Here is a 69,069-nt window from a genome sequence, read left to right as displayed (position 1 = left end):
TGAATGCCAAACTTCACAGCTCAAACACCTGAGTCAGAACCGTAGTTACTATTGGTGCTCGATATTAAACATTTCTTAACAAGATATGTATTGAGTCATACCTGTTGTTGCAGGTGAAAAGAAAAGAAACAAAAGCTGACTTTTGAGTAATAATTGTGTACAAAATATAGATACAAGAATATGTAAGAGTCCCTATGGCCAGGTTACGCGTCCAATTCACATCCAACAACATAATATGGCAAGCTGATGGAACCTTATCAGTTTTAAAACTCAAGTGGTGCCTGATATTCAACATTTTTTTCACAAGATGTCTCCAGTGCAGGATTTCCTGGTTGCTGCAGCTCCAAAAGAAAACAATACAAAACTTTAGCATGAAATAACTTCAAAATAAATCACACAGTCACACATTATGAAGTTTAAATTCCACAGTAAGTGCAGAGGATGTTAAAACTGATTTTGAATATCATACTCAATAATATTATATATGATTCCCTGTGGCCACTTTACCAAGTCCATTTCTCATTCAACAGCATTAGAACCCAATTGCAATAGTTCCACAGTTTGGGAAACGCATAATTTCTGTAGATGACGACATAGCATCACTCTCTATTCCAAAAACTCAAAACCTACTCTTTCACATCATTGTTAAAAGCTAATCTAGAAAGAGTTGTCTTGCCGGTTTCTCCCATCCCTACTATAGAGATTGGTGGGAGGACTTGTTGACGACTAGGACTCAAACAAAAATTCTACTATTGATTCTTCTCTTCATCTCTTCCATAAACCTCAGTTACATCAATGGCAAAGGTGGTCATTTTCCATGCTACTTCTTTGCTACCCTTAGTAATTGATTTAATGTTGAACCTCTCTCTCTACAGCAATAAGTCTGGTTCTACATCTAGATCATTTATCTTGACAGCAATGTCATAATGCAAAAACCAATGGTCTACAACTGAGATAGTAAAAAGATGAGAGATCTTACCTTTTTCAGAGGCTTAGAAGCATTTCGAGCTTTCTTAATTTATCTGAAGCTTTGAGTTCCACACAACCAACACATCGTCTATGAGCTTGTCTAACCAAACTCTCACAGTGTTCTCCTTCACTTGGCGGTCCTCAGCATCATCAAGCACAGCTTGAATGGCCAGGAAATTGCTCTGAAGCTTCTCAACTTCTGGTCCAGCTCCTGAAATCAGCCTGATCCCTTCCTCCTCTGTTGACGAGTGACTGAAGCCAGTTGTTTAAGAGAATAGAAAATGAAAGAGACGGTTCATAGTTCAAGTCCACAGAACCATGTTTCACATCACCTGAATAGAAAATGTTAGTGATATATACAATATACTTTGGTCCTTTATTAAAAATATATGTTTTGAAACTTCGAACCTGAGAAAGACAAAAGTTACTGAAACAGAACAGTTCCTTCATGAAAATGAGGTCTAGCTTACCATCTGGCTGGCTAGCGTTGCATGCAAGAAGTATCTGCAAATTCTTCTGGTGGACCAAAGCATTATTTATTGGTTGAGTAGAAAATGCTATTAGATAATGTACATAAACTTCACTTCTTTATTAATAATTATATGTTTGAAACTTCTAACTTGAGAAACATGATGAAACAGAGCAGTTTCTTCATGCCTAAAGATACCTGCAATTTTTTTTCTATGACCAAAGCCATATTTTACTGTTGAAGCCACACAACTATTGCAAAACAAAACTCTGTGGCCTTAAACTGCAATACATTATTATTTTTGTGAGATGGGATACATAGACTATGACATTTCACAAAGTTATCAAGTCAGCATACATTTTAAGATCGAAATATGAGACAATCTTGCAATGTCAAGTATGTTATCCTAGGAAGACAAGTAAGCTAAAGCAGCCAGCTAGGGATGTGTACCATGAAACAACAATTTCTGATTCTATTTTCTCATATTATAGTACTGGTCGATGCATTATATTACTAAATCCTGTTATTTTAAGGTATAACCAGCAGAATGACATAACTCTAACAAAATTGATCTTTCAATTGTTTTGTCTCAGCATCATCCAGAACAATAGTAATTCACAGGAACAACAAAAAGCACTCTCTAGTGTATCAATTCTCCGAAAGAGAGAAGCTAAAGAGCATACATTTCTAAAGTTTCACCAGATTGGCACATCTTGAAATTCTCTTTTGTATGCCAGAGAACACTAATTCAGCTGAGAAATCAAATATCATCCCCAGTAAATCAAAGCATTGATACTGATAATTAGCGACAAGATGAAACTTACAAAGTTAAGATATAAGCCACATCACCGAGTCGACTCACATACATCAACAAAAGACAAATTGCTCGAAAAAAGCGTGGAGACTTGCTGCTTGACAATTCGAAGGGCATCTCTTTGCACATATGCGGAATCAACGTGATGACGAGAGTATGAGATTCTGGTTAGAATCTCGTGGAGATGATGGATGGTATGGGATCTCGAAAGTTGTTGAAGAAGAGGACATCCACAATTCTCTTATCCAGTGTTTGATGTTTGAGAATCGAAAGGTTTGAACTCCAAGGGCCCTCCGCTTTAGAAAGTTCGCTTCTAAGTATTTAAAGTGCCCCGGCCATTATCTTTTTTCTTTTCTTTTCTTTTCTTTTTTTTTCAATATTCTCGGGAAAAAAATCCCAGACTTTAATGTTTTAAATAACCAAATATTACTCGAATTTCGAAATATAAGACCGTAAAATATGCAAAAGATTATGTCCTTAAAGGTAATTTTATAGGTTGGAATTCTTTGATTAATTTGTATTAATCATGAAGAAGGGATTTTTTTTTTTTTTTTTTTTTTCAATTGCTTTGATAGAATAGATAAAGTTGAAGATGTAGTTTTTAATTTTGTTTTGTGAAAATATTAAAAGATTCTAAAGTTAGGGTGAAATTAGTTATCTTAAGATATCATAAAATAGTATGAGTTCTTGTATATAAACCTTGTATGTAAATATATATACGTGCTATCGAAATTTCAAACGACAAGGTCTTAAAAGACATATAAAATATTATGGTTCAAATACTTCTTATTTAAATGGTTTTTAGTTCTTGACAGTCATAGATATTCAATTTGTTTTATAACTTATGTCTATTTAATATTTATTTAAATGATTTTTAGTTTTTTAACAATCATAGATATTCAATTTGTTTATAACTTTGTCTGTTTAACAAATATAAGTCAAAAAAAACTAAATAAATTTGGCTTTTATCTAAATACAAAAACATTTTAATATCAATAATATTATTCTTTTGATTTCAACAAATCTGTTCTAACTTATTTTCAAAATAAATAAATAAATAAAATCTCTACTAGAAGTTGGCCACTATTGTGATTTAGGAGTTGCTTAAGACTAAATTTAATAATTCATGACAGTAACGAGTAATGAGTTTGTGATGTAAAACATGCTGAACAAATAAATTAATCTGTTCTAACTTTTTGTGCAAACGAAGATTTATTTAATGAAAGAAGAATGCTATTTGTAATTAAATTTCAATGTAGTGCTGATAGTTCATAGCATATTTTTAAATTATTCCAAATCTCTAGCAGCAATTTCTGAACTCAAATGCTTGGGAGAAAAGGATTTTTGGTTGAATCATGAATGGCACCATTCTTGCGTAGCTTAGGTTCCGCATCAAAAACCATGAGCTGCCATAATCAAGCTAAAAAGGCCCACGTGATGATGCTAGTTTTAATATTATAAAAATGCTTATAATAAAATGAAAAAAAACTGTTGAGTTTGCATACACAACAAGAAGCTAAAGAGAAAATCGCTGCACTGACAGATGAAAAGATACTAGGATGGGCTATGGAGAAATAGTTTGGTTTTCTAGTACAAACTGATGCTAATATAGACAGCAACCAAAAAAAAAAAAAAAAAAAGAGAGTTGATAAAATGGTCCAGATTCAAGATTATATAAAAATTCCTATGGCTAAATTACCTAGTCCAATTCAGACCAACAACAAAACATAACAAATGCCTCAAACTGCAATAGTGTCAGATATTCAACACTTCTTTCACAAGATGTCTCCAGTGCAAGATTTCCTGGTTGCCGCAGCATGAAAAAAAAAAAAAACAAAAAAAAAAAAAAAAAAAAGAACTTTAGTATGATGTCACTTTAAAAAAACAATAGAAAGTAACATTAATGAAAATAAAGTAATAATGATCAAAATTCTCTTGAAAATAGGATATAAGACAAGATTATGAAGTTAAAAATTTCATACTAAGTGCAGGGGATGTTAATGAAAAGAAGAACTCAAAAGATAAGATGATAGTGCACCAAAAGAAGAAGTGCTGTCTTTGCCCCCTTGGGATCCTTGAAGACAACATATGCAATTTTAGACCCCTCATTGCCACTGAAAGAAAAAATAATAATCAAAATAATATAAGATTATATGGGAACCTTAGTATTCTTTCTTCCATATAATTATGTCCAAAATACCCTCAGAAAGAGTTAATCATTTCAAATTTCACATTTCCCTTTTTCCAAGCAACCACAAAAAATAATAAAAGATAAAGGACGGTAATAAAACTTAGATTTCATATATAACAAACCTGTGCATCTCAACATGTTCAGTTTCCCCAGAAAAGGAAAAGAACTCCTTTATATCTTGCTCAGATGCACCTAATGAAACATTGCTCACTTTCACTGTTCTTATCTATCATGACAAAGAACATCACAAAGGCAAAACTGTCAACGAATGCACATATAATTATAAATGTTAGCACTGAAACTAGAGATACAGAATATGGGTCAATATGTTGTGAATGCATTACCACTTGCACAACATGAACGCAACTAGCACAAAATAACTACATTAACATAAAATGACAGCATTCCAAATACCAGCTACATTAACATAGTATCCTCAATGTCAATAAAATAAAATGAAAAGAATCTAGGATGTGCGATGGAGAAATGGTTTGGTTTTCTGGTAGAAAGTGATGCTAATATAGACAAAAAAGAGATGATAAAATGGTCCAGATTCAAGATTATATTAGAATTCCTATGGCCAGATTACCTAGTCCAATTCAGATCCAATGACAAAACATAACAATTGCTTGAAACTGCAATGGTGCTGGATATTCAGCACTTCTTTCACAAAAAAAATTAAAGGTAGGATTTTAGGATCCCACATTGAAAGAGAAAAGGGTGGGCATGTGGGTTATAAAGGCTTGGACACCCTCCCTTGGCAAGCCGGTTTTGCAAGGAGAGTTCTATCTAAACCTATGAAAGACTCATTGCTCAGCCCAAAATTGTTGAGTTATTAGAGTGAGTTACTATCAATTGGTATCAGAGCATGATTCTGCGCCTATATGACAGTGCACGTGTGGCATGCTGACCTTGGGCCCAGACTGCTACCCCGAGAAAGGGCAAGAAGGCCCTAGGGAAAGGGGATCCGCGTAGTCACCTAAGGGGAAAAGAGGCCAACATGGACGTCGGTTGCGAAAGCATGGTGGAATGTTAGGATCCCACATTGAAAGAGAAAATGGTGGGCATATGGGTTATAAAGGCTTGGGCACTCTCCTTTGGCAAACTGGTTTTTCAAGAAGAGTTCTACCCAAGCCCATGAAAGACCTATGGCTCAGCCCAAAATTGTTGAGTAATTGGAGTGGGTTCCTATCATAGGACTTGAGAGATGTTGGTGAAAACTAGAGGTTTTACCTGTAAGGAGAGAAATTACGAGCAGATTGATCACAATTGTAGCATTTTGAGAATTCAAAGGATGTCCCTTTGTAGAATCAAAGTTGAAGTTAAGACTTAGAGATGTTGGTCAAAACTGGAGGAGATGATGATGAGCTATCAATTCACTCAACTTCCTTCGGGAACATAACAACCACTAATTTACGATTCAAAACACATAATTAAAAGGAAAAAGAGAGGAAATTACCCGTGTTTTGAATAACTATCAAATGGTATTATTTTGATGATATCCAAAATTATACAATACCAAAATTACAAGGGCATCCAATGCCCTAAAACTAAACATGCATGAAGTTCGAGTGAACAGCACTTAAAATCCCAGCTTCCCTTCCATCTCTGCTGCACAATACCACCACAACTTCTCTGAAAAATTCCATGCATGACTTAACTATGGCATGTTACATGTTGCCTATCTATTTATTTTGACGCGACGCGATCATGCAAATCGTCTCGACTTTTGCATATTCGAGTGAGACACCACAAACAGCATGACTCAGCAATTAACTTGCTACTTGTTCCTCTAAAATCGGCTGTGTAGAAGAACCAGTTAAGAATCCCAGTTTTCCCATGACTTCTTCCAAGCGATTTGCATTTGTCAGGTACAGATTACCAACCTGTGTACAAGAACCAGTTAAGGCAAACAATTAACGGGAACCCAGAGTGACAACTAATGCATTCTTAAATGTAACAAATACTATGCAAGAAAAAAACAAGGTACAAGGGTACTAACTAGCGTTTCTAGCGAAGATGCTCTATTGTAAACTGTTGTACCAGCTCTTTTTTTGTCGGTGCTTTAGCAGAGATGATATTCTTTCCCGAGTGAAGAACATCCCTGCGGTAAAGAATATCAACTATTATGAGTCAAATGCCAACTCTGAACAAATGAATATCAGTGTAATTTCAGCAGCACTTTAATAAGAGTTCTGAAAGATAATTTTCTCGCATTAAAAGAGATGCAATAGCAGCAGAAAGTAACAATACATTTAGGGTAAAAAAAAGTGGACTCAAATTGAGAGTTTTAGCAGATTTCTCTCATTTGACAAGGTTGACACGAATGATAAGATCCTCGTTTTCCTGAATGTCACTCTCCTTTTTATGCTGAAATGGACTGTTAATTCTATCATTAAAATGAAATATGTGTCACTAACGACCATAACAAAAAAGAGTAATTTATCATTAAAGTCATTTCAAGCACTCAGAATAGAAGGATTAAAAGTGGAATGTTAAGTATTGCCATCATCATGAGCAAAAACCTTCTGGATCACAAGAAATAAAACGTGCACAGAAAATTTTCTTCAAGATGGCCCTACGAGATGAATGAATGTTGAAGATCATCTCCATGTTTGCTCTTAAAAATCTAGAATCGGAACATCATATTGTACATGAAAAATCTATGCATGTAAGTGATTTTTATAACCTCCAGATTGAGGAGGAAGGCATCAAAGATTGTCAATTTGTACATATCTTACTTCTCGAAAGGATGAAAGTCCAACTATAAAAAATTAGTAGAAAAAAAGCCTATGAAGAGCATCAAATCTACCTTTCTTCCGCTGATAAGTACTTATCATCAAGAAGTTTCTGGAGCAAAGGATCCTGAATGTGCAAATACAAATGTTACAATTTTCACCAAGCACAAGTAACAAATTTTCTTTAGTCATGTTTTATTTTCACAATTTTGTGTAATCCAGACAAGAAATAACAGTGCAGAAACTATTATACGAATTGCTATGAAGCTACAAACTAACTCAATTTGATAATAAACATTGCAACTCTTGGGACGGAGAGATCGGTACAGAAGAATATTCAACTAGACCAATGGAAAGCATAATCACAAAATTATAACTATAATAAGCATAACTTATAAAGCCACAATATCATTCATGCAACTCAAAAGTAAACATAAAATTGAAATCATACTTGTGCTTCACAGCGTACTACTGCCCTTATGCGATCATTATATTCTTCAATACTCAGGGGAGGAAACAAAAAGCGCCTGCAAGCATATATGTCCACAGTTTGAGAAACACTTGAAGTAAGTTATTGATCAAAGGTCCAAATTTACCCAAAAAAGGGACCTATGTTAGTAGCAAGTAACATAAAACATGCTATCTACCTCGTAGGTTTCAGTTCAAATACAAATGCTCTCCCAAACCGTGAAAAAACAGCCTTGCTTTTGAAAGAAGGCATCAACCCATGCATATATAAGACCAACATTGATGGATTCAATATAGGTTCCTAACAGCCTTAAATTTTAGCCATAATTATGTATTATTGTTAAATTTACCAAACGACAAACCATTAGAATGCAACCCTTTAAAAGGGGCACAGATGAGATCTCTTGATCCTTAATGGCACTCATTTTGAAAGAGAAAGAGTCATTCCTTCAAAATTTCTATATTATTCAACATGAGATGTTCATTCAAAGAAAAAGAACCAAAATAACACACCTTGTAAATAGAATCACTAATATATGCTGGTGAAGCCACATTGTATACGCAACAAGGTTTGGTGGCTTTGGCAGCCACACCACATATCCCAAATAAGATTCATCCAAGTTTATCTCCACACCTACACCAAACCCAAATCAATTTGGAATCTTTATCCTTTACATAAGCCAGAAATTTCATCCAACTACTAAGCTAGCTAATAAATTAAGTAAACAAACAAATCTTTTCCCAATCTTTTTAATGTTCTTTTAAAGTATAAACCAAATTGTGTCAAACTTATTTGTCACCCATTTGGGCTACATCCACGATAATAGTATGACAAAGAGTTTTCACTTTAAATCAAAATTGTAGAATGATATAATCTCTCTAACAAAATTATAAGAAAATCAGTCTCTAACAAAGTTAAGCATATAATAATGTGAAAAAACTGTTGACTGAGTTAAGTAGCAGAAGTTGGAGAGATTATTACTTCAACTGAGAGATGAAATGAAACAAAGAAAGCGGTGGTAACATATACCTCATTCCATTTTCAGCATTGTCCACAAAGGATGATTAATTTGCTTAAGTGACACCAGATTCCTGGAATGTCTTCCATGAGCAGCCAGTTTTTTGAAGAAAGAGAGTTGGATGAACTTTGAAAATGAACGACACACTTCATACCTCAAATCACCTGAGCGGGAACCGTTAGTAGATAAAACTGTGGTTTCTTATTTTGACCAAAGTGTAGAGTTAAACGTTGAAGCACACGACTATTGAAAAACAAAACTGAGGTTTTAAACTGCAAAATACATTATTATTTCAATGAAAAAGCATTTGCATTTGCTGATTGAGAATACTTTAAACTTGAGAATGAAGGGAAAAAAAGCATCAACAGATGAAGATGCTGATTGAGACTGAGTAGCATTTGCATAATCCGGAAAGTAATTAAGAAATTGTGCTGAAAAACATTAAAATATTTCCACAAAGAACCATAAACAAAATAATTTACAAGTACCATAATCTCTTGAAATTCTCTCTTCTGTATGCCAGAGAACGGTAGCTCTGCTGAGAAACTAATATCTTCCCCTGTAACAATATAACATAATAAAATTAATAATTAGAAAGGATAAAATTATTATTTATTTAAAAAGTTATAAAAATATTAACAGTAAAGAATCTCACCCAAAGTTTATTCATCATAAAAATGAAGCTAGCCTGTAAGGAGAGAAGAAATTACTTGTGGATTGATCACCATTGTAGCATTTTGAGAATTCAAAGGTTGTCCCTTTGCAGATTCAAAGTTGAAGTTAAGACTTAGAGAGATGTTGGTCAAAACTAGAGGAGATGATGATGAGCTATCAATCCACTCAAGTTCTTCTTCACTCTAAGAGAAACCCTGATTGATTCAAATCCTATTATTTTGAGTAGACAAAATGAAAAACATAAAATATCAATGCCGACCCATCCTTAAATTACAAGATTTATATTAAGAGTATAATTAGATTCATTAAGACGATTAAAGATTACAAAAATGTTGATTGATAATTAGAGTATTAAATATTAAAAGATGCAAATTATTCCCACATAAAGACAAAATGATAAAGAGAGGAAATTACCTGTGGTTTGGAGGAAACATAGTGTCGAAGTTGATAATTCGAGAGAACTTAATCAGTAGTATCAGACAAAGATGACAATCAGTTATTGGTCTCTATTCTTAAGAGAAGAGGACAATATCTAATTTCCTTCTTCAACATTGTCATTTGATGAAGGTGGTTTGGTAGAGACTTCAATTTGGGGCATGAATGAACTATCAAGTTCTGAAGAGATGGCATGATTGTAATATTTTCATCTCCTCTCTTTGTAATCTCGTAATTCCACTCTTCCCATTCTTGCATCTCTCATAAGCGTAGAAATTTCAGTTTGGGAAACACAATAATTGATGAAGATGATGATGTGGCATCACTCTCTATTCCCAAAAACTCATTACCCACTCTTTTCACACTTTCCATTCCATCTATCCCAAGAATTTCAAGGGATGACAACTTACCCAAAGGAGGCAGATGCTCACAATTTATACAATCATAAAGATTTAACTTTCTCAAATTGGTCAATGACATCATCCAATTAGGAAAAATAGTGTTGCCTCTATAATTTCGTAGCTTTAGTATCTCCAAATTTGGATGTGGTTGCAACTCCTCGAGAAGTTCTTGATTTTGCTCCACATTCATCCTCCCCTTAAAGCCCACCCTCAAATAACGCAAATTTTTCTTATTGTTTAATTCTATTCCCTTAACCTCATCCACATCTCTCAAATTTCCCAACCCTTCTATACGAAATTCTCGAAGGGAATTGAATTTTTTTAGACATTCAATAGAACATGCTTCACTACCATAACTGCCCTCACTTATAACAAATCTTCTTATTGTTCGCAGACTAGTTATGAGACTATACTCATTGGCTCTATCAATATTTCTTGGTCGAATGTGTTAATCAACCCAAAAGAGCAGAATTTCAATCAACGTCCAGTTCACGTTTGCGTACTAAAGAGGAACCTAGCTTTCAACAATTTCTTTTCTTTCATGATATGAATAATCAAAAGCTACAAATATATGCCGAAAATTAAAGATCAATGACACCCAAATTTTACGTGGAAAACCTCGCCGAGGTGAGGAGTAAAAACCACGGGACCGTAATCCATTAAAGTCTTTCACTATTTCAAAAATGGAAATACAAGTCTTCTCTAGTGCAAACTAGAGGCATCAAACATCATAAACTTCACAAATCCAACACCAACAATCTCAGCAAAACAGGAAGAAATATCACAATTTATGGAAGAATAATCTCAAGAAGCACACAAAACTGCAGTTTCGAGTTTCACCCACAATTAAGCCTTACGTGCCTGGGTTTCAATCTCCACCATTCAGAATGCAGAGTTGTGGTCTCATGAACAACATATCCAAAAACCGAACGAATGGACAGCAAACGAGCTCCAGATCATGATTCGATGATGCACTGTTTACAGACTCAAAAACTCAGATTTCCTCTCTGTTTCTCTTCGTTTTTGCCTCTCTCCAAACATATATAATGGTGGAAAGATCTGAATGGTGCTGGAGTAGAAGGGACAGCAGCTGAGCAGAACACCACCCTCCCTCTCCTCGTTTCTGGCTGCTACATGATGAAAAGAAGATGAAATAAGTTTGGGTTTTAATTTGCAAAAACATTTTGGGTTTCTGCTGGGCTTCACACCTACATATGGGAGGAACGAAGTAAAGCCAACCCAATATGTTATAAAGTTTTCAATTCATGTAAATTAGGGAAACTAATTGCTTTAAACAGCTTAAAGGATGTATAAATATGTATACGCACATTTCAATCACTGAATGCCAATAGAGACGACAAAGGAAAGATACGGAAAGCTTATGTCAAGCAGCTAGCTGGTTTGAGATAGATACATTCTGCCCAATCCAGCTATAAATCGTAACTTCATCCCGTTTGACTCTCCATCTACAAGCTTTACCACCACTCTGGATTTATATCATTGCAAGACAGGTACCTATCTATGCAGTAGATCCTGTTTGAGAAGTTCCCAGAAAACAGAGTGATGAAGATTTGATAAAAAAAGGGGTTCGCATTGCTAAAATAACTTACCGAAAAATAAGCATTCAATTTGACTGAGCGCATGTTCGTGTTTATGTACTAAATGTTGCTTCAAACTGAAGAAATGGAGACTTGTCACATCTTGTTGCCATATGGTATATGTCTCCTTCAGAAGATACCTTGTGTTCATGACATAACTTTAGAAGGAGATTAACAAATATCCATGACAGAAGAATCAATATCTTGATTTTAAAACACAGTTTTTGCTACTTTGAAACATGATCTAAATATGTCTACAGAAATGCAGACATGAAATGGATTTCTACTTTCAAACAAAACTTAAAAGCTTCATTTTTTACAAGAACAGAAGAATATGACTTAACTAATAAAACTTATGACAAGTTTATTGTCACATATAACAGTAATTTCTCATAAAAGAAGATTCAAGATCATTATTCATCAATACGTATACAACATTGAAAACGAAGTACCTTGCAAAGGATTCTGCCAAATAATCATTCATAGGTTTCTTCATCAACATTGAAATTCTAGGCTGAGATGCTTAATTGAATAATACCTTGGTTCCATCCACAAAAGGCCCAATATGTATAATCAGTCAAAAACTAGAAAGAAGATGATATAATCCAAAAATTTTAAATATGTTTCTATTTCCAATGACAATATGATATTTCATTCAAAATTTTCTACTAGAGAATTACAAATATACTAACTGCTTTAACTCTATACCGCTTGCAATCCTACCATCTCATTCATGCTTTGGACTCATGGTCTGCTAACTGTTAACACATGACCGCAATTCACATAAATAACAGAAAACCCGAGTAGAATATCTCAGCACAGATATTTCTCATAGGTATTGTCAAAGCAGATTGACTGTCTTTGACTATGAGCACAATTGAAAGGTGAAATACCTAAACACAGTCGGAAGTCATTGACAGGTCCTTTAATGCAGCCAAAACTCTATTCAACCACTCTCAGTTTTCGACCAATTTAAGCATATCTGTGAGTTAATGATCCCTCTTCAGCAAATATTATCACCACAAACTAATGCTAAGTGCCTTGTTTTCTCTTTAAAATGTAATTGTTATCTTATCTACTATACATCAAACTTCTTGATGACATACAACACATGTGTCAAACTGAATAGTTAATTTCAAGAGCATCCTGTCACCAGAAACAAAAACGAGAAGAAAGTACCTGTTGGGCAGACGCTGTTGTGTAGACGAAAGGAAACGAGCTAATTCTACCAATTTGTGTGGTACACCATGCTTGACATTGACTTTTGAAGAAAATCATTACATGTTGAACTTGCTTTACTGCATCAAGGGTGAGATGTCAAAAAGATTTCAATTATAGGAAAAAAGTCATCCAATAACTAATAACCAAAAGATATTTGGAACAACCATCATTAGCATAAAAGAATTCTACTTACTGGGAAAGGAGATATATCTATCATATCTGCAGAAGCGTCACAATAGTGAAGTACAATTAATGCTGGTTATATAAATACCATAGCCCAATTTCTTACACTCACTAATAAGAGTCACTAAAGAAACCATATCGAGAGTTAATGGAGCTTTGTCACATCTGCTTGCATGAGTCTGAAACATAACGTATCATGAGATAATTCCCAAAGGATAATAATGAAAACACCATGAAAAAAGAACGTCATATGCTGTTATAATACTGACTTTCTTTCAAGGTAGTTGTATGGAAAAAGATTTGGAAAAGTTTTTGAGCAACGAATATTTATTTAATGAAGAAAATGCTGCTTGGAATTAAATTTCAATCTAGTGCTGCTAGTTCATAGCATGTTTTTAAAAGTTCCAAATCTCTAACAGCAATTTCTGAACTCATGTATAGTTTTGTCATGTTAACTGCTTGAGAAAGCTATTTTTGGTTGAATCATGAATGGCACCATTCCTGCTGTAGCTAGGTTCCACATCAAAAACCATGAGCTGACATCCATAATCAAGCTAAAAGGCCCATGTACTGATGGTAATTAGAATACTATAAAATGCTATAATAAAATGCAAAAACTGTTTAGTGTTGCATCCACACAAGAAGTTGAAGAGAAAATTGCCGCACTGACAGATGAAAAGAAACTAGGATGTGCTATAGAGAAATGGTTTGTTTTCTGGTAGAAATGATGGCTGATATAGACAAAAAAGAGATGATAAAATGTCCAGATTGAAGATTATATAGAATTCCTATCGCCTTGTTACCTAGTCCAATTCAGATCCACAACAAAACATAAACAATTACTTAAAACTCAATGGTGCCGATATTCAGCACTTCTTCACAAGATGTCTCCTGCAGATTTCCTGGTTGCTGAGCTTGAAAAAAAAAAAAAAAAACTTTAGCATGTGTGCCTTAAAAGAACAACACAAATTCACATTATGAAAATGAAGTAATAATATCAAAATTCTCTTGAAAATAGGATGTTAGACCGATTATAAGTTAAAATTTCCATACTAAGTGCAGGGGATGTTAAAACTGGTCAATTTTTATAGTCAGAGAAAGACCAAAGGAATCTTTCACTTGGTGAGAGCAATAACTTGGTTTATAATCATCATAAATTGAGAGCATAATGGACCGAATACTTCAGAAAATTGAAGCTAAGATTGAGAGATGTTAGTCAAACTGAAGGTTTTACCTGTAAGGAGAGGAATTGCCTGTGGATTGATCACGATTGTAGCATATTATAATTCAAAGGATGTCCCTTTGCAGAATCAAAGTTGAAGTTAAAACTTGAGAGATGTTGGTTAAAACTGGAGGAGATGATGATGAGTTATCAATTCACTCAAGTTGTTTCGGGAACATAAGAACCACTAATTTCTAATTCAAAACAAATTAGTAAAAGGGAAAAGAGAGGAAATTACCGTGTTTTGAAGAAAATCGTGTTGAAGCTGATAATTTCAAAGAACTTAATCAAAGGAAGATGACGATTAGCTATTGGTTCTCTGTTCTTTGGAGAAGAGGACAATAACCTATTTCCTTCTTCAACTTGTCTCTATAAGGTGGTTTGGTAGAGACTTCAATTTGTGGCAGAATTAAAGTTGCAAGGTCTTAAGAGATGGCTGACTGGAATATCTCATGTCCGCCTTTGTACTCCCGTAATTCCACTCATCCCATTCTTCCATGTACCAGAAACTTAGAATGTCAGTTTTGGAAACGCAATAATTGATGAAGATGATGACATGGCATCACTATCTATTCCCAAAAACTCATTACCCACTCTTTTCACGCTCTTCTTCTAGTTATCAAAAGAATTCAAGAGATGATAACTTACCCAAAGGAGGCAAATGCTCACAGTTTACACAATCCCTAAGATATAACCTTCTCAATTTGGTCAATGACATCATCCAATTAGGGAAAATAGTTTTGCCACTATAATTTCTAGCGCTAATGTCTCTAAATTTGGATGTGGTTGCAACTCATCAAGAAGTTGTTGATTTTGCTCGTCATCATCCTTCCTGTAAAGTTTACCCTCAAAACGCAGTTTTTCTTATTGTTTAATTCTATTCCCTTAACCCATCCACGTCTCTCAAATTTCCCAACCCTTTTATCCAAATTTCGAAGATGTTTGAAGTTTTTTAGACATTCAACATAACATTCTTCACCACCATAACTGCCCTCACTTATAACAAATATTTCTATGTTCGAAGACTAGTTAATCTCTCAAACTTTTTGGCTGTTAACTTATACTATCAGTCCCCCTATTTAACAAATGTCTCAAGTTGATTAGTTTCCAATCCTGTGAGCAGTTTTCTGATATTTCACTCCATTATGTCTAAGGTTTGTAAATTATAACCCACATATGTCTCAGGTAATTCTTTTATGTTTCTATTCCAAGATAAATCAAGGTATCAAGTGTATTAATTTTTTTATTTCTACAGGAACTTCTTCAATTGAGCACTTATTCAAAGATAATGACCTTAGACATGTAAATTGATCAACTATTTGGACAAACCTATCTTGGGGTCAGTACCATAATTACAATCAACCACAAGACTACGTAGAAAAGTATTTCTAGTATAAATAGAGCTAGGAAATGAAGCCCCTCCTTGAATCTTATCATTAATGTCTAACTTTATCATAAGAAGATTCTAATTCAATTTCTTCTCTACTACCAACCTCATTTGATAACATTCATTTTGGTAAAATTGAGCAATCATGCACTATATCATGCACTTTACAAGAAAGTATATCAAATTCATGTTCCCTTTTTTCAAAATCTTGAAAGAAAAAACGCATTGCCAAGATTTGAAATACTCTTCACCAACTAACTCCATATCCTTTTTGAGTTTTTTGACTTTAAATAACCTGTGTCACCATAACTTAATCAATTGTTCTTTCTCTATCTCTAATCCTTGGAAACATAGCACAATATGCGAAACATTTTTCAAAGTAGGGTAGTCATAGTAACTTAATAGAGAGGTTGAAAACCTCTTGTTCTACCTCTTCTAATTCCCAATTTCACTCTCTAAGACATTTTCCCATTCTTCAAATTCTCTTTTAAAACGCAAAAGACTACTAAGCCTTTACAGCAAGAGGCAAGCCTTTACCCTTTAATAATTTTTTTACCAATTTCTTCAAACTCTTCATTAGGTTTTCCCAAAAATGCAAGTTGACAAAACAAGGACCAACATTCCTCCTCTGGTAGCATCCTATAAGATTGTGTTGGTTGTTCCTATGGCATTTGCAACACTCTCCTTACGTGTGGTCACTAAAATTCTACTTTCTAAGATCCACACTGAGAGTACGTTTTAAATTTTCCCATTTTTCAAATTTTCAGTCCATACATCTCTAAGACAAAGAAACTTCTTTCCTTCAATTTGTTGACTAATTTTGCATACAGTTTCTAATCCAACTAATTGAGATGGACTACTTGTGAGAATTCAATGATGCTTTTGCAATCTTAGCTCATCGAAAGGCTCAGAAACCACCACCCATATTTTTTTATCAAAATGGTGTTCACCTTATCATCATTAAAGCTAATCGAGCAAGAGTTGTCTTGCCAATTCCTCCTATCCCTACTATCGAGATTATGGGGAGGACTTGTTGTTGACTACTTTGACTCAAGAGCAAATCGACTAGTGAATTCTTACTTTCTCTCTCCACGAACCTCTGTTAAATCAATAGCGAGGTAGCGTTTGTCGTTCTACTTCTTTACTACCTCGATGATTGGTCTAAAGGAATCTCTCTCTCTCCACAGCTAATATCAAGTTTTTTGTCAAGATCTTTTATCCTGATGCCAATTTCATAACGCATAACCAATGCCTAACACCAGATAGTGAGAATGAAGGAACGTACCTTTCAGGGATTAAAGCATCTTCAGCTTTCTTATCTTACCAATTTCTGAAGCTTGGTGTTCCACTCATCCAACACATCGTCAATGTCATAAGACACGTCTTTCAGCTTGGTTAACCAAACTCTCACAGCGTTCTCCTTCACCTGTCGGTTCTCAGCATCAGCAAGCAAGCAACAATTGGGTTTGATATAATCAACAAAGAGGGACCCTCCACTTCAGAAAAATTTATAAAGTTTTGGCTCAGCCCTGTGACTTTGACTCATGCATTTAAGACGATGAATTATTATACACGCAGGTGACCGTTGAGTAGAAATTCTTTATGTGGTGGCGTTTTTAAAAATAATTGAACGGTGAAGACGTATTAATGGTGGTGACTGAGATCACAGCCATTTGTTCTTTACATTTTTGAATTCAATGGGAGTGATATCATGGTGATGGGCTGATCCGTGTTTACGTAAGCTGATTGAAATGTTATAATGATCACACCCTTAACTTTGTTGATTTATCCCCATAGCATGGATTATCATTACTTATTATTATCAAAATAGTGATATAATAATAATAATAAAATAAAAAGGTTTACGGACTCAATATGTTCACTAAACTATGGTCTAAAAAGAATGAGATAATCACTTAATTAGATCCAGTCAGCGGCGTTCATAACAATCAAACTATTAAATTTGATATCACAGCTCAAAGTTACTCAAACTTTTTTTCTTTTTCTTTTTTTTCTGGGAAATTTCATATCAACTTGAAGTTTTTAATTTGATATCACAGCTGAAGAGTTACTACAAATTTATACCTGAAAAATCCTTCAATATATCACCAAGAAAAGAGTTGAATGAACTTTCAAAATGAATGCCAAACTTCACACTCAATCACCTGAGTCAGAACCGTTAGTTTACTATTGGTGCTCGAATTAAACATTTCTTAACAAGATATGTATTGAGTCATACCTGTTTGTTGCAGCTTGAAAAGAAAAGAAACAAAACTGACTTTTGAGTAATAATTTGTTACAAAATTATAGATACAAAATATGTAAGAGTCCCTATGCCAGGTTACCTGGTCCAATTCACATCCAACAACATAATATGGCAAGCTGATGGAACCTTATCAGTTTTAAACTCAAGTGGTGCCTGATATTCAACATTTTTTTCACAAATGTCTCCAGTGCAGATTTCCTGTTGCTGCAGCTCCAAAAAAACAAACAAACTTTAGCATGATAACTTCAAAATAAATACACAGTCACACATTATGAAGTTTTAAATTCCACATAAGTGCAGAGGATGTTAAAACTGATTTTTGAATATCATACCATCATATATATTGATTCCTGTGGCCACTTTACCAAGTCCATTTCTCATTCACAGCATTAAAACCCAATTGCAATAGTTCCACAGTTTGGGAAACGCAATAATTTCTGTAGATGACGACATAGCATCACTCTCTATTCAAAAACTCAAAACCTCTCTTTTCACACATTGTTAAAAGCTAACTAGAAAGAGTTGTCTTGCCGGTTTCTCCCCATCCCTACTATAGAGATTGTTGGGGAGGACTTGTTGACGCTAGGACTCAAACAAAATTCTACTATTCGATTCTTCTCATCTCTTCCATAAACCTCAGTTACATCAATGGCAAAGTGGTCATTTTCCATGCTACTTCTTGTACCCTTAGTAATTGATTTTATGTGACCCTCTCTCTCTACACATAAATGTCTGGTTCTTACATCTAGACATTTATCTTGCCAGCAATGTCATAATGCAAAACCAATGGTCTACAACTGAGATAGTAAGAATGAGAGATCTTACCTTTTTCAGAGGCTTAGAAGCATTTCGAGCTTTCTTAATTTCTAATTTCTGAAGCTTTGAGTTCCACACCACAACACATCGTCTATTTGTCTAACCAAACTCTCACAGTGTTCTCCTTCACTTGGCGGTCCTCAGCATCATCAAGCACAGCTGAATGGCCAGGAAATTGCTCTGAAGCTTCTCAACTTCTGGTCCAGCTCCTGAAATCAGCCTGATCCCTTCCTCCTCCTGTTGACGAGTGACTGAAGCCATTGTTTTAAGAGAATAGAAAATGAAAGAGACGGTTCATAGTTCAAGTCCACAGAACCATGTTTCACATCACCTGAATAGAAAATGTTAGATATTATATACATATACTTTGGTCCTTATTAATAAATATATGTTTTGAAACTTCGAACCTGAGAAGACAAAAGTTACTGAAACAGAACAGTTCCTTCATGAAAATGAGGTCTAGCTTACCATCTGGCTGGCTAGCGTTGCATGCAAGAAGTATCTGCACTTTCTTCTGGTGACCAAAAGCATTATTTTATTGGTTGAGTAGAAAATGCTATAGAATGTACATAAACTTCACTTCTTATTAATAATTATATGTTTTGAAACTTCTAACTTGAAAACATTGATTGAAACAGAGCAGTTTCTTCATGCCTAAGAATACCTGCAATTTTTTTCTCTGACCAAAGCCATATTTCTTGTTGAAGCACACAACTATTGCAAAACAAAACTCTTGGCCTTAAACTGCAATACATTATTATTTTTGTGAGATGGGATAACTAGACTATGACACATTTTCACAAAGTTATCAAGTCAGCATACATTTTAAGATCGAATATGAGACAATCTTGCAGTCAAGTAGTTATCCTAGGAAGACAAGTAAGCTAAAGCAGCCAGCTAGGATGTTACCATGACAACAATTTCTGATTCTATTTTCTCATATTATAGTACTGGTCGATGCATTATATTACTAAATCCTGTTATTTATAGGTATAACCAGCAGAATGACATAACTCTAACAAATTGATCTTTCAATTGTTTTGTCTCGCACATCCAGTAACATAGTAATTCACAGGACACAACACAGCACTCTCTAGTGTATCAATTCTCCGAAAGAAGAGCTAAAGAGCATACATTTCTTAAAGTTTCACCAATTGGCCACATCTTGAAATCTCTTTGGTATGCCAGAGAACACTATTCGCTGAGAAATCAAATATCATCCCCAGTAACACAAAGCATTGATACGGATAATTACGACAAAGATGAACTTACAAAGTTAGATATAAGCCACATCACCGAGTCGACCTCACATACCAACAAAAGACAAATTGCTCGAAAAAAGCGTGGAGACTGCTGCTTGACATTTCGAAGGTCATCTCTTGCACATATGCGGAATCAACGTTGATGACGAGAGTATGAGATTCTTGGTTAGAATCTCGTGGAGATGATGATGAGGGTATGGGATCTCGAAAGTTGTTGAAGAAGAGGACATCCACTAATTCTCTTATCCAGTGTTGATGTTTGAGAATTCGAAAGTGTTGAACTCCAAAGGGCCCTCCGCTTTAGAAAGTTCGCTTCTAAGTATTTAAGTGCCCCGGCCCATTATCTTTTTTCTTTTCTTTTCTTTTCTTTTTTTTTCAATATTCTCGGAAAAAAATCCCAGACTTTAATGTTTAAATAACCAAATATTACTCGAATTTCGAAATATAACCGTAAATATGCAAAGATTAGGTCCTTAAGTAATTTTTATAGTTGGACTTCTTTGATTAATTTGTATTAATTCATGAAGAAGGAATTTTTTTTTTTTTTTTTTTTTTCAATTGCTTTGATAATATAGATAAAGTTGAAGATGTAGTTTTTAATTTTGTTTTGTGAAAATATTAAAAGATTCTAAAGTTAGGGTGAAATTAGTTATCTAAAATATCATAAAATATTATGAGTTCTTGTCATATAAACCTTGTATGTAAATATATATACGCTATCGAAATTTCAAACGCAAGGTCTTAAAAGACATATAAAATTATTATGGTTCAAATACTTCTTATTTAAATGGTTTTTAGTTCTTTGACAGTCATAGATATTCAATTTGTTTTATAACTTATGTCTATTTAATACTTCTTATTTATGATTTTTAGTTTTTTAACAATCATAGATATTCAATTTGTTTTATAACTATCTGTTTACAATATAAGTCAAAAAAACTAAATATTGGCTTTTATCTAATACAAAAACATTTTAATATCAATATATTATTTTTTGATTTCAACAAATCTGTTCTAACTTATTTTCAAAATAAATAAATAAATAAACTCTCTACTAGAAGTTGGTCCACTATTGTGATTTAGGAGTTGCTTAAGACAATTTAATAATTCATGACAGTAACGAGTAATGATTTTGTGATGTAAAACTGCTGAACAATAATATCTGTTCTAACTTTTTGTGCAACGAAGATTTATTTAATGAAGAAGAATGCTATTTGTAATTAAATTTCAATGTAGTGCTGATGTTCATAGCATATTTTTAAATTATTCCAAATCTCTAGCACATTTCTGAACTCAATTGCTTGGAGAAAAGCTATTTTTGGTTGAATCATGAATGGCACCATTCTTCTGAGCTTAGGTTCCGGCATCAAAAACCATGAGCTGACATCCATAATCAAGCTAAAAAGGCCCACGTGATGATCTAGTTTTATATTATAAAAATGCTAATAAAGAAAAAAAACTGTGAGTTTGCATTACACAACAAGAAGCTAAGAGAAAATCGCTGCACTGACAGATGAAAAGATACTAGGATGTGCTATGGAGAAATAGTTTGGTTTTCTAGTACAAACTGAGCTAATATAGACAGCAACCAAAAAAAAAAAAAAAAAGAGAGTTGATAAAATGGTCCAGATTCAAGATTAATAAAAATTCCTATGGCTAAATTACCTAGTCAATTCAGATCCAACAACAAAACATAACAAAGCCTCAAACTGCAATAGTGTCAGATATTCAACACTTCTTTCACAAGATGTCTCCAGTGCAAGATTTCCTGGTTGCCGCAGCATGAAAAAAAAAAAAAAAAAAAAAAAAAAAAGAACTTTAGTATGATGTCACTTAAAAAAACAATGAAAGTAACTTAATGAAATAAAGTAATAATGATCAAAATTCTCTTGAAAATAGGATATAAGACAAGATTATGAAGTTAAAAATTTCATACTAAGTGCAGGGGATGTTAATGAAAAGAAGAACTCAAAAGATAAGATGATAGTGCACCAAAAGAAGAAGTGCTGTCTTTGCCCCCTTGGGATCCTTGAAGACAACATATGCAATTTTAGACCCCTCATTGCCACTGAAAGAAAAAATATATCAATAATATAAGATTATATGGGAACCTTAGTATTCTTTCTTCCATATAATTTGTCCAAAATACCCTCGAAAGAGTTAATCATTTCAAATTTCACATTTCCCTTTTTCAAGCAACCCACAAAAATAATAAAGATAAAGGACGGTAATAAAACTTAGATTTCATATATAACAAACCTGGCATCTCAACATGTTCAGTTTCCCCAGAAAAGGAAAAGAACTCCTTTATATCTTGCTCAGATGCACCTAATGAAACATTGCTCACTTTCACTGTTCTTATCTATCATGACAAAGAACATCACAAAGGCAAAACTGTCAACAATGCACATATAATTATAAATGTTAGCACTGAAACATAGTACAGAATATGGGTCAATATGTTGTGAATGCATTACCACTTGCACAACATAACGCAACTAGCACAAAAATAACTACATTAACATAAATGACAGCATTCCAAATACCAGCTACATTAACATAGTATCCTCATGTCATAAAATAAATGAAAAGAATCTAGGATGTGGCGATGGAGAAAGGTTTGGTTTTCTGGTAGAAAGTGATGCTAATATACAAAAAAGAGATAGAAAATGGTCCAGATCAAGATTATATTAGAATTCCTATGCCAGATTACCTAGTCCAATTCAGATCCAATGACAAAACATAACAATTGCTTGAAACTGCAATGGTGCTGGATATTCAGCACTTCTTTCCAAAAAAAATTAAGGTAGGATTTTAGGATCCCACATTGAAAGAGAAAAGGGTGGGCATGTGGGTTATAAAGGCTGGACCCCCTCCCTTGGCAAGCCTTTTTGCAAGGAGAGTTCTATCTAAACCTGAAAGACTCATTGCTCAGCCCAAAATTGTTGAGTTATTAGAGTGTTCTATCTTGGTATCAGAGCATGATTCTGCGCCTATATGACAGTGCACGTTGGCATGCTGACCTTGGGCCCAGACTGCTACCCCGAAAAGGGCAAGAAGGCCCTAGGGAAAGGGGATCCGCGTAGTCACCTAAGGGGAAAAGAGGCCAACATGGACGTCGGTTGCGAAAGCATGTGGAATGTTAGGATCCCACATTGAAAGAAAATGGTGGGCATATGGGTTAAAGGCTTGGGCACTCTCCTTTGGCAAACTGGTTTTTCAAGAAGAGTTCTACCCAAGCCCATGAAGACCTATGGCTCAGCCCAAAATGGTTGAGTAATTGGAGTGGGTTCCTATCATAGGACTTGAGAGATGTTGGTGAAAACTAGAGGTTTTACCTGTAAGAGAGAAATTCGAGCAGATTGACACAATGTAGCATTTTGAGAATTCAAAGGATGTCCCTTTGTAGAATCAAAGTTGAAGTTAAGACTTAGAGATGTTGGTCAAAACTGGAGGAATGATGATGAGCTATCAATTCACTCAACTTCCTTCGGGAACATAACAACCACTAATTTACGATTCAAAACACATAATTAAAGGAAAAAGAGAGGAAATTACCCGTGTTTTGAAATACTATCAAATGGTATTTTTGATGATATCCAAAATTAACAATACCAAATTACAAGGGCATCCAATGCCCTAAAACTAAACATGCAATAGTTCGAGTGACAGCACTTAAAATCCCAGCTTCCCTTCCATCTCTGCTGCACATACCACCCACAACTTCTCTGAAATTCCATGCATACTTAACTATGGCATGTTACATTTGCCTATCTATTATTTTGAGCGACCGATCATGCAAATCGTCTCGACTTTGCATATTCGAGTGAGACACCACAAACAGCATGACTCAGCAATTAACTTGCTACTTGTTCCTCTAAAATCGGCTGTGTAGAAGAACCAGTTAAGAATCCCAGTTTTCCCATGACTTCTTCCAAGCGATTTCATTTGTCAGGTACAGATTACCAACCTGTGTACAAGAACCAGTTAAGGCAACAATTAACGGGAACCCAGTGACAACTAATGCATTCTTAAATGTAACAAATACTATGCAAGAAAAAAACAAGGTACAAGGGTACTAACTAGCGTTTCTAGCGAAGATGCTCTATTGTAAACTGTTGTACCAGCTCTTTTTTGTCGGTGCTTTAGCAGAGATGATATTCTTTCCCGATGAAGAACATCCCTGCGGCAAAGAATATCACTATTATGAGTCAAATGCCAACTCTGAACAAATGAATATCATGTATTTCAGCAGCACTTTAATAAGAGTTCTGAAAGATAATTTTCTCGCATTAAAAGAGATGCATAGCAGCAGAAAGTAACAAGACATTGGGTAAAAAAAAGTGGACTCAAATTGAGAGTTTTAGCAGATTTCTCTCATTTGACAAGGTTGACACGAATGATAAGATCCTCGTTTTCCTAATGTCACTCTCCTTTTTATGCTGAAATGGACTGTTAATTCTTCATTAAATGAAATATGTGTCACTAACGACCATAACAAAAAGTAATTTACATTAAAGTCATTTCAGCACTCAGAATAGAAGGATTAAAAGTGGAATTGTATAGTGCCATCATCATGACAAAAACCTTCTGGATCACAAGAAATAAAACGTGCACAGAAAATTTTCTTCAAGATGGCCCTACGAGATGAATGAATGTTGAAGATCCTCCATGTTTGCTCTTAAATCTAGAATCGGAACATCATGTACATGAAAAATCTGCAGTAAGTGATTTTTAAACCTCCAGATTGGGAGGAAGGCATAAGATTGTCAATTTGTACATATCTACTTCTCGAAAGGAGAAAGTAAACTATAAATTGTAGAAAAAAAGCCTATGAAGAGCATCAAATCTACCTTTCTTCCGCTGATAAGTACTTATCATCAAGAGTTTCTGGAGCAAAGGATCCTAATGTGCAAATACAAATGTTACAATTTTCACCAACACAAGTAACAAATTTTCTTTAGTCATGTTTTATTTTCACAATTTTGTGTAATCCAGACAAGAAATAACAGTGCAGAAACTATTATACGAATTGCTATGAAGCTACAACTAACTCAATTTGATAATAAACATTGCAACTCTTGGGCGGAAGATCGGTACAGAAGAATATTCACTAGACCAAGGAAGCATAATCACAAATTATAACTATAATAAGCAAAACTTATAACCACAATATCATTCATGCAACCAAGTAAACATAAAATTGAAATCATACTTGTGCTTCACAGCGTACTCTGCCCTTATCGATCATTAATTCTTCAATACTAAGGGGAGGAACAAAAAGCGCCTGCAAGCATATATCTCCACAGTTTGAAAAACACTTGAAGTAAGTTATATCAAGGTCCAAATTTACCCAAAAAGGGACCCATGTTAGTACAAGTAACATAAAACATGCTATCTACCTCGTAGGTTTCAGTTCAATACAAATGCTCTCCCAAACCGTGAAAAAACAGCCTTGCTTTTGAAAGAGGCATCAACCCGCATCTATAAGACCAACATTATGGATTCAATATAGGTTCCTAACAGCCTTAAATTTTAGCCATAATTATGTATTATTTTTAAATTTACCAAACGACAAACCATTAGAAGCAACCCTTTAAAAGGGGCACAGATGAACTCTGATCCTTAATGGCACTCATTTTGAAAGAGAAAGAGTCATTCCTTCAAAATTTCTATATTATTCATGTGTGTGTGAATTATGAAGGCAAAGAAAGAATCCATGCAAAGTGTAGAAGGCCAATTAGAGGCAATACTTTGATTGATTTATGTTGGGAGAAGATCTTTACTCAAACAATAAGTTTTTACTTCTTTCTTTCCTTTACACTTTTTCGCTTTACCATAACTTGATATGGAAGTAATTCTAGAAAAAGTACGTAGATTAAGCTAAAGAAAATAGAGTTGATAATGAATCCAATTCAATAGAATTATCTTAAATACTGATAAATGAGTCGAAGGTAGTAGGGTGAACCTGCATCATTACTTTGCAGGTTTTTACAGCACACTGTACGATGAACCTACACTATACCAACAACTTGTTTATCGATAGAAAAGTTGCTGGTATGGTGCAGGTTTGTTTGAGCAATCAGAGAAGCAACTTTGATAAACAGATTTGATTTTTATTGAACTAAAAAAAAAGTCTTCACAATAATATTAGTGAAGAGAACGAAGGTTTTGTTTTGCCATTGAGTCAAGCCCGTTAATATTTAGTAGTAATCAAATCAGCCTCACCCCTTCTTTTGGCTTGTTGACGAATGATTAAAGCCAGTTGATCCAAGACTATGGAAACAAGTGTTTTTGCCATATTTGAATAATGACTATTGATCAAACAGAGATTGAGAAATTGAGATGCGTGGTGTGCTCCTAACATAAATGGAATATAAAAATGAATTTTATGGCCATGCCAAGCAGCTGCCAAAATCAATATCAAAAATAAAAAATCTTAACTCACTAACATAAAATATTGCATTTTCCAGGAGAGTCAAAAACAAAGTGAGACTGCTATAAAAATGGTCTTGCTGAAGTTAAAAACAGGGTGAGAATGTTATGAGAAAGGTCTTGCTGGGAGAGTCATAAACAGGGGAGAATGTTCTGAAGATGGTTGCGGAATTGTTCATTCAATCAAATTAAAATATTTGATCAATACTCATCATTCAAATATGGCATTATTAATATTTGGTTGTTTTTAGAGCATTAATTTTCTTTGATATCTTCTTGAAGATCTAATGATTTTTTTTTTAGCTCCCCTGTTTCTTCTTTGCTTCGTAAGGAGGAGTAAATGGAATCATAATGAATGAAGGAATTTCTAAAAATTGAGGAGAAAAATCCATGAAAAACCCATTTGTAAGAGCTTTATAGCTAGTATCAAAACAATGGAAAGTTTCAACTTTCAATCTCAACTTAAAATTCCCATTGAGATTACTTCATTGGTCTCTATCACATATTCTTGTCGAATGTGTTAACAACCCAAAAGAAGCTAGAAAATTTCAATTCAACGTCCAGTTCACTGTTGCGTAACTAAGAGGAAACTAGCTTTCAAAAATTTCTTTTCTTTCTTGAGTGAATATAATCAAAGCTACAAATATATACGGAAAATTAAGGATCAATGCACCCAAATTTTTACGTGGAAAACCTCCCCGATGTGAGGAGTAAAAACCACGGGACCGTAGTCCATTAATCTTTCACTATTATCAAAAAGGAAATACAAAGTCTTCTCTAGTGCCAACTAGAGGCATACAAACATCATAAACTCACAAATCCACAATAACAATCTCGAATCTGAATGGTTGCTGGAGTAGAAGGGACAGCAGCTGGAGCAGAACACACCCTCCCTCTCTCTGTTCTGGCTGCTACATGATGAAAAAGAAGATGAAGAAGTTGGGTTTTAATTTGCAAAAACATTTTGGGTTTAACATGCTGGGCTCACACCTACATAGGGAGGGAACGAAGTAAAGCCCAACCCATATGTTATAAAGTTTTCAATTCAGTAATTAGGGGAAACTAATTGCTTTAAACAGCTTAAAGGATATATAAATATGTATACGACATTTCAATCACTGAATGCCAATAGAGACGACAAAGGAAGATACGGAAAGCTTATGTAAGCAGCTAGCTGAGTTTGAGATAGGATACATTCTGCCCAATCCAGCTATAAATCGTAACTTTCATCCCGTTTGACTCTCCATCTACCAGCTTTACCAACACTCTGGATTTATATCATTGCAAGACAGGTACCTATCTATGCAGTAGTGCTGTTTGAGAAGTTCCCAGAAAACAGAGTGATGAGAGATTTGATAAAATAAAGGGGTTCGCATTGCTAAAATAACTTACTGAAAAATAAGCATTCAATTTGACTGAGCGCAGTTCGTGTCTATGTACTAAATGTTGCTTCAGACTGAAGAAAGGAGACTTGTCACATCTTGTTGCCATATGGTATATGTCCCTTCAGAAGATACCTTGTGTTCATAATAACATGACATAACTTTAGAAGGAGATTAACAATTACCATGACAGAAGAATCATAATATCATTTTAAGCAACACAGTTTTTGCTACTTTGGAAACATGATCTGAAATATGTCTACAGAAGCAGACATGAAATGGATTTCTACTTTCAAACAAAGGACTAAAAGCTTCATTTTTTACAAGAAAAGAAGAAAATGACTTAACTAATAAAACTATGGAGCAAGTTTATTGTCATATATAACAGTAATTTCATAAAAAGAAGATCAAGATCATTATTCATCAATACGTAGTACAACATTGAAAACGAAGTACCTAGCAAAAGGGTTCTGCCAAATAATCATTCATAGGTTTCTTCATACAACATTGAAATTCTAGGCTGAGATGCTTAATTGAATAATACCTTGGTTCCATCCACAAAAGGCCCAATATGTTAATCAGTCAAAAACTAGAAAGAAGATGATTAATCCAAAAATTTTAAATATGTTTCTATTCCAATGAGCAATAGATATTTCATTCAAAAATTTCTCTACTAGGAATTACAAATAATAACTAACTGCTTTAACTCTATTACCGCTTGCAATCCTACATCTCATTCATGCTTTTGGACTCCATGGTCTGCTAGACTGTAACATCAGACCGCAATTCACATAAATAACAAAACCCGAGTATGAATATCTCAAGCACAGATATTTCTCAGAGTATGTCAAAGCAGAATTGACTGTCTTTGACTATGAGCACAATTGAAAGATGAAATACCTAAACATACAGGAAGTCATTGACGGTCCTTTAATGCACGCCAAAACTCTATTCAACCACTTCTCAGTTTCATGACACAATTTAAGCAATATCTGTGAGTTAATGATCCCCTTCAGCAAAATTAATCACCACAAACTAATGCTAATGCCTTGTTTTCTCTTTGAAATGTAATTGTTATCTATCTTTACTATACATCAAACTCTTGATGACATACAACTCAATTGTGGTCAAACTGAATAGTTAATTTTCAAGAGCATCCTGTCACCGAAACAAACTGAAGAAGAAAGTACCTGTTGGGCAGACGCGTTGTGTAGACGAAAGGAAACGGAGCTAATTCTACAAGTTTGTGTGGTACACCATTGCTTGACATTGACTTTTGAAGAAAATCATACATGTTGAACTTGCTTTACTGCATCAAGTGTGAGATGTCAAAAAGATTTCAATTATAGGAAAAAAGTCATCCAATAACTTAATAACCAAAAGAATTTGGAACAAACCATCATTAGCATAAAAGAATTCTATTACTGGGAAAGGAGGAGTTAAATACCATTAGCCAATTTCTTACACATCACATAATAAAGAGTCACTAAAGAAACCATGCATAGAGAGTTAATGGAGCTTTGTCACATCTGCTTGCATGAGTCTGAAAACATAACGTATCATGAGATAATTCCCAAAGGAATAATGAAAACACCATGAAGAAAAAAACTGTCATATGCTGTTAATAATACTTAACTTTTCTTTCAAGGTAGTTGTATGGAAAAGATTTGGAAAAGTTTTTGAGCAAACGATATTTATTAATGAAAGAAGAATGCTGCTTGGAATTAAATTTCAATCTAGTGCTGCTAGTTCATAGCATGTTTTTAAAGATTCCAAATCTCTAACAGCAATTTCTGAAATCATGTATAGTTTTGTGCATGTAACTGCTTGGAGAAAGCTATTTTGGTGAATCATGAATGGCACCTTCTGCTGTAGCTTAGGTTCCAGCATCAAAAACATGAGCTGACATCCATAATCAAGCTAAAAAAGCCATGTACGATGGTAATTAGAATACTATAAAAATGCTTATAAAAAATGCAAAAACTGTTAGTTTGCATTCCACAACAAGAAGTTGAAGAGAAAAAATGCCGCACTGACAGATGAAAAGAAACTAGGATGTGTATAGAGAAATGGTTTGATTTCTGGTAGAAAGTGATGCTGATATAGACAAAAAAGAGATGATAAATGGTCCAGATTCAAGATTATATAAGAATCCTATCGCCTTATTACCTAGTCCAATTCAGATCCAACAACAAAACATAACAATTACTTAAAACTGCAATGGTGCCGAATATTCAGCATTCTTTCACAAGATGTCTCCAGTGCAGGATTTCGGTCTGTAGCTTGAAAAAAAAAAAAAACTTTAGCATGTGTCACCTTAAAAGAACAACACAAATTCACATTAATGAAAATGAAGTAATAATGATCAAAATTCTCTTGAAAATAGGATGTTAGACCAGATTATGAAGTTAAAATTTCCATACTAAGTGCAGGGGATGTTAAAAACTGGTCAATTTTAGTCAGAGAAAGCACAAAAGAATCTTTCACTTGGAGAGCAATAACTTGGTTTGATAATAATCAATAAATTGAGGAGCATAATGGACCGAATACTTCAGAAAAATTGAAGCTAAGACTTGGAGATGTAGTCAAAATGAAGGTTTTACCTGTAAGGAGAGGAATTGCCTGTGGATTGATCACGATTGTAGCATATTGAGAATTCAAAGGATGTCCCTTTGCAGAATCAAAGTTGAAGTTAAAACTGAGAGGTGTTGGTTAAAACTGGAGGAGATGATGATGAGTTATCAATCACTCAAGTTGTTTCGGGAACATAAGAACCACTAATTTCTAATTCAAAACAAATTATTAAAAGGGAAAAGAGAGGAAATTACCGTGTTTTGAAGGAAAATCAGTGTTGAAGCTGATAATTTCAAGAAACTTAATCAAAGGAAGATGACGATTAGCATGGTTCTCTGTCTTTGGAGAAGAGGACAATAACCTATTTCCTTCTTCAACATTGTCATCTGAAGGGGTTGGTAGAGAATCAATTTGTAGCAGAATTGAAGTTGCAAGGTCTTAAGAGATGGCATGACTGGAATATCTTCATGTCGCTCTTTGTACTCCCGTAATTCCACTCATCCCATTCTTCATGAACCAGAAACTTAGAAATGTCAGTTTTGGAAACGAATAATTGATGAAGATGATGACATGGATCACTATCTATTCCCAAAAACTCATTACCCCCTCTTTCACGCTCTTCATTCTATATTAAAAGAATTTCAAGAGATGATAACTTACCCAAAGGAGGCAGATGCTCACAGTGTTACACAATCCCTAGGTAACCTTCTCAATTTGGTCAATGACATCATCCATAGAGGAAAATAGTTTTGCCACTATAATTACTAGCGCTAATGTCTCTAAATTTGGATGTGGTTGCAACTCATCAAGAAGTTGTTGATTTTGTCATTCATCCTTCCTGTAAAGTTACCCTCGAAAACGCAAGTTTTTCTTATTGTTTAATTCTATTCCCTTAACCCATCCACGTCTCCAATTTCCCAACCCTTTATTCAAATTTTCGAAGATGTTTGAAGTTTTTTAGACATCAACATAACATTCTTCACCACCATAACTGCCCACTTATAACAAATATTTAATGTTCGAAGACTAGTTAATCTCTCCAAACTTTGGCATGTAACTTATACATCAGTCCCCCTATTTAACAAATGGCTAAGTTGATTAAGTTTCCAATCCCTTGAGGCAGTTTTCTGATATTTCACATCCAATTATGTCTAAGGTTTGTAAATTATATAAACCACATAATGTCTCAGGTATTCTTTTATGTTTCTATTCCAAGATAAATCAAGGTATCTCAAGTGTATTAATTTTTTATTCTACAGGAACTTCTTCAATTGAGCACTATTCAAAGATAATGACCTTAGACATGTAAATTGATCAACTATTTGGACAAACTATCTTGGGGTCAGTACATAATTACAATCAACCACAAGACTACGTAGAAAAGTATTTCTAGTATAAATAGAGCTAGGAAATGAGCCCCTCCTTGAATCTTTATCATTGAATGTCTAACTTTATCAAGAAGATTCAATTCAATTTCTTCTCTACTACCAACCTCTATTGTATAACATATTGGGTAAGAATTGAGCAAAATCATGCACTATATCATGCACTTTACAAGAAGTATATCAAATTCATGTTCCCTTTTTTCAAAATCTTGAAAGAAAGAAAGCATTGCCAAAGATTTGAAATACTCTTCACCAACTAACTCCATACCTTTTTGAGTTTTTTGACTTTAAATAACCTTGTGCCATCCATAACTTAATCAATTGTTCTTTCTCTATCTCATAATCCTTTGGAAACATAGCACAATATGCGAAACATTTTTTCAAAGTAGGGGTAAGTCATAGTAACTTAATAGTAGAGGTGAAAAACCTCTTGTCTACCTCTTCAATTCCCAATTTCACTCTCTAAGACATTTTCCCATTCTTCAAATTCTCTTAAAACGCAAAGACTACTAAAGCCTTTACAGCAAGAGGCAAGCCTTACACTTTTTAATAATTTTTTACCAATTTCTTCAAACTCTTCATTAGGTTTTCCCAAAAATGCAAGTTGACAAAACAAGGACCAACATTCCTCCTCGGTATATTCCTAGTAAGATTGTGTTGGTTGGTCCTATGGCATTTGCAAACTCCCTTACGTGTGGTCACTAAAAATCTACTTTCTAGAGATCACACTTGAGAGTACGTTTAATTTTCCCATTTTCAAAATTTTCAGTCCTACATCATCTAAAAAGAAGAAACTTCTTTCCTTCAATTTGTTGACTTATATTTTGCATACAGTTTCAATCCAACTAATGAGATGGACTACTTGTGAGAGATTCAATGATTGCTTTTGCAATCTTAAGCTCATCGAAAGGCTCAGAAACACACACCCATATTTTTTATCAAAATGGGTGTTCACCTTATATTAAAGCTAATCGAGAAGAGTTGTCTTGCCAATCTTCCCATCCTACTATCGAGATTATGGGGAGGACTTGTTGTTGACTACTTGATCAAGAGCAAATCGACTAGTGAATTCTTATCTTTCTCTCTTCCACGAACCTCTGTTAATCATAGCAGAGTAGCGATTTGTCGTTCTACTTCTTTTCTACTCTCGATGATTGTCTAAAGTGGAATCTCTCTCTCTCCACAGCAATAATATCAAGTTTTTTGTCAAGATCTTTTATCTGATGCCAATGTCATAACGCATAACCAATGGCCTACAACCAAGATAGTGAAGAATGAAGGAAACGTACCTTTTTCAGGGATTAGAAGCATCTTCAGCTTTTATCTTCAATTTCTGAAGCTTGGTGTTCCACTCATCCAACACATCGTCAATGTCATAAGACACGTCTTTCAGCTTGGTTAACCAAACCTCACAGCGTTCTCCTTCACCTGTCGGTTCTCAGCATCAGCAGCAGAGCTTGAATGGATAAGAAGTTGCTTTGAAGCTTCTCAACTTCTCGCTCAGCGTACAATAAGACTTATCCCTTCTTCCGCTGTTGTGAATGATTGAAACAAATTGTTCCAACACAATCTCCACAAGCGCTTCAGCATATTGAAAGATGTAACGTAATCGATGAAAAACAGAGATTGAGAAATTGAAATGGTTGTGTGTTTATTTTTGGTAATTGATCAATGTTTATAGTCAGAGAAAGACCAAAGGAATCTTTGACTTCAACAAATTTTGTGTGAGAGCAACAATTGGGTTTGATAAATAACAACAAAGAGAGGACACTCCACTTCAGAAAAATTTATAAAGTTTTGGCTCAGCCTGTGACTTTGACTCATGCATTTAAGACTGATGAATTATTATACACGCAGTGGGGACCGTTGAGTAGAAATATCTTTAGTGGTGGGGTTTTTAAAAATAATTGAACGGTGAAGACGTATTAATGGTGGTGACTGAGATCACAGCCATTTGTTCTTTACATTTTGGAATTCAAGTGGTAGTGATATCAGGCGATGGGCTGAATCCGTGTTTACGTAAGCTGATTGATATGTGATAAATGTCACAGCCTTAACTTTGTTGATTTATCCCCATAGCATGGATTATCATTACTTATTATTATCAAAATAGTGATATAATAATAATAATAAAATAAAAAAAGGTTTACGGACTCAATATGTCACTAAACTATGGTCTAAAAAGAAATGAAATAATCACTTAATTAGATCCTAGATCAAGCGGCTTCATAAACAATCAAACTATAAATTTGATATCACAGCTCAAAAGTTACTCAACTTTTTTTCTTTTTTTTTTTTCTGGGAAATTTCATATCAACTTAAGTTTTTAAATTTGATATCACCGCTGAAAGTTACTACAAATTTAATCCTGAAGAATCTCTTCAATATATCACCAAGAAAAGAGTTGAATGAACTTTCAAAATGAATGCCAAACTTCACAGCTCAATCACGAGTCAGAACCGTTAGTTACTATTGGTGCTCGATATTAAACATTTCTTAACAAGATATGTATGAGTCATACCTGTTGTGTGCAGCTTGAAAGAAAGAAAAAAAAGCTGACTTTTGAGTAATAATTGTTACAAAATATAGTAACAAGAATATGTAAGAGTCCCTATGGCAGGTTACCTGGTAATTCAACAACAACATATATGGCAAGTGATGGAACCTTCAGTTTTAAAACTCAAGTGGTGCCTGATATCAACATTTTTTCACAAGATGTCTCCAGTGCAGGATTTCCGGTTGCTGCAGCTTGAAAACAAAACAATACAAAACTTTAGCATGAAATAACTTCAAAATAAATACACAGAGTCACACATTAGAAGTGATAATTCCACAGTAAGTGCAGAGGATGTTAAAACTGATTTTGAGTAAATGTGTATCATACTCACTTAATGATATTTTTATAGATTCCCTGTACAAGTCCATTTCTCATTCAACAGCATTAGAACCCAATTGCAATAGTTCCAGAGTTTGGGAAACGCAATAATTTCTGTAGATAGACATGCATCACTCTCTATTCCCAAAAACTCATAACCTACTCTTTTCACATCATTGTTAAAGACTAATCTAGAAAGAGTTGTCTTGCCGGTTTCTCCCACCTACTATAGAGATTGTTGGGAGGACTTGTTGACGACTAGGACTCAAACAAAATTCTACTATTCGATTCTTCTCTTCATCTCTTCATAAACCTCAGTTACATCAATGGCAAAGGTAGTCATTTCTGACTTCTTTGCTACCCTTAGTAATTGATTAATGTTGAACCTCTCTCTCTACAGCATAAATGTCTGGTTCTTACATTAGATCATTTATCTTGACAGCAATGTCATAATGCAAAAACCAATGGTCTACAACTGAGATAGTAAGAATGAGAGATCTTACTTTTTCAGAGGCTTAGAAGCATTTCGAGCTTTCTTAATTTCTAATTTCTGAAGCTTTGAGTTCCACACATCCAACACATCATCTATGAGCTTGTCTAACCAAACTCTCACAGCGTTCTCCTTCACTTGGCGGTCCTCAGCATCACAAGCACAGCTTGAATGGCCAGGAAATTGCTCTGAGCTTCTCAACTTCTGGTCCAGCTCCTGAAATCAGCCTGATCCCTTCCTCTCCTGTTGACGAGTGACTGAAGCCAGTTGTTTTAAGAGAATAGAAAATGAAAGAGACGGTTCATAGTTCAAGTCCACAGAACCATGTTTCACATCACCTGAATAGAAATGTTAGTAGATATATAAATATACTTTGGTCTTATTAAAAATATATGTTTGAAAGTTCGAACCTGAGAAAGACAAAAGTTACTGAAACAGAACAGTTCCTTCATGAAAATGAGGTCTAGCTTACCATCTGGCTGGCTGCGTTGCATGCAAGAAGTATCTGCAACTTTCTTCTGGTGACCAAAAGCATTATTTATTGGTTGAGTAGAAAATATTAGATAATGTACATAAACTTCACTTCTTTATTAATAATTATATGTTTTGAAACTTTAACTTGAGAAACACTGATGAAACAGAGCAGTTTCTTCATGCCTAAAGAAACTGCAATTTTTCTCATGACCAAAGCCATATTTGACTTGTTGAAGCACACACATATTGTAAAACAAAACTCTGTGACCTTAAACTGCAATACATTATATTTTGTGAGATGGGATACATAGACTATGATACATTTTCACAAAGTTATCAAGTCAGCATACATTTTAAGATCGAAATATGAGACAATCTTGCAATGTCAAGTATGTTATCCTAGGAAGACAGTAAGCTAAAGCAGCACGCTGGGATGTTACCATGAAACAACAATTTCTGATTCTATTTTCTCATATTTAGTACTGGTCGATGCATTATATTACTAAATCCTGTTATTTATAAGTATAACCAGCAGAATCACATAACTCTAACAAATTGATCTTTCAATTGTTGTCTCAGCATCACCAGTAACATAGTAATTCACAGGAACAACAACAAGCACTCTCTAGGTGATCAATTCTCCGAAGAGAGAAGCTAGAGCTACATTTCTTAAAGTTTCACCAGATTGGCCACATCTTGATTCTCTTTGTATGCCAGAGAACACTAATTCAGCTGAGAAATCAAATATCATCCCCAGAACACAAAAAATTGAACTGATAATTAGCGACAAAGATTGAAACTTACAAAGTTAAGAATAAGCCACATCACCGAGTCCGACTCACATACATCAACAGAAGACAAATTGCTCGAAAAAGCATGGAGACTTGCGCTTGACAATTCGAAGGTCATCTCTTTGCACATAGCGGAATCAACGTTGATGAAGAGAGATGAGATTCTTGGTTAGAATCTCGTGAGATGATGATGATGGTATGGGATCTCGAAAGTTGTTGAAGAAGAGGACATCCACTAATTCTCTTATCTAGTGTTTGATGTTTGAGAATTCGAAGGTTGACTCCAAAGGGCCCTCCGCTTTAGAAAGTTCGCTTCTAAGATTTTAAGTGCCCCGGCCCATTATCTTTTTTCTTTTCTTTTTCTATTTTTTTTTCAATTTTCTCGGGAAAAAAATCCCAGACTTTAATGTTTAAATAACCAAATATACTCGAATTTCGAAATAAAGACCGTAAATATATGCAAAAGATTATGTCCTAAAGGTAATTTTCATAGGTTGGATCTTTGATTAATTTGTTTAATTCATGAAGAAGGAATTTTTTTTTTTTTTTTAATTGCTTTGATAGATATAGATAAAGTTGAAGATGTAGTTTTAATTTGTTTTGTGAAATATAAAAGATTCTAAAGTTAGGGTGAAATTAGTTATCTTAAGAATATCATAAAATAGTATGAGTTTTGTCACTAAACCTTGTATGTAAATATATAACATGCTATCGAAATTTCAAACGACAAGGTCTTAAAAGACATGAAATTATTATGGTTCAAATACTTTATTTAAATGATTTTTAATTCTTTGACAGTCATAGATATTCAATTTGTTATAACTTATGTCTTTTAATACTTCTATTTAAATGATTTTTAGTTTTAACAATCATAGATATTCAATTGTTTTATAACTATGTCTGTTTAACAAATATAAGTAAAAAAAAACTAAATATTTGGCTTTTATCTAATACAAAAACATTTTGTAGTGCTGCTAGTTCATAGCAATTTTAAATTATTCCAAATCTCTAACAGCATTCTGAACTCAATTGCTTGGAGAAAAGCTATTTGGTTGAATCATTAATGGCACCATTCTTGCTGTAGCTTAGGTTCCGGCATCAAAAACCATGAGCTGACATCCATAATCAAGCTAAAAAAGCCCATGTGATGATGCTACTTAGATATTATAAAATGCTTATAATAAAATAAAAAAACTGTTGAGTTTGCATTCCACACAAGAAGCTAAAGAGAAAATCGCTGCAACTAATGCATTCTAAATGTAACAAATAGTAGCAAGAAAAAAACAAGTACAAGGGTACTAACTAGCGTTTCTAGCGAAGATGCTCTATTGTAAACTGTTGTACCAGCTCTTTTTTGTCGGTGCTTTAGCAGAGATGAATTCTTTCCCGAGTGAAGAACATCCCTGCGGTAAAGAATATCAAACTACTAGAGTCAAATGCCAACTCTGAACAAATGAATATCAGTGTAATTTCCGCAGCACTTTAATAAGAGTTCTGAAAGATAATTTTCTCGCATTAAAAGGATGCAATAGCAGCAGAGAAAGTAACAATACTTAGGGTAAAAAAAAGTGGACTAAATGAGAGTTTTAGCAGATTTCTCTCATTTGACAAGGTTGACACGAATGATAAGATCCTCGTTTTCCTGAAGTCACTTCCCTTTTATGCTGACATGGACTGTTAATTCTATCATTAAAATGAAATATGTGTCACTAACGACCATAACAAAAAAGAGTAATTTATCATTAAAGTCATTTCAAGCACTCAGAATAGAAGGATTAAAAGTGGAATGTTAAGTATTGCCATCATCATGAGCAAAAACCTTTGGACAAAGAAATAAAATGTGCACAGAAAATTTTCTTCAAGATGGCCCTACGAGATGAATGAATGTTGAAGATTATCTCCATGTTTGCTCTTAAAAATCTAGAATCGGAACACATATTGTACATGAAAAATCTATGTAAGTGATTTTTATAACCTCCAGATTGAGGAGGAAGGCATCAAAGATTGTCAATTGTGACATATCTATTCTCGAAAGGATGAAAGTCCAACTATAAAAAATTAGTAGAAAAAAAGCCTATGAAGAGCATCAAATCTACCTTTCTTCCGCTGATAAGTACTTATCATCAAGAAGTTTCTGGAGCAAAGGATCCTGAATGTGCAATACAAATGTTACATTTTCACCAAGCACAAGTAACAAATTTTCTTTAGTCATGTTTTATTTTCACAATTTGTGTAATCCAGACAAGAAATAACAGTGCAGAAAACTATTATCGAATGCTATGAAGCTACAAACTAACTCAATTTGATAATAAACATTGAACTCTTTGGACGGAGAGATCGGTACAGAGAATATTCAACTAGACCAATGGAAAGCATAATCACAAAATTATAACTATAATAAGCGAACTTATAAAGCCACAATACATTCATGCAACTCAAAAGTAAACATAAATTGAAATCATACTGTGCTTCACAGCGTACTACTGCCCTTATGCAATCTTATATTCTCAATACTCAAGGGGAGGAAAAAAAAGCGCCTGCAAGCATATATGTCCACAGTTTGAGAAAAACTTGAAGTAAGTTATTGATCAAAGGTCCAAATTACCCAAAAAAGGACCTATGTTAGTAGCAAGTAACATAAAACATGCTATCTACCTCGTAGGTTTCAGTTCAAATACAAATGCTTCCCAAACCGTGAAAAAACAGCCTGCTTTTGAAAGAAGGCAAACCCATGCATATATAAGACCAACATTGATGGATTCAAATAGGTTCATACAGCCTTAAATTTTAGCCATAATTATGTATATGTTAAATTTACCAAACGACAAACCATTAGAATGCAACCCTTTAAAAGGGGCACAGATGAGATCTCTTGATCCTATGGCACTCATTTTGAAAGAGAAAGAGTCATTCTCAAAATTTCTATATTATTCAACATGAGATGTCATTCAAAGAAAAAGAACCAAAATAACACACCTTGTAAATAAATCACCAATATGCTGGTGAAGCCACATTGTATACGCAACAAGGTTTGGTGGCTTGGCAGCCACACCAAATATCCCAAATAAGATTCATCCAAGTTTATCTCCACACCTACACCAACACAAATCAATTTGGAATCTTTATCCTTACATAGCAAAGAAAATTCATATCGAGATGAAATGAAAGAGTTCAATGAGAGTTGAAATGAGTTCAACTGAGAGATGAAATTACATAAGCCAGAAATCAAATTGGACTTTATCCTTTACATAAGCGAGAAATTACTTCAACTGAGAGATGAAATGAAACAAAGAAAGAGGTGGTAACATATACCCTATTCCATTTTCAGCATTGTCCACAAGGTGATTAATTGCTTAAGTGACACCAGATTCCTGAAATGTCTTCATGAGCCGCCAGTTTTTTGAAGAAAGAGAGTTGGATGAACTTTGAAAATGAACGACACACTCATACCTCAAATCACCTGAGCGGGAACCGTTAGTAGATAAAACTGTGGTTTCTTATTTGACCAAAGTGTAGAGTTAAACGTTGAAGCACACGACTATTGAAAAACAAAACTGAGGTTTTAAACTGCAAAATACATTATTATTCAATGAAAAAGCATTTGCATTTGCTGATTGAGAATACTTTAAACTTGAGAATGAGGGGAAAAAAGCACCACAGATGAAGATGCTGATTGAGACTGAGTAGCATTTGCATAATCCGGAAAGTAATTAAAATTTGCTGAAAAACATTAAATATTTCCACAAAGAACCATAAACAAAATAATTTACAAGTACACATATCTCTTGAAATTCTCTCTTCTGTATGCCAGAGAACGGTAGCTCTGCTGAGAAACTAATATCTTCCCCGTAACAATATAAATGATAAAATTAATAATTAGAAAGGATAATTAAATAAAATCAGGATGCAAACCATATAAGACATAAGACCAGTTATGAAGTTAAATCAACAGTAAGTGCAGAGGATGTTAAAATCGATTATTGAGTAACTTTTGACTTTATGTTGCATTTATATTTATTTAAAAGTGTATAAAAATATTAACAAAGATACTCACCCAAGTTTATATATAAAAATGAAGAGCCGGTAAGGAGAGAAGAAATTACTTGTGGATTGATCACCATTGTAGCATTGAGAATTCAAAGGTTGTCCTTTGCAGATTCAAAGTTGAAGTTAAGACTTAGAGAGATGTTGGTCAAAACTAGAGAGTGATGATGAGCTATCAATCCACCAAGTTCTTCTTCACTCTAAGAGAAACCCTGATTGATTCAAATCCTATTATTTGAGTAGACAAAATGAAAAACATAAAATATCAATGCGACCCATCCTTAAATTACAGATTTATATTAAGAGTATAATTAGATTCATTAAGACGATTAAAGATTACAAAAATGTTGATTGATAATTAGAGTTTAAATATTAAAAGATGCAAATTATTCCCACATAAAGACAAATGATAAAGAGAGGAAAACCTGTGGTTTGGAGGAAACATAGTGTCGAAGTTGATAATTCGAGAGAAAACTTAATCAGTAGTATCAGACAAAGATGACAATCAGTTATTTGTCTCTATTTTAGAGAAGAGGACAATATCTAATTTCCTTCTCAACATTGTCATTTGATGAAGGTGGTTTGGTAGAGACTTCAATTTGGGGCATGAATGAACTATCAAGTTCTGAGAGATGGCATGATGTAATATTTTCATCTCCTCTCTTTGTAACTCGTAATTCCTCTTCATTCTTGCATCTCTCATAAGCGTAGAAATTCAGTTTGGGAAACAATAATTGATGAAGATGATGATGTGGATCACTCTCTATTCCCAAAAACTCATTACCCACTCTTTTCACACTTTCTATCCATCTACCAAGAATTTCAAGGGATGACAACTTACCCAAAGGAGGCAGAGCTCACAATTTATCAATCATAAGATTTAACTTCTCAAATTGGTCAATGACATCATCCAATTAGGAAAAATAGTGTGCCTCTATAATTCGTAGCTTAGTATCTCCAAATTTGGATGTGGTGCAAATCCTCGAGAAGTTCTTGATTTTGCTCCACATTCATCCTCTCCCTTAAAGCCACCCTCAATAACGCAAATTTTTTATTAATTCTTATTCCCTTAACCTCATCCACATCTCTCAAATTTCCCAACCCTTCTATACGAAATTCTCGAAGGGAATTGAATTTTTAGACATTCAATAGAACATGCTTCACTACCATAACTGCCCTCATTAAACAAATCTTCTTATTGTTCGCAGACTAGTTAATTTCTCCACACTTTTTGGCATGTAACTTATACTATTAGTCCCCCAATTTAACAATGTCTCAGTTGATAAAGTTTTCCATCCTTGTGGTAGTTTGTGAGACTCTCACAAAAAGTGATGTCTAAGGTTTGTAAATTAATAACCTACACAATTCCTCGGGCAATTCTTCTATGTCATAATTTGCAGACAAATCAAGGTACCTCAAGGAATTTTATTTCTACAGGAATTTTAATTGAGCAGTCATTCAAAGATAATGACCTAGACATGTAAACTGATCAACTAATTTGGACAAAACCATTTAGGGTCAGTATGTAATACAATCAACCACAAGGCTACGTAAACAAGTATTTCTAGAATAAATAGAGCTAGGAATGAGGCACCACCTTGAACTTTATCGTTGAATGTCTAACTTTATCATAAGAAGATATTAATTCAATTTCCTTGTACCATCAACCTTTATTGTAAACATTCATTTTGGGTAAGAAATTGAGCAAAATCATGTACTATATATGCATCTTGAAAGAACGTATTCAACATATCTCACCTTTTTGAAAATCTTGGAAGAAAGAATGCATTGCTAAAGTTTCGAAATACTCTTCACCAACTAACTCCATATCCTATTTGCCCTGACCTTAAATAGCCTTGTGCCATCCATAACTTGATCAATACATCTTTCTGTATTACATAATCCTTCGGAAAAATAGCACAATATGAGAAACACTTCTGCAAGATGGAGGACAAATCATAGTAGCTAAATAATAGAGGTGGAAAAATCCTCTGTTCTAGCTCTTTTGATTCCCATATTTCAATTTAAGACATTTTCCCACTCTTCAAATTTCTTTAAAGCGCAAAAGACTACCTAATGTCTTTACAGCAAGAGGTAAACCTTTACACTTTTTAACAATTTTTTTACCCATTCTTAAACTTCTATTGGTTTTTCCAAAAAATACAAGTGACAAAACAAGAAACATTCCTTCTCAGGAAGTATTCCTAGTAAGATTGTGTTGGTGGTAATCATTTGCAACATTCTCCTTCGTGTGGTCACTAAAATTCTACTTCTAGAGATCCACACTTGAGAGTAGTTTTAAATTTTTCCAATTTTCAGGATTTTCAGTCCAAACATCATCTAAGACAAGAAGAAACTTCTTTCCTCAATTGTCGACCTATGTTTTGCATTACGGCTTCTAATTCAACTAATTGTGATGGATATTTGTGAGAGATTCAAGGATTGCTTTTGCAATCCTGAGCTCATCGAAAGGCTCAGAAACACAAACCCATATTTTATCAAAAGGGTATTCACTTATCACATTAAAAACTATAGAGCAAGAGTTGTCTTGCCGATTCCCATCCCTACTATACAGATTACCGGGAGGACTTGTTGTTGACTACTTGACACAAGAGCAAATCAACTAGTGAATTCTTATCTTTATCTTCCATGAACCTCTGTGAAACAATAGCAGAAGTGGTGATTTGTCGTTCTGCTTCTTTGCTACCCTCGTGATTGTCTAAATTGAACCTCTCTCTCTACAGCAATAATATCTAGTTTTCTATTGAGATTTTATATTAACAGCCATTTCAACGCATAACCAGTGGCTACAACTGAGGTAATGGAGAACGAGGGAACATACCTTTTTCAGAGGCTTAGAAGCATTTTTAGCTCTTTTAATTTGTAATTTCAGAAACTTCATGTTCCACTGTCCAAGACATCATCTATGTCATAGGACACGTCTTTGAGCTTCTCTAACCATACTCACAGCACTATCCTTCACCTGTCGGTTGTCAGCATCAACAAGCAGAGCTTGAATGGAAGGAAGTTGCTTTGAAGCTTCTCAACTTCTTGCTTGGCACCCAAATCAGCTTATCCTCCTCTCGCCTGTTGACGAAATAATGGAGCCAGCTGTTCCAAGGCTATGGAAACAAGAGCTTCAGCCATATTGAATGATGGTAAGTGATTAAACAAAGATTGATCAGAAATAGAAATATTTGGTTTACTTATGTTGTGATAATGCTGCAACTTCCATTCAACATTTATAGTGCATGGAAAAGACCAAGGAATAAATCCAAATTAACCAAAGTTTTAATTGCTTTGATACTAGTTAAGGTACAAGTGTTGTTCAAGCAATTACTTTATTCTTTCTTTGAGCATATTTTATTTACTTTATTCCACAGACTGTACAGTTTGTTTTTTCTAAAACCGATATAGATTATTACTATAAAATAGCATTAGATATTATAAATTAAGAGTGAATAAGAAAGAAAGAATGTGATGCAAAGTGTAAAAGGCTTTTTAAAGAAAAGAATTTCACTGATTATTGTCGGGGGAAGATGTTCACGCAAAGAATGTGATGCAAAAGTGTTGAAGGAAAGAATAAGATTATTGTCGGGTGAAGATATTTACTCAAAGAATAATTAGCTTTACTATGACTTGAGATGGAACATGGAACATGAAAGTAACTTTTCTTCAATTTTGAGAATGGCAGATTATGTGAACCTTGAAAAGCAAAAGTTCTGCAAAATCCCATGTGTTTTCCTCTGTTATGCGATAGAAAATATATGGCCTTGATGAATTACCTTATGAAAACAAGGTTGTTTCAAACAGAATATTACATTATTAAGCTTGCAAACAAGTTAAACATCAAAATCAGTCTTGAAGCACTGGCAAACATGAATTTGCTTTTGTAAAGTTCCTTTGAATAACAATCAAATGGTATTATTATTTTGATGATATCCAAGATCACACAATGCCAGAATTACAAGAGCATCCAATGCCCTAAAACTAAACATACATGAAGTTCGAGTGAACAGCACTTAAAATCCCAGCTTCCCTTCCATCCCTGGTGCACAATACCACCACAACTTCTCAGAATATTTTCATGCATGACTTAACTATGGCATGTTACATGCTGCTCATCTATTCACTTTGTCGTGATCATGCAAATCGTCTCGACTGTTGCATATTCGAGTGAGACGCCACAAACAACATGACTCAGCAATTAACTTGCTACTTGTTCCTCTAAAATCGGCTGTGTAGAAGAACCAGTTGAGAATCCCAGCTTTCCTATGACTTCTTCCAAGCGATTTGCATTTGTTAGGTACAGATAACCAACCTGTGTACAAGAACCAGTTAAGGCATACAATTAACGGGAACCCAGAGTGGAAACTAATGCATTATTAAATGTAACAAATACTATTGCAAGAAAAAAACAAGGTACGAGGGTACTGACTAGTGTTTCCAGCGAAGATGCTCTATTGTAAACTGCTGTACCAGCTCGTTTTCTTGTCTGTGTTTTAGCAGAGATGATATTCTTTCCCCAGCGAAGAACATCCCTATGGTAAATAATATCAACTACCATGAGTCAAATGCCAACTCTGAGTAAATGAATATCAGTGTAATTTCAGCAGCAGTTTAATCACAGTTCCAAAAGATAATTTTCTCGCATTAAAAGAGATGCAATAGCAGCAGAAAGTAAGAACACATTTTGGGTAAAAAAAAGTGGACTCAGATTGAGAGTTTTAGCAGATTTCTCTCATTTGACAAAGTTGACACGAATGATAAGATCCTATTGTTCCTGAATGTCACTCTACTTTTTATGCTGAAATGGACTGGTAGTTCCATCATTAAAATGAAATTTGTGTCAGTAACGACCATAACAAAAAAGAGTTACTTATCATTAAAATCATTTCAAGCACTCAGAATAGAAGGATTAAAAGTGGAATGTTAAGTATTGGCATCATCATGAGCACAAACCTTCTGGATCACAAGAAATAAAACGTGCACAGAAAATTTTCTTCAAGATGGCCCTGCAAGATGAATAAATGTTGAAGATCCTCTGGATGTTTGCTCTTAAAAATCTAGAATTGGAACATCATATTGTATACGAAAAATCTTTGTAAGAGTGCTTTTTATAACCTCCAGATTGAGGAGGAAGGCATCAAAGATTCTGTCAATTTGTAAATATCTTACTTCTCAAAAGATGAAAGTCCAACTATACAAAATTAGGAGAAAAAATGCCTATGAAGAGCATCAAATCTTTCTGCTCAAGAAGTTCCTGGAGCAAAGCATCCTGAATGTGCAAATACAAATGTTACAATTTTCACCATGCACAAGTAACCAAAAATCTAATCAAACTTTCTTTAGTCATGTTTTCTTTTCACAATTTTGTGCAATCCAGACGACAAATAACAGTGCAGAAACTATTATAAGAATTGCTATGAAGCTACATATTAACTCAATTTGATAATAAACATTGTAAATCTAGGGACGGAAAGATCGGTAGAGAAGAATATACAACTAGACCAATAAAAAGCAGAATTACCAAAATATAACTATCAGAAGCATAACTTATAAAGCCACAACATCACTCATGCAACTCAAAAATAAAACATAAAATTAAAATCATACTTGTGCTTCACAGCATCCTACTGCCATTACACGATCATTATATTCTTCAATACTCATGGGAGGAAACAAAAAGTGCCTGCGAGCATATAGCTGCAGAGTTTAAGAAAGACTTGAAGTTATGAGCAAAGGTCAAAATTTACCCAAAAAAGGGAACTATGTTAGTAGCAAGAAACATAAACATGCTATCTCCCTCGTAGGTTTCAGTTTATATACAAATGCTCTCCAAAACAATGAAAAGACAGACTTGCTTTTGAAAGCAGGCATAACCAGTAGAATGCAACCCTTTCAAAGGGGCACAGATGAGATCTCTTGATCCCAAATATGGCACTGATGAAGATGCTGATTGAGACTGAGTTGCATTTGCAAAATCTGGAATGTAATTAATAAATTGTGCTGAAAAACATTACAACATTTCCACAAAGAACCATAAACAATATAATTTACAAGTACCAGAATCATGATGTAGCTGAATAATCCATTATACTACAAAATTTGATTTCATGAATTTACAAGTAAATACATCCTCTTACGCTAGTAAGTGAGTTGGATGAGCATTGAAAATATATGCATTGAAAATGAAAGAGGCAGTTCACAGTTCAAATCCACGGAACCATGTTTCACATCACCTGAACAGAAAATGTTAGTAGATTATATGCATGAACCTTGGTCCTTAATTAATAAATATATGTTTTGTCCTGAGAAAGCCAAAATTTACTGAAACAGAACAGTTTGTTCATGCCAATGAGCTCTAGCATTCCATGTGGCTGGTTAGTGTTACATGCAAGATGTTTCTGAAACTTTCTTCTAATGACCAAAAGGAATTATTTTACTGGTTGAGTACAAAATGCTGTTAGATAATGTACATAAACTTCATTTCTTTATTAATAATTATATGTTTTGAAACTTCTAACCTGAGAAACATTGATTGAAACAGAGAAGTTTCTTCAATTTTTTTCTTATGACCAAAAAGCATATTTTACTTGTTGAAGCACACAAATATTGAAAAACAGAACTCTGTGGCCTTAAACTGCAGTACATTATTATTTTTGTGAGATGGGATACATAGACTGTTATACATATTCACAAAGTTATCAAGTCAGCATACAATTTTAAGATCGAAATATGAGACAATCTTGCAATGTTAAGTATGTTATCCTAGGAAGACAAATAAGCTACAGCAGCTAGTTAGTGACGTTAACATGAAACAACAATTTCTGATTCTATTTTCTCATATTATAGTACTGGTCGATGCATTGTATTGCTAAATCCTGTGATTTGTAATGTGTAACCAGCAGAATGACATAACTCTAACAAAATTGATCTTTCAATGGTTTTGTCTCAGCATCATCCAGTAACTTAGTAATTCAAAAGGATAATAATCACTCCTACTATATCAATTCTCCAAAAGAGAGAAGGTATAGAGCATATATTTCTTCGAATTGAAATTCTGTTTTGTATACCAGAGAACACTAACTCAGCTGAGAAATCAAATATCATCCCCAGTAACATCAAAACATTGATACTTTTGTATACCAGAGAACACTAATTCAGCTGAGAAATCAAATATCATCCCCAGTAACATCAAAACATTGATACTGATAATTAGCGACAAAGATTGAAGCTTACAAAGTCAAGATAAAAGCCACATCACCGAGTCCAACTCACATACATCAACAGAAGACAAATTGCTCGGAAAAAGCATGGAGACTATTTGCTGCAGTTTGAAAAGAAAACAATTAGCATCAGCTATCTTAATACTTAACAAGACACTTAGTACTTTTATTTTTTATTCAGCTTGTCATAAATGGACCTTCGACCTTAGAAAGTTCGCTTCTGAGTATTTAAAGTACTCAGGCCCATCATCTTTTCATTTTCTTTTTTCTTTTTTTTTAATTTTTGAATAAATAATAAACTTTAATGTTTTAAATAACCAAATATTGCTTGAATTTCGAAATAAAGACAGTAAATATATGCAAAAGATTATAGCCTTAAAGGTAATTTTTATAGGTTGGAATGCTTTGATTAATTTGTATTAATTCATGAAGAAGGGAATTTTTTATTTATTTAATTGTTTTGATAGATATAAATAAAGTTGAAGATGTAGTTTTTAATTTTATTTTCTAAAAAGATTCTAAAGTTGGTGTGAAACTAGTTATCTTAAGAATATCATAAAATAGCGTGAATTCTTGTCATGCTTGTATGTAAATGTATATATATACTATTGAAAATTCAAACGACAAGACCTCAAAAAATATATAAAATTATTATGATTTAAATACTTTTTATTTAAATGATTTTTAATTCTTTGACGGTCATAGATATTTAATTTGTTTTTTTACTTAATACATCCCCACTTCTCTTTGGCCCCGACCTGCAACATCTACATCTTGGGATACAAACTTTGTACCCCTTGAAGACATACCCGAATCTTCAATCACAATCCTTGGGATACAAACTGATGATCCAGATCTTAATACAGTCCTCAAATATTTGGCTTTTATCTAAATACAAAAAGTCAAAAACATCTTAATCAATAATAATTTTCTTTTGTCAAACAATATCCCTATTAAATTTATATAATTCCAATTTTTAACAATACCCTTATAAATTATGTATTGTTGGTCTTCTTTTATTTATTTTTATATATTACATTAAACAATTAGTTATTTATAATTTATATACATTTATTTTTTCTTTTATAAATTTGATAATTTAAAAAGAGATAAAACATTTAAAATATAAAATTACATTATATTTAATAAGGACAAATATGTCAAAACATCATATTTAATATGTTTACATGTGTAAAACTAAACAACTCAACATTTGTAATCAAACATTAAAAAAAAAAAAATAAACAAACAAACATACATATTGATCAGACTTGTATATTTAAACATATTAAACTAAAAGATAAATTAAGCTTTTAAACAAAAAAAAAAAAAAAACTATCAAAGATTTGGTTGACTTCAAGTATTTCCTTCTTAAACTTTCTTTTCATTTTTAAACCAATTAAGATTTGATTGCCCAAATGGAAAAACCAAGGAATAAATCCAAACCAAAGTTTTGCTTTGATACTAGTTGAAGTATTAAGTGTTGTTCAAGCAATTCCTTCATTCTTTTCTTTGAGCGTATTTTTATTGTAAACTAGGAAGTCTCTTCAATCTATACAAGAATAGTTAAAATAATCCAATTCATTTAAAGAATTAAACTTTCAAGTTTCAACAAGCTACTCTTAAAGAAAGAAAGAATGTGATGCAAATTGTAGAAGACCATTTAAAGGAAAGAATTTGAATGATTTTAGTTGGGAGAAGATGATCTTTACTGAAAGAATAAGTAAGTTTCCTTTACACTTTTAGCTTTACAATAACTTAGAGATGGAAGTAACTTTTAAATAAAATTTTGAGAATGACAAATTATATGAATCTTAAAAAGCAAAAGCTCTGCCAAATTTTGAATAATAACTTTTGGACTTAAAATATTGCATTACAATCTATAAAGCTTGAAAATTAGTTGAATAATAATAATTTTTTTTTTTTTTGACTTAAAATATTGCTTACATGTTCTCTTTATGATTAAAACAGTTATAATTTGTTGTCGAGATCTCAGTAAAATATATAATTCTTGTTTGAAACTTAGTGATTATATTATAATTGTTGTAAATTAAGCCTAATCTGTCACAACAATTCCTTTTCTTTCTCAAGTGAATATAATCAAAAGCTACAAATATTTGCAGAAAATTAAAGATCAATGACACCCAAATTTTTACGTGGAAAACCTCCCCAATGTGAGGAGTAAAAACCACGGGACCCTAACCCGATTAAAGTCTTTCACTATCATCAAAAATGGGAATACAAAGTCTTCTCTAGTGCAAACTAGAAGCATACAAACATCATAAACTTCACAAATCCATCACCAACAATCTCAGCAAAAACAGGTTCAAAATATCACAATTTATGGAGAGAATAATCCCAAAAGACACAAAAACTGCAGTTTGGGGTTTACCCACAATTAATTGCCTTACAGTGCTTGGATTTCAATCTCCACCATTCAGAAAGTAGAATTGAGTCTCATGAACAACATATCCAAAAATCAGAACAATCGGACAGCAAATGAGCTCCAGATCAAGATTTGATGATGCACTGTTCACAGACTCAAAAACTCATATTTCCTCTCCGTTTCTCTTTGTTTTTGCCTCTCCTCTCAAACATATACAGTGGTGAAAAGAATCTAGATGGTGGCTGGCATAGAAGGGACAGCAGTTGGAGCAGAACACACTCTCCCTCTCTCTCGTTTTTGGCCGCTACGTGATGAAGAAGAAGATGAAGATAAGTTTGGGTTTCAATTTGCAAACACATTTTGAGCTTGATATATTGGGCTTCACACCTCCATGTGGGAGGGAACGGAGTAAAGCCCAACCCACCATGTTGTAAAGTTTTCAATTCATATAAATTAGGGAAAACTAATTGCTTTAAACAGCTTTCAAGATATATAAATATATAAACGCACCATTCAAGACAGCTGTAGCTATAACTCCAGATGTGAAATTCAGGGTCAAGATGCATTGATAACTTGTTGATTGCATGTCCGTTTCGCTGTCCTAATTTAATCTATAGCCTGCAACAATCAGGGAAAGATAACGCTTAGCCACACTTACGGAACCAACACCTAAATATATGATAAGCAATACCTGTGAAATTAATACCTTCAGTTGCGATGTATGGCAAAACAGTGAAACCTTTAAGCCAATTTTGACACTCCACAGGAACATGATTGTGATTCTGGGAAACTTCCCACACAAGACATCACAATTCTACCAAAACCCTCTCTGTCACATAAGAAAAGCAACTATTTCCCCTGATTCTGGTCGTCACTTTACTCATCATGTTCAAAGGCCATTCTCAGCAGCATGCAGACTCTACAAATAAATGTTTATTCAACTGGATTAGAAAGAAATTCCCTAAAATGAAGGGTGAATTTCAAAGTGTTACATATTGCTTGATATGTTTAAATCATTATTAGTAATTATTATTACCATATATCTCCCTAATTCCATAGTACATATTTTTAATGACGGCAAAGGAGATTCATTGTACTCCAACCTTGACATTTTCTTAATCATGACAACTTCTGCTGCAAAAGAACTCAAGTGTGACGATTCATGAATAGTTTGCCTTGGGGAAACTAGTTTAGAAGTGTTACTAAAAACAGGTTGACATTAAAAGATAAAAATCAAACAACAATATAACAAAATATCAACATAAAGAAAGACAAGAGAGAATGTTTATGTGTTTCGGTCAATATATCTAAGGATGCTGGTTTCACTAACCAAGTAAAACATATTTACAAGGCCACACCCCTTGCAATAGCTTAGAGTCCCAAATAAATCCTCTCTCGAGCGACATCAATCCTATAGAGACTATGCATTTCTCCACTCTCGAACCACAATCGATCCTGTAGAGACTATCATTTCTCCACTCTCGAGCCACAATCAATCCTGTAGAGACTATGCATTTCTCCACATAAATAAGCCAGCACTTGCATAAGTTTATAAGAGGAAAAACAACATGTCTTTAGTGAAGAATTTGCCATTTGAGCCAATATTCAACCACCTCTTGGTTTCATGGCACAATTTAAGCAATATCTGTAAGTTAATGATCCCTCTTCAGCAATATTAATCACCACACATTAATACTGGAGATGCCTTGTTTTCTCTTTAAAATGTGACTTTTTATCTTCTCTCAATAACATCAAACTTCTTGATGACATACATACAACATCAATGTAGTCAAACAAATAAGTCTATAATACAACCAAAAAGTGACTGGATAAGTCTTCAGAACAAACACTTTTTGTTTTCCAGATTAAAGATTGTTGCTTAGATTACAAATGACAGCAAAACCAAAACAATGGCGAAGAAAGTACCTGTTGGACAGATGTCATTGTGTAGAAAAAGGAAAATGAGCTAATTCTACCAAGCTTGTGTGTACACTATTGCTTGACATTGATTCTTGAAGAAAATCATTACTGTTGAACTTGCTTTACTGCATCAAGTGTGAGATATCAAAAAATTTCAATGATAGAAAAATGTCTTCCAGTTACTTAATAACCATAAGATATCTGGACAAACCATCATCAACATAAATAATTCTGCTTACTGGGAAAGGAGGAGCTATAGCTATCATAATCTGCAGAAATGTCAGCAATCAGTTGTCTAATTATAAAATGTTTATCATCTCAAAGTTGCTCTGCGAAATGCTCTGCTCTATGGTTTTCCAAAAAAAAAATTAAATTCTCTTTCATGGTTGGTCCACTATTGTGATTTAGGAGTTGTTTATGACTAAATTTAATAATTCATGAAACTAACAATTTAGTGATGTAAAACATGCTTATCAAGTAAATTAATTGAAGAAAAGAAGCTAAGATCTTGCATGAGACCCGAAAATAAACATAGCTGAGATAATTTCCAAAGGATAATATGAAGGAATGATGACACCACGATCAAAGAAACGTAATATGCTGTTAATGGAACTCAGCTTTTGTTTCAAGGTAGTTGTATGGACAAAGATTTGGAAAACTTTTGTGCAAACGAAGAGTTATTTAATGAAAGAAGAATGCTACTTGGAATTAAATTTCAATGTAGTGCTGCTAGTTCATAGCATATTTTTAAATTATTCCAAATCTCTAACAGCATTTCTGAATTCAATTGCTTGGAGAAAAGCTATTTTTGGTTTAATCATGAATGGCACCATTCCTGCTGTAGCTAAGGTTCCAGCATCAAAAACCAGGCTGACATCCAAAATCAGCTAAAAAAGACCCATTTAATGATGCTAGTCAGAATGTTATAAAAAATCGAAAACTGTTGAGTTTGCATTCCACAACAAGAAGCTAAAGAGAAATCGCTTGCACTGATAAAAGAAACGAGGATGTGCTATGAGAAATGGTTTGGTTTCTGGTAGAAAGTGATGCTAATATGGACAAAAAAGAGTTGATAAATGGCCCAGATTCAATATTATATGAGAATGGCTATGGCTAGATTACCTAATCCAATTCAATCCAACAACAAAAAGTACGGGTACTATGCGCATAGTACGGATACTATGCTTTAGTTAGTACACAAATTAGTACCCACCATTAATACCCATAGCATCACTCATAAATATATAAACGCACCATTCAATCAATGAATGCGACAGAGATGACAAGGAGGTGCCTTTTTTCATCCAGGACATTAATTGCACTTATTCTTGCCACGAGTAACCGTCTTCCTTTGATATTGGATTCTCCATCTTATATGCTCAACTATTGTCTGTTTGCATTTGGGATACAAAAGCTCAATGTCAAGCAGCTAGCTAGATGTAAATTCAGGGTCAAGATGCATTGATAACTTGTTGATTGCATGTCGTTTGCGCTGTCCTAATTTAATCTATAGCCTGCAACAATCAGAGACAGAGAACGGCTTAGCCACACTTACGGAACCAACACTAATATATTGATAAAGCAACAACCTGTGAAGATTAATACCTTCAGTTGCGATGTAATGGCAAAAACAGTGAACCTTAGCCAATGAGTAATACTATGCTTACCACCATCTTACTACTATCTTACTATCTTTTGCAAATATAATTCATATACGGGTACCATACGCATAGTACGGGTGCCATGTGATTTTTCACTTATAAAGCATAGTATTACTGTTAGCCAATTTTGACACTCACAGGAACAATGATTGTGATTCTAGGAAACTTCCCACACAAGACATCAGCAATTCTACCAAAACCCTCTCTGTCACATAAAAGCAACTATTTCCCCGTATCGGGTCATCACTCTACACATCACGTTGAAAGGCCATCTTCAGCAGCATGCAGACTCTACAAGTAAATGTTATATTCAACTGGATTAGAAAGAAATTCCCTAAAATGAAGGTGAATTTTCAAAGTGTTACATACTGCTTGATAATGTTTAAATCAATTATTAGTAAGATTATTCCAATACCTCCCTAATTCCATAGTACATATTTTTAATGACGGCAAAGAGATTCATTGTACTCCAACCTTTACATTTTCTTAATCAATGACAACTTCTGTTGCAAAAGAACTCAAGTGTGACAATTCATGAATATTTGCCTTGGGGAAACTAGTTTAGAAGTGTTACTAAGACAGGTTGATATTAAAAGATAAAAATCAAACAACAGTATAAACAAAATAATCAAACATAAAAGAAAGACAAGAGAGAATGTTTTATGTGGTTCGGTCAATATATCTAAGGATGTGTTTTCACTATACCAAGTAAAACGTATTTACAAGGCACACCCTTGCAAAGATTAGAGTCCCAAATAAATCCACTCTCGAGCGAAAATCAATCCTATAGAGACTATGCATTTCGCCACTCTCGAGCCACAATCAATCCTGTAGAGACTGCATTTCTCCACATAAAATAAGCCAGCAGTTGCATAAGCTTATAAAGAGAAAAACAACATGTCTTTAGTGAAGAATTTGCCAAATTGGAGCCGAGATGCCTTGTTTTCTCTTTAAAATGTGATTGTTATCTTATCTTCAATATACATCAAACTCTTGATGACATACATACAACATCAATGTAGTAAAACTAAATAGTTCATAAATACAACCAAAAAGTGACTGCATAAGTCTTCAGAACAAACCTTTTTGTTTTCCATTAAAGATTGTTGCTTAGATTACATGAGACGCAAAACTAGAAACAAATGGGGAGAAAGTATCTTTTGGACAGATGTCATTGTGTAGATAAAGGAAAAGGAGCTAATTCTACCAAGCTTGTGTGGTACGCTATTGCTTGTATTGATTCTTGAAGAAAATCATTACATGTTGAACTTGCTTTACTGCATCAAGTGTGAGATATCAAAAAAGTTTCAATATAGAAAAATGTCTTCCAGTTAATAACCATAAGATATCTGGAACAAACATCATCAACATAAATGAATTCTGCTTACTGGGAAAGGAGAAGCTATAGCTATCATAATCTGCTGAAATGTCAGCAATAAATTTAAGTCTAATTATAAAATGTTTATCATCTCAAAGTTGATCTGCGGAAATGCTCTGTTCTAATTGCTTTTCCAAAAAAAATTAAATTCTCTTTTTAGGTGGTCCACTACTGTGATTTAGAGTGTTTATGACTAAATTATATATTCGTGAAACTAACAAGTTAGTGATGTAAAACATGCTTATCAGTAAATTAATTGAAGAAAAGAAGCTAAAGATCTTGCATGAACCCGAAATAGAACATAGCATAATAATTTCCAAAGGATAATAATGAAAGGAATGATGACACCACGATCAAAGAAACGTAATATGCTGTTAATGGAACTCAGCTTTTGTTCAAGGTAGTTGTATGGACAAAATTTGGAACTTTTGTGCAAACGAAGAGTTATTTAATGAAGAAGAATGCTACTTGGAATTAAATTTCAATGTAGTGCTGCTAGTTCATAGCATATTTTTAAATTATTCCAAATCTCTAACAGCAATTTCTGAATTCAATTGCTTGGAGAAAAGCTATTTTGGTTTAATCATGAATGGCACCATTCCTGCTGTGCTAAGGTTCCACATCAAAAACCATGAGCTGACATCCAAATCAAGCTAAAAAAGCCCATTTAATGATGCTAGTCAATGTTATAAAAATACGAAAACTGTTGAGTTTGCTTCCACAACAAGAAGCTAAAGAGAAAATCGCTGCACTGATAGATGAAAGAAACGAGGATGTGCTATGGAGAAATGGTTTGGTTTCTGGTAGAAAGTGATGCTAATTGGACAAAAAGGTTGATAAAATGGCCAGATTCAATATTATATGAGAATTGCTATGGCTAGATTACCTAATCCATAGATCCAACAACAAAACATTACAATTGCTTCAAACTACAGTAGTGCGGATATTCAGCACTTCCTTAAAGATGTCTCCAGTGCAGGATTTCCTGGTTGCTGCAGCTTGAAAAAAAAAAAAATTAGCTTAAAAGAACAACACAAAGTCACATTATGAAAATGAAGTATAATCATCAAAATCTCTTGAAATTGATGTAAGACAGTATATGAAGTTAAAAATTCCGTAATAAGTGCGGGATGTTACTGAAAGAAGAATCAAAATGCACCAAAGAACAACTGCTGTCTCTACCCCCTTGGGATCCTTGAAGACAACATATGCAATTTGAGACCACTCATTGCCACTGAAAGAAAAAATAATAATCAAAATAATATAAGATTATATAGTATTCTTTCTTCCATATACTATATCCAAAATATTCTCAGAAAGAGTTAATCATTTCAAATTTCACATTTTCTCTATTTCCAACAACCACAGAAAATAATAAAAGATAAAGGACAGTAACAACTTAGATTTCATATAAAAACCTGTGCATCTCAACATGTTCAATTTCCCCAGAAAGGAAAAACTCCTGTATATCTTGCTCAGATGCACCTAATGAAACACTGCTCACTTTCAGGTTCTTATCTGTCACGGCAAAGAACATCACAAAGGAAAACTTTCAAGGAATGCACATATAATTATAAATGTTAACACTGAAACTACAGATACAAATATGGGTCAATATGTTGTGAATGCATTACCACTTGTACAACATGAACGCAACTACACAAAACTACATTAACATAAAATGAAAACATTCAAAAGACCGGCTTAATTTTAATAATCAGAAGAAGGAGTATATAAGCTATGAAGTAAACTATTCATACCGAGGACCTTCACTAAACAAGTGTGTCGCCATTTTTACGGTCTACTAGCCACAATTTAAAGAGAACTCCGACACTTGTAACATTGAGTATCAACTTCTAACAAAATATATCTAATGAATTGAGATTCAATAATACAAAAAACATGTTTCAGCATTGTTACTGCCATCCCAGTAACATAGTATGCTCAATGTCTTATTTCTTTATTTGCATCATATTTGAGTAATCCAGTTCACTCAGTTTACTCATGCTTTGATCACCATATGCAAAATATAGACTTCACATTATTTTTTCTAAACAATATTTCATTTTCCAGATTATTTTAAAATAACAATTAAAAAAAAAGCACAACTACATTTACATACCAAGCAAAACCCAGAGAAAGAAACAGAACATGTTGAATGACAAACTAACTATACTTTTCAAGATTACAGTACAAGTCTAGGAGGATTAATTTCGAATATTTTAAAAATAAAATAAAATGAAAAGAAACTAGGATGTGCTATGGAGAAATGGTTTAGTTTTCCGATAGAAAGTGATGCTAATATAGACAAAAAAGAGATGATAAAATGGTCCAGATTCAAGATTATATAGAATTCCTATGGCCAGATTACCTAGTCCATTCAGATCCACAACAAATCATAAGAATTGCTTAAAACTGCAATGGTGCAGGATATTCACACCTCTTTCACAAAGAAATTGATCTAGGAGTTGAGAGATGTTGGTCAAAACGAGAGTTTTGCCTGTAAGGAGAGAAATGACCTGTGGATTGAGAATTCAAAGGAGTCCCTTTGCAGAATCAAAGTTGAAGTTAAGACTTGAGAGACGTTGGTCAAAACTGGAGGAGATGATGATGAGTATATCGATTCACTCAAGTTCTTCGGGAACATAACAAGTAATTTCTGATTCAAAACAAATAAATTAAAAGGGAAAAAGAGGATTACCTGTGTTTTGAAGAAAAACAGTGTTGAAGTTGACAATTTTAGAGAACTTAATCGAGGAAGATGACGATCAGCTATGGGTTCTCTGTTCTTTGAAGAAGAGGACAATAATATATTCTCTTCTCAACGCTGTCATCTGATGAAGGTGGTCTGGTAGAGACTTCAATTTGGGGCAGGATACTAGTTTCAAGGTCTGAAGAGATGCATGACTGGAATATCTTCGTCTCCTCTCTTTGGACTCCCGTAATTCCATCTCTCCCATTCTTTCATGTCCGAAGCATAGAAATTTTAGTTTGGGGAACGCATAATGATGAAGATGACGGCGTGGCATCACTCTCTATTCCCAAAAACTCATTACCCACTCTTTTCACACTCTTCATTCCCTCCATCCAAAGAATTTCAAGAGCTGATAACTTACACACCAAAGAGGCAGATGCTCACAATTTACACAATCCCATAAATAAGCTTCTCAATTTGGTCAATGACATCATCCAATTAGGAGAAATAGTATTGCCACTGTAATTTTGTAGCCCTAATATCTCTAAATTTGGATGTGGTGGCAACTCCTCAAGAAGTTGTTGATTTTGCTCCTCATTCATCCTCCCCTCAAAGTCTGCATGCAACGCACGCAAGTTCTTCTTATTGTTTAATTCTATTCCTTTAACCTCATCCACATCTCTCAAATTTCCCAACGCTTTTATTCCAATACCTCGAAGGTGTTTGAAGTTTTTTAGACATTCAACAAACATTCTTCACTACCATAATTGCCCTCACTTATAACAAATCTTTCTAATGTTCGAAGACCAGTTAATCTCTCCAAACTTTTGGCATGTAACTTATACATCAATCCCGATTTTAACAAATGTCTCAAGTTGATTAAGTTCCCAATCCCTTGAGGTAGTTTTTTGATATTTTCACATCCACTTATCCTAAGGTTTGTAGATTATATAACCCACACAATGTCTCAGGCAATTCTTTTAGTTTTTCATTCCAAGACAAATCAAGGTACCTCAAGTGTATTAATTTTTTTATTTCTACAGGAATTTCTTCAATTGAGCACATACACAAAGATAATGACCTTAGACATGTAAATTGATCAATTAATTTGGACAAAACTATCTTAAGGTCAGGATCTAATTACAATCAACCACAAGACACGTAGAAAGTATTTCTAGTATAAATAGAGCTAGGAAATGAGGCTCCTCCTTGAATCTTTATCATTGAATGTCTAACTTTAACATAAGAAGATTCTAATTCAATTTCTCCTCTACCATCAACCTCTATTGTTAACATTCATTTTGGGTAAGAAATTGAGCAAAATCATGTACTATATCACATCTTACAAGAATGTATATCAATATTGTATTCCTCTTTTGAAAATCTTGAAGAAAGAACGCATTGCTAACGTTTCAAAATACTCCTCACCAACTAACTCCTATCCTTATTTGCCTCTGACCTTAAATAACCTTGTGCCATCCATAACTTGATCAATACATTTTTTTTTATCACATAATCCTTTGGGAAAATAGACAATATGAGAAACATTTTTTCAATATAGAGGACAAATCATAGTAGCTAAATAACAGAGGTGGAAAAATCTTCTGTCCTACTCTTTTAATTCCCATATTTCACTATTTAAGATACTTTCCCACTCTTCAAATTTTCTTTAAACGCAAAAGACTACCTAAAGTCTTTACAGCAAGAGGCAAACCTTTAAACTTTTTAACAATTTTTTTACCATTTCTTCAAACTCTGTATTGGTTTTTCCAAAAAATGCAAGTTGACAAAACAAAGACCAACATTCCTTCTGCGGAAGTATCCCTAGTGAGATTAGTTGGTGGTTCCAATGGCATTTGCAACATTCTCCTTACGTGGTGTCACTAAAATTCTACTTTCTAGAGATCCACACTTGAGAGTACGTTTTAGATTTTCCCAATTTTCAGAATTTTCAGTCCATACATCTCTAAGAAACAGAAAAACTTCTTCTCTCGATATGTTGACCTATATTTTGCATTACAGTTTCTAATCCAACTATTGAGATTGACTGTTTGTGAGACATTCAAGGATTAGTTTTGCAATCCTAAGCTCATCGAAAGGCTCAGAAACACACACCCATTTTTTTCATCAAAATGGTGTCACCTTATCATCATTAAAAACTAATCGAGCAAGAGTTGTCTTGCCGATTCCTCCCATCCCTACTATCGAGATTATGGGGAGGACTTGTTGTTGACTACTTGCTCAAGAGCAAATCGACTAAAATTCTTATCTTTTCTCTCTCTTCTCTTCCACGAACCTCTGTTAAATCGATAGCAGAGGTGGCGATTTGCCGTTCTACTTCTTTGCTACTCTCCGGCGATTGGTCTAAAGTGGAATCTCTCTCTCTCCACAGCAATAATATCAAGTTTTCTGTCAAGATCTTTATCCTGATGCCAATGTCATAACGCATAACAACATGGCCTACAACCGAGATAGTGAAGAATGAAGGAACGTACTTTTCAGAGGATTAGAAGCATCTTCAGCTTTCTTAATCTCAATTTCTGAAGCTTGGTGTTCCACTCATCCAACATCATCAATGTCATAAGACGTGTCTTTCAACTTGTCTAACCAAACTCTCCACAGCGTTCTCCTTCACCTGTTCGGTTCTCAGCATCAGCAAGCAGAGCTTGAATGGACAGGAAGTTGCTTTGAAGCTTGCTGCAATTCATGCTCAGCACCTGCAATAAGACTTATCCCTTCTTCCGCCTGTTGACGAATGATTGAAACAAATTGTTCCAACACTATCTCCACAAGCGCTTCAGCCATATTGAATGGTGATAAGTAATTGATGAAAACAGAGATTAAGAAATTGAAATGGTTGGTGTGTTTATTTTGTGGTAATTGATCAATGTTTATAGTTAGAGAAAGACCAGAGGAATCTTTCACTTCAACAAACTTTCGGTGAGAGCAATAATTGGGTTTGATAATAATCAACAAAAAGTGGACCCTCCACTTCAGAAAAATTTATACAAGTTTTGGCTCAGTCCTGTGACTTTTGATTAGCATGTCATATTATTAACTCATGCATTTATGACTAATGAATTATTATAAACGTAGTGGGGACCCTTGAGTAGAAAATATTTTAAAGTGGTGGCGTTTTCCAAAATCATTGAACGGTAATGATGCATTAATGGTGGTGAGATCACAGCCATTTGTTCTTTACAATTTGAAATTCAAATGAAGTGATTGAAACGTGAGAAATGGTCAATTACTTCAAAATGGCACCAAACTTTTCGAATGGAGTTTTGAATTCTTTTTTCATTATTACCGGAAACTTTTTTTTTTTTTTAATCATTGAATGTCAGCCAAGGTTTTGCTTTAGTACTAACCGACAGAGGCAGAGGTTAATCAACTTATAAATTTTGCTTTAACTTTTTATAGTGCCCTTTACTTTTTTTTTTTCTTTACTTTTGAAATTTTGCTTTAACTTTTTATAGTTTCCTTTATTATTATTATTATTATTTTTTTTAATCAACTCATGAATTTTAAACATATATTTTTTTTATGGGAATTCTAATAAACTTTTGACGGAGAGAGTTAATTGTTGCACTAATTGAAATGATGATGCATTAATGGAGTACAAATGGTTAGATTACAGCCTTTTGTTGTTTACAATTTTGGAATTCAAGTGGGGGTGATATCATGGGTTAAATCGTCTTTACGTAAGCTGCAGTTCTGGGAGCACATAATAAAGTGAACAATATAAAGGAAAAATAACAACGTATTTCGCTTGAATTTCAAAACATCTTACCTTAAATAAAGGAAAAATATCACGTCTTTAAAAGTATAAATTACCTGTTAATTTATTTTTATGCATGAAAAAGTGACTTATAATTTTTTTAATTATATAATTGACCAATTGTGTTTTGGTACATATAAATATGAAGATATCTTGTTAAATTATTTTGCGAATCCGTATTAAAAAATATTAAAATTTAGTTGAAACGGGATATCTTATCATAGAAAGTTGTTGCTTAAATAATAATAATAATCCACAAAGGCAGAGCTTAATAGGCACTCCACTTTTTTTAATTTGCTTTTAATTTTTTATAGTGTTCCTTTTTTTTTTTTTTTTAATTACAATTCAATAATTTAACAAAGAAGATGAAAATTAACTAATTGATTGATATTATACTTGTATTAACTTTCATATTACACCAAACTAATCAATAATATAAAGAAAGATTAAAGGAACCTTTCACTTGGTGAGAGCAATAATTTGGTTTAATAATAATCATTAATCAACAAATGGAGGAACATAGTGGACCCTCCACTCGAGAAAATATTATACAAGTTTTTGCTCTAGAACTAATCGACAAAGGCAGATGTTAATGGGCCCTCCACTTTTGAAAATTGCTTTAACTTTTTGTAGTGCTCCTTACTCTTTTTTTTTTAATTAAACATAGATTTTTTACATGATTTTTTTTTTTTTTTTTTTTTTTTTTGTGTGGGTGGATTCTAATAAACTTTTGAGAAGAGAGTTAATTTTTGCATTAATCGAGGTGATATGCAAGAATGGAGTACAAATGGTGAGATCACAGCCATTTGTTCTTTACAATTGTGAAATTCAAGTGGGTGTGATATCATGCGCTGAATCCGCGTTTACGTAAGTTGATTGAAATGTGAGAAATGATCGCATGGTGCCACGTCGTCTGCATCGTCTATAAAATTATTTCCATTACGTTATATGCATCTTAAACTTTACAGTCAGAGGAAGACGAAAGGAATCTTTCACGCGATACTACTTCAGAGTGGCCGGGCTCAAGCCTCAAGGGAACCAAAGGGAATTATTATAATTAAAAAGGACCAAAACTTTTTATAGTATCAAAGCAAAACTAGTCAACAAAGGCAGGCTCAGCTCAAAGGTGTCTCTGGCCCCGTCTTCCATTATTTCGCTTCAACTTTTGAGAGTACGCCTTAATTTTCGGGAACTGTGGTTCCCACTGTCCCCACTGTCGGCCACCTTTAAAGAAAAACTATGGAGAGCCCCTGTTTTCTCTTTTATCATGAGACTTGGAAAAGAAAATCTTAAATGTATGTTTGGTTGATTATTTTAGATAAGATTTTAAGAATAATATCATATAGTTAAATAGAGTTATGATTATAAGAATAGAATTTATAAAATATATGTTTGATTGCGTATTTTGATCTTGATATTTGTGTTGAATATTTGATTAATATATTTTTTTTATAAATATAATATTTTGTTATATTTTATTAAAATAATGTATTATTATATATATAACTTATCAATTTATATTTTAATCCATAAATATTAAAAAACAAAAATTCATATTAATTTTAAGTACTAATCTAATTGTTTAAAAACATCATATTAATACATATATGATAAAAGTATTAATTATCAACCCTTATAAACATTCTTATACGTATACTTTATTAATAACTAGATATGATCTATTGTGCTGTTTATAATATATTTGTTATGTTATCTTGTATAATTGTCATATTATCTATAATACCTTGTTACGGTTAAAACTGCTAATGTAAACTGAAATTGTAAAGTGAAGAAGAAAAGTGAAACCGTGTGTAATGTAAATTGAAACGGTGAACACTGGACATATGAAGTGAAGAAGTGTGAAAGAAGAAACGACGAACACGTGAAAAAGGACTACAAAAAAAAAAACATGTGAAGTAGCGTTAAAGAAGAAAAAAGAACGCGTGAAAAAAGAAGGCTGCAAATAAAATTCAAACGTGTCATAAACGCGTCAAAAAGGAGAAGGCTGCAAAAAAAAAAAAAAAAAAAAAATTCAAACGATCAAATTATCAGAAAAGTGTTAAGGAATAGATTTTGTCAGAAAAGTGCCGGAATAGGTTTTTAAAAATTATATTATCTAAATAATAAACCAAACACTATTCTCAAAATCTGTCTGGGTGAATATTTTCACCCAAAAGCAGCATTAATTACTCTTAAACAGGTCTCCATATTGCTGAACGTTTGGGCTTTTCAATAGTATTAGGAGTTGGGACAACATATGGCCGTTTATCAAAGAGTTATTCTAAATTTCCAAATTCATGTTCCGAGGACTTTTCTCCTGTATTTTTACATGTACATAGTAACATTCATAAGCTGGTATATTTCAACGGACGGATATGATAAATTAAAGTTTCATCATCAGCAAGCAGTGCTTGAATGGATAGGAAGTTGCTTTGAAGCTTCTCAGCCTCTTGCTCAGCACCTGCAATAAGACTTATTTCTTCTTCCGCCTGTTGACGAATGATTCAAACATATTGTTCCAATACTATCTCCACAAGCGTTCAGCCATATTGAATGGTGATACGTAACTGATGAAAACAGAGATTAAAAAATTGAAATGGTTGGTGCGTTTTGATCAATGTTTATAGTCAGAGAAAGACCAAAGGAATCTTGAGTCACATAATGCCATAACTTTATTATAATCTTCTTTTAATTTGGGCCACGTTCATGTTAATGGCTGAGATCATAGCCTTTTGTTCTTTACAATTGCAATTAAGTGGGGTGAAATCATCGCGTGAATTCGTGTTGCATGAAATTATGGTTTGGAATTTCAAGTCAAATACAAGCAAATAAAATAAAGAAAATGGATAAAAGTAAAAGAGATTTTTCAAAATAAAGAAAATGGATAAAAGTAAAAAGGATTTTTCATTATAAATCAAAAGAGTAGAATGAGTCAATCTCTCTAACAATTTTTGGTGGGAGCAATAATTTGGTTTGATAATAATCAACATGTGGAGGAGCATAACGGACCCTCCACTTTGAGATTATATGCATCTTAAACTTTATAGCAACCCAAGATTTAAAAGCTGTGTTTGCAGGTTTCCAAGATTTCTAATCGAATGACTACAAATTTGTTGATTCCAAAGTATTTATTTTTTAAACTTTCTTTTGAATAGCTCACCCCAATGTATGAGACTGGTTTGAAATTTAGTTATTATGATCACTAACCTATCCTCTTAAAATATATATATATAATCGGCCCCTAGATCAAGCAGCTGCATAAACAATCAAACTATTATATAAGCAACGAAAATGAAAAAAAAATGGATAAAAGTAAAAGAAGCACAATGATTTATGTGGTTCGTCTATTTTGACTACCACGTCCATGTAATGGTGTGATAGAGATTTTTCACTATTAAACAAAAGAGTAGAATGATCCACTCTTTCTCACAAAGTTATTAGAAAATCAACATTTATAGGGTTTTGAAGTTAGATGTGTAAAGGTAATAGATAAAGTTAAGTCATAAGAGATGTTTGTTAAACTTTGAACTTGACAATGAATGAACATTGAACTACGTCCATGCGAAGTTGGATGAACTTTGAAAATGAATGCCAAACTTCACAGCTCAAATCACCTGAGTCAGAACCATTAGTAACTATTATCTTCTTAAAACTTTGAACTTGACAATGAATGAAATTCTTGAAACAGAGCAATTCCTTCATGCCAATCAATATCTACAATACAATCTGGCTGGCTAGTTATTCAGAACCGATTTTTACAGTTCATTCTCTCACAAAGGTATTAGAAAATAGGTATTCATGGGGGTGTAACGTCTGTAAACCTGATGAACTTGAATCATAAAACATGTTTTTTTAACTGATTCCCATCAAAAAAGAAACTTCAAAGTCATCAAACAACTTTTGGATAATCTGACTTGTTTCTGCTGTAGCTACAACTCTGGGAGCGACTCCCACTCTGGAATTTGACGGCTTGGGTGAAAAATCCACGAGCTGGCTACCATTGTAATTAAGCTAAAACTATCCATAATTCCATATACTGATACGAAATTAGAATTTCGAGAGATGGTATGAACCCAGGAGCAATGCTATTATAGAGAACACTCAATACCTACATTATCGGAAGATGATCATTTTGCTTTCAATTTATACAAAAGCAACTCGAAAATTCAAGACTGTTCTCTCAAAAGTCAGGAAACAAACTCATATAGGATGTCCTACGGCCAATTACCTTGTCCATGTGTTTCGTATGCATAAGTAACAATTGCTTGCAGAAACCAATATGGTGAATTGATGGAGCCTTCTCACATCGCAATGGTGCTTGATATTAAACATTTCTTCACAAGATATGTATTGAGTCATGGCTGTTTGTTGCAGCTTGAAAAGAAAAGAAATAAAAGCTGACTTTTGAGTAATAATTTGTCACAAAATTATAGATACAAGAATATATAAGGGTCCCTGTGGCCAGTTTACCTGGTCCAATTCACATCCAACAACATAACATGGCAAGCTGATGGAACCTTATCAGTTTTAAAATTGAAGTGGTGCCTGATATTCAACATTTCTTTCACAAGATGTCTCCAGTGCAGGATTCCCTGGTTGCTGCAGCTTCAAAACAAAACAAAACAAAACTTTCGCATGAAATAATTTTAAAAGAACAACACAAAGTTACATTAACGAAAATGAAGTAATAAAGATCAAAAGTCTCTTAAAAATAGGATGTAAGACCAGATTATGAAATTATAAATTCCACAGTAAGTGCAGAGGATGTTAATACTGATTTTTGAGTAATATGTGTATCATACTCACTTAATAAGATTATATAAGATTCCCTGTTGCCACATTACCTAGTCCCTACCATAAAGATTGTGGGGAGGACTTGTTGACAACTAGGACTCAACAAAAATTCTACTATTCTATTCTTCTCTTCATCTCTTCCATAAACCTCTGTTACATCAATGGCAGATGTGGTCATTTTCCATGCTACTTCTTTCCTACCCTTAGTAACTGATCTAATGTTGAACCTCCCTTTCTCTACAGCAATCATGCCTAGTTTTTATATCTAGATCTTTTATCTTGACAGCAATGACATAACGCAAAACCAATGGTCTACCACTGAGATAGTAAAGAATGAGAAACCTTACCTTTTTCAAAGGCTTGGACGCATTTTGAGCTTTCTTAATTCGTAATTTCAGAAGCTTTGAGTTCCACACATCCAACACATCGTCTATGAGCTTGTCTAACCAAACTCTCACAGCGTTATGCTTCACTTGGCGGTCCTCAGCATCAGCAAGCAGAGCTTGAATGGCCAGGAAATTGGTCTGAAGCTTCTCAACTTCTGGTCCAGCTCCTGAAATCAGCCTTATCCCTTCTTCCGCCTGTTGAACAGTGATTGAAGCCAATTGTTTTAAGAGAATGGAAACAATTTAACTATCAAAATTTGACATCATTGAACTTAATTTAATTATTAAATACATAATTAAGAAAACAAAATAGAGTTGATAATACATCCAATTCAATAAAATTACCTTAAATACTAATACACGAGTCACAGGCCCATTTTAGACATTTGAACGGCTGCAACTTTAAACCCTCGATCTCAAGTTCTCTCTTCTTGCTTCTTACAAATAAACCCTGGTTTCATCACTGGTCTGGATGGTGACGAACTTTACTGTGCTGATTTTCACGTCGGTAGGGTGAACCTGCATAATAACGGCAAATTGTAGATATTTGTGTGACAATAAAACTTCATTTTCTCACCTCTCCATCATCTCGCTTTTGACAATAAAAAAAGTGTGCCTTCTTCAGCTTAAAATTTTCTAGTGGACGTCTTGAAACAAGTCCAAAGAGGCAATAAACGAGGAAACGATTGGCTGTTGAGTGTCGACTTCAATAACCAACCATTGTCGCAATTTGCAACAGCCAAGACTTCAAACCCTCTTCCACAATGAATCATAGAAAGTTGCAACAGCCAAGACTTCAAACTCTCTTCCACAATGAATCATAGAAAGTTGCAACAGCCATCTCTAACAACAAGCCCCCATAACTGTAGACATCTCCATATGTTGACACCTCACTTTCAAGACCATACTTTGAAATCCAACAAGAATAACATTAGAAAGAATATAATCTTTTGAAAATTAAATTACATGTTCAAATTTTGTAGAAGGCATGAGTTAATATTAATGTAGCAGAAGATCAGAAGTCTTGCGACTCTCTATAGCTGCATAACACGACTTCAGGACACCTTGAGGATCATGAATAATCTTTGTCCTACATCTGATATAGGAAAGAATTATAATTTTTGTCCTACATTATTTTATCTTTTATTGAACTCTGGAAAAGTCTTCACAATCTTGGTATGTCTTATCTTTTAACGCTGACGAATCTTCAATATGAACGTTTTTGTTGTTTATTTTACTACACAGTAAACGTTAAAATCCGTCTGTTCCGTTTTGACTAACTCCATCCACAAGAACTCGTCATTACGTGACGTCCGTTAGTAACGCGGATACTAGTAGAAGTTATAATACGAACGACTTTTTTCATTTTTTTTAATTACAATTCAATAATTTCATAAAAAAGATGAAAGTCAACTAATTGAATGATATTATATTTGTACGGACTTTAATATTACAAGAAACTGATTAATATTATAAAGGAATATGATTTCTTGCATGTAAACTTTGTTATATACATTGTTACAAGAAATCTTAAAATTTTCGTCTTATTTTATCTTATGTGATGTTGACATAATATTAAATCACCTCAACTCTATATCTATTTTTTAAAATCATAAAAAAAGGATATATCACTTTGGGATGAAAATTTTCATTAATTTTTGCAACTTACAAGCAATTTCGTGAAATTTGTGAATGCGAAATTGATTGATAGCAGATAGCTCCTTAGGATACGAAGCCAAATTAAAGTTATACTAAAGATAATCGTTGAATTAATTTGTACACGTGGTGGGACTTATATGAGTAGAAAAATAATTGTTATGTGCTAGCTTTTTCAAAAATAATTGAATGGTGATGATGCATTGATGAAGTACAAATCGTTGAGATCAAGAGCCACTGTGTACTTACAATTTCGCTTTCAAGTGGCTAAAACTGTGCTTACATAAACTGACTGAAACATCAGAAAATTGTCAATTTAACTCCAAATTGCACCAAACTTTCAGAAAATGGTGAATTTATTATCTATGTGAGATGGAATACATAAACTGTATAACATATTCACAAAATTATCAAGTCAGCGTACGCTTTTAAGACTGAAATATAAGACAATCTTGCAATGTTATTCTATGACGATAAACAAGCTACAACAGCTAGGGATCTTACCATGAAACAATTATTTCTGATTCTATTTTCATCATCTGAGACAACTTCAAGAGTATTTCGCAAAGAAGTTGCTCTATAATCAGTATCGGTTCTCTATT

At 33.7% G+C, this 69,069-nt stretch overlaps 1 protein-coding gene and 7 long non-coding RNA genes across 13 annotated transcripts in view; all 8 read right to left on the bottom strand.

Annotated features, from left to right (window-relative positions):
* The window catches only part of LOC116106090, a 19,794-nt gene extending 6,768 nt beyond the window's left edge, over positions 1-13,026 (bottom strand). The window contains exons 1-4 of one of the 3 annotated variants that reach the window (XR_004124268.1): positions 12,957-13,026; positions 11,790-11,917; positions 11,508-11,694; positions 11,272-11,309 (exon numbers count right to left, since the gene is read on the bottom strand). This is a non-coding gene — a long non-coding RNA (uncharacterized LOC116106090). Of the gene's footprint in view, positions 1-11,271; positions 11,310-11,507; positions 11,699-11,789; positions 11,918-12,956 lie in introns of those variants that run through there. The other 2 variants (XR_004124269.1, XR_004124267.1) reach the window with 2 other exon arrangements.
* On the bottom strand, positions 8,206-9,528 carry LOC116106096. Its single transcript, XR_004124278.1, has 4 exons — positions 9,379-9,528; positions 9,157-9,227; positions 8,680-8,832; positions 8,206-8,283 (listed from the first exon to the last, which is right to left on the bottom strand). It is a non-coding gene; the product is annotated as an uncharacterized LOC116106096 (long non-coding RNA).
* A 14,144-nt stretch (positions 13,027-27,170) lies between the features above and the next one.
* On the bottom strand, positions 27,171-28,034 carry LOC116106098. Its single transcript, XR_004124280.1, has 3 exons — positions 27,962-28,034; positions 27,678-27,865; positions 27,171-27,480 (listed from the first exon to the last, which is right to left on the bottom strand). It is a non-coding gene; the product is annotated as an uncharacterized LOC116106098 (long non-coding RNA).
* A 16,434-nt stretch (positions 28,035-44,468) lies between these two features.
* On the bottom strand, positions 44,469-47,697 carry LOC116106165. The gene is made up of 6 exons (XM_031392507.1): positions 47,661-47,697; positions 46,445-46,593; positions 46,201-46,290; positions 45,791-45,862; positions 45,023-45,154; positions 44,469-44,905 (listed from the first exon to the last, which is right to left on the bottom strand). Exons 1-6 carry the CDS (start codon positions 47,695-47,697, stop codon positions 44,792-44,794), a joined length of 594 nt encoding a protein of 197 aa, XP_031248367.1. The 3' UTR covers positions 44,469-44,791.
* A 2,197-nt stretch (positions 47,698-49,894) lies between these two features.
* LOC116106092 lies at positions 49,895-50,968 on the bottom strand. The gene is made up of 3 exons (XR_004124272.1): positions 50,906-50,968; positions 50,710-50,817; positions 49,895-50,503 (listed from the first exon to the last, which is right to left on the bottom strand). It is a non-coding gene; the product is annotated as an uncharacterized LOC116106092 (long non-coding RNA).
* An 86-nt stretch (positions 50,969-51,054) lies between these two features.
* On the bottom strand, positions 51,055-52,185 carry LOC116106097. Its single transcript, XR_004124279.1, has 3 exons — positions 52,126-52,185; positions 51,236-51,333; positions 51,055-51,118 (listed from the first exon to the last, which is right to left on the bottom strand). It is a non-coding gene; the product is annotated as an uncharacterized LOC116106097 (long non-coding RNA).
* A 3,868-nt stretch (positions 52,186-56,053) lies between these two features.
* Positions 56,054-57,876, bottom strand: LOC116106095. The gene is made up of 5 exons (XR_004124277.1): positions 57,860-57,876; positions 57,678-57,753; positions 56,577-56,676; positions 56,341-56,392; positions 56,054-56,150 (listed from the first exon to the last, which is right to left on the bottom strand). It is a non-coding gene; the product is annotated as an uncharacterized LOC116106095 (long non-coding RNA).
* Positions 57,877-65,279: 7,403 nt separating this feature from the next.
* Positions 65,280-67,947, bottom strand: LOC116106093. 4 transcript variants are annotated; one of them, XR_004124275.1, is made up of 5 exons: positions 67,157-67,941; positions 66,773-67,006; positions 66,102-66,236; positions 65,860-66,005; positions 65,280-65,739 (listed from the first exon to the last, which is right to left on the bottom strand). It is a non-coding gene; the product is annotated as an uncharacterized LOC116106093 (long non-coding RNA). The 4 variants fall into 4 exon arrangements; XR_004124276.1 differs by having other exon boundaries at positions 65,280-66,028; positions 67,157-67,947; XR_004124273.1 differs by having other exon boundaries at positions 65,280-66,005.
* Between the last annotated feature and the right edge of the window lie 1,122 nt (positions 67,948-69,069).

The sequence above is a fragment of the Pistacia vera genome, unplaced genomic scaffold (assembly GCF_008641045.1).
Source record: "Pistacia vera cultivar Batoury unplaced genomic scaffold, PisVer_v2 Contig51, whole genome shotgun sequence".
NCBI classification, from domain to species: Eukaryota; Viridiplantae; Streptophyta; class Magnoliopsida; order Sapindales; family Anacardiaceae; genus Pistacia; species Pistacia vera.
The sequence above is the reverse complement of the archived record's forward strand: the minus strand, read 5'-3'. Positions and strand labels throughout refer to the sequence as shown.

Coding starts and splice junctions, on each gene's coding strand:
- LOC116106165 (XM_031392507.1), bottom strand. CDS start 47,697: ATGATATTTGATTTCTCAGCTGAGTTAGTGTTCTCTG. Junction 46,291..46,444: donor ATGCCTGCTTTCAAAAGCAA/GTCTGTCTTTTC, acceptor TAAACTCTGCAG/CTATATGCTCGCAGGCACTT. Junction 44,906..45,022: donor CATCTTCGCTGGAAACACTA/GTCAGTACCCTC, acceptor TCTTGTACACAG/GTTGGTTATCTGTACCTAAC.